Consider the following 69149-nt stretch of genomic DNA (forward strand, 5'->3'; position numbering starts at 1 on the left):
GTTTCGGAGTTTAAACTTCCACGAAAACTAAAATAATAAGATTTCCGAGCTATGCTACCAAGAAATCAATTTCCAAGAATATTTGGATTAGACCAAAACAATGATGTTTGCGGACGCTCTTAGTCCGAACATTATGAACACTCTTAGTTTATTGATTACGAACGCTCTTAGTTCGTTTAGCGTGAATCCCCACGATTCCGCTTTTAGTTCAAAAATCGATGCTTGCGGACGCTCTTAGTCCGAATATTATGAACACTCTTAGTTCATAGATTACGAACGCTCTTAGTTCGTTTAGCGTGAATTTCTATAATTCCGCTTTTTAATTACAAGTCCCTGAAAAGAAGAGAAAAGGAATACAAACTCAAAAACAGGAACTTTTAATAAGAAATACCTTGAAATAGTGTCGCCGGAAAATTTGTCCGGAAAATGTTGTCGGAGGTGACTTAAAAGTCGCTGGAAAAAGTCGAGAAAATTGTCCGAAAAGTCGCCGAAGAGTGCCCGAAAAATCCCCGGAAAAGTGTCCGGAAAGGCGCCCGAAAAGTGCCCGAAAAGTCGCCGGAAAAGTGTCCGGAAAGTCGCCGGAAAAGTGTCCCGAAAGTCGCCGGAAAGTTGTCAGAAAAGTGCCCGGAAAGTCGCCGGAAAAGTGTCCCGAAAGTCGCCGGAAAGTTGTCGGAAAAGTGCCCGACAGATCTGTCGACAGATGTGTCGACAGCTGCTCGGCAGCAGCTCGGCAGCTGCTGCGCAGCTGCTAGGCAGGGGCTCGGCAGGTCTTCGGCAGCAGCTCGGCAGGTCTCGGCAGCTCTCGGCAGCTCTCGGCAGGTGCTGTCGACAGCTTCTGCGCAGCTGCTCGGCAGGTCTCGGCAGATGCGCTCGGCAGCTTCTCGGCAGGTGCTGTCGACAGGTCTCGGCAGCACTCGGCAGATGCCTCTCGGCAGCTGCTGCGCAGGGCTTCGGCAGGTCTCGGCAGGCCTTCGGCAGAACTCGACAGCGGTCCGGCAGCGGTTCAAAAACTTCCGGCGGCCGGTTCAGGTTGTTTCCGGCCGGTTCCGGTGATTCTGAGGCCGGTTCTGAGCTTCTAGGATCAGGGGCTTTGATATGATCTAGGGTTTGGAGGTTTTTTGTAGGTTTGGAAAAATGACTTCGATTGATGATGAACTCTACTCTTGTCAATTTTCGATTCTAATTCTAGAGCAACTTCGTGCTGATAACGTGTTAAAGAACAATCGAAAACTAAACAGAGAGAAGGAGAGAGTGTAGATGGAGAGATTGAAGAGTGAATGAGTGAGTTTATTCTTCTCACATTGGAGGGTTTATATAGGGATAAAAAGCATAGAAAATACACTATTATATCCCCACATTCCATTACACTTATCTCTTTACTATTGTACCTAATACATGATATAGACATTAATAGTATAAAATCAATTACACTATAACAATTCCTTTCTTGTGGTCTAATAGCGCAAGTTATTAATTTTACCACTGCAGATTCTGGCTTTTGCTTCCTTTATGTTACATTCTTGTTTTTTTATGTGTACACACACAGTTTTATAGGAGAAACGATAGCTTAATTACATAATGTGGTAATATTATAAAGGAACTTGCCATGCCTGGCTCGACAAAAGTGAATTCCTCAAGACATAATAATACACTTGCATTGGGTGAAAAAATGGAATAGAGCAGCATAAGCTTGATAGAAATATGGAGTGGAACGAGCTTAAAGTCTAATATATTTGACTCGTAAAACTCTCTGACATTCCAGAAATGATGAAGATATTGTTTAGAACAATCCCGGATGATGTGCTCCTAGTTAAAATTGACAGTAAAGATTCATCGAGTTATTCTTAGTCTTTGAGTTGCTAGCTGGGACAATGTATATATTATGTTACATTTGAGCTACATTATCGATTACCTTTTTTTATATATGGCGGCATTTCTCGAAAAGAATACAGGCTTACAGATTATACTATTACAGGGACAATTTTGTTTCAAGTATACTCAGACTCTGCCTTTGGGTGGGGATGGAACCACAATTACCTTCATGGAATATGATCAAAGCAAAGAAAACTTTATTACTGCCACAACTATGAGTAGCAAAAAACAACTCAAAAATAAACAGCAGATATGCCTAGGTGCAACACAAAAGAAAGATCAAAACCTAAACTATGGGTGGAGATGGTAATCCATCATTCTTCAACAAATGAACCAATGAAGATGGAGGGCAGAAAACCCAATTACCAAGATCCATCCTCATTTTTGCTTGACCAGCAAGCCAATCAGCCGCGGAATTAGCTCCTCTCTTAACCAACTTCCAGCTGCATTTCTGAAAATGATTTTAAAGCCTTCTGATTTCCTTGAGCAGAGGGTAGTCCCAAGCACCATCACAATTCACTTTAATCATGCTAGGATTTGGTGCAGAACCATTAAAATTCCTTTTCCAAGAATCTAAATACCAAGCCAAGATCAGCAACATTAGGAAAGAGCATAACACCAAGGAATTCAGTCACTGCAGCCTCAATTCTAAGAACCACTCCGATAGGACTAGGATTTGCGTGTTCATATATGATCTCACATCTGGCTTTCCGAATTGTCCAGAATGTAAATGGAACCCAACCCCATACCTCCATCTTGGAAATAAAACCAGACATCAGGCTTTTGTTCACTGCCATCAACCAATCATCTAGACTAATAATCTCCTGCAAATACACTTTGTAACCCAAAGGAATCCCAAACCAAACACCCACCGCCCAAGGGAAAAGAAACAATAAATGCTCAACTGATTCGGGGAACTCTAGCATATTGGACATGGAGGAGGATTAACAACTTTCTTCAAAAATAGACCAGTCATAGTACGCATATTATTTAAACATGCTCTCCACATAAAATGCAATATTTTGGTAAAGACTAAATGTTCCATATCAATTTCCAAACTGCAGTCAATAGAATGAGAACAATGAGGGTTGGAGAGAAGGCATAGTGCTAACCTCATGCAGTTTATGGTAGCATGATCTCACAGTGAAATGATTTCTCATAAGGCCAGTCATCAGAAAAAGCTAAACAGAGTAACCAGCTATAGGTTTTCAATTCAAAAGAATTGGTGTCATTTTCTCACTTGTGGTGAGGGTTAATGCTCTTTGGTGCAACCTCAATCAGACATCAAGATGCTGAGAAACTCTATTTTTCTATTACAGATTCAGTAGAAGAATTCAAAATGATAGGAATATTAACAATTAATATTCAAAACCAATCACTTGATGACATGAAGGTAATATTGTAATACCAAAAGACAGGATATCACTTTAATTTTTGTAAACAAAGCTACAGTTCATGAATCATGATCATCGATCATTAACTAAGTATACATAAGGTTGTTGTTGTTTTTTTTTTTTTTTTGGTACAATGAATAGCCTAGAAAAGAAGCAAAACCAACAGCCTAGCAAAATTGGCTGAAACTAATAACTCATTCTGCATATATATACCTACTTCCCTTGCCAAACAATTTCATGAAACTGACTGTGCTTCTATCCTCATTTTCTCTGTTTGAACAAGAGTTTCTGAGCCTTGAGTGTGGTTCCTCTTTGGTTGAAGTTGGAGACTTTTCATGCTTATCTTACTTTTCGTGAATTTGCTATTGTTCCAGCTTGCAACAGTCCTGCTGATATCAATGCCGAGGAAAGTTTCAACACTTAAATATGCAAATGAGGCTTGCCAGGATAAACATTAGCATCTTCACATTAGATTTATAACACTGCTGAATCTGACTTCACTTCCATGTTTAAGAATATAGAGCTCACGGCAAGCTTCAAACCAGTAAATAATAATCCCCAAGCCCTTCAGCCAGCAGAACTTCTCCACTACCAATAGTGTACATGAAAGCATTGACCAAATCATTACTTACGACACCACAAGCCCCAATCATACCGTGCAACGTTCTAGAGCCATCCACATAGAGCTCAAATGATCGAGCATTAGGCTGTTGACCAGGCTAACAATTCGGTCCTGTGAGTCCATCCCTTTGAGATATACTAGTTGACTTCCAAGCACCATATATATTCAATGATAATCTCAGCAATATTGTAAGGAGTTTTGAAAGTGGAATAAAAAAAATCCCCTTATTCCTCCTCCACTTCCAGATAAACCAACAACAGAGAATAAGCATGGTATTATATTGAAGATCATGCATTGCATAAAAAGCAGACATACACTAGCAATAAGCCAGCCATTCCAATATAAATGAGAGGCAAAGTAGCTTGCATTACCCGATAGCTTTCGAAACCGGGTTGAGCATTGGCACGGTCACACAACAGATGACACTAGTTTCTGGAGTACCCTGCCAAAAAGAACAACTAAGCATACACAGTTAGCGCGCAGCTTACAACAAACAAGTATGCACAATTAGTTATACAGAGAAATGCACAACACATATAACAAATAAAGAATGAATTGAATGAATGAAAATCAGCAAAGAGATATGGTGGTTGGGCGGAGACAATCGAGTAGTTGACTGCGGCACAAGGGACATGTGTTCTTGTTCATAATCAACCACCGAACAACGCATGGTTTGTGAAAGGCATGAGAGCACGGGGTTCGAATGAGAGTACAAGTCCCATCAAAGTCCTCCATACAAATAGTGCACTTATCCGAATCCTTCTCGGCCACAAAGCCATTAGCCATGAATTTTTCCAGAACACTTGCACCTTCAGCAGTAGAAGCAATTCTCTCAAACAGACCATCCAAGTCAGTACTACTCGAATCAAGGTCACCGCTTTGACCAACATAATCAGTGAAGAAGATGTCGATTTCAGCACTGATGCAGAAGGGCATTGCCGAACGAGGAGGACGAGTCGCAAGAGCCGAAATCTGGGGGGCCAGATCCTCATACAGGCTCGGAATCTCGGGCTTGAGGGAAGACGAGAGAGTGCCTAGATGCGCACGAAGCTGAGGGAGATCAATGAATTGGTCCAGACTAGTGAAATTCAGGTGATCAAGGAGCCCAGGATTGTGTGAACCGATTTTGCGGTGTTGAAGAATAGCAGTAAGCCCCGGAATTTGGAGTCTTTTCTGGTGAAACTTCTTCTGGCAGACCATGAGTGTGCACAGAGCATCTGGGAATAGTGGGTTTTCTGGGATTCGATTTAACATGACTCTGACCACATGCTTTGAATCTGAAGGTACCAAAGAGAAAGAAGAACTCTCAAGCTTCGCCATTTGATCCTATTTTCCAATTTGATGGGCAAGAATTGAGCGCAGGGTTAGGGTTAGGGCAAGAAGTGAGAGCGAGAATGAAGAACAAGAGAGCAGACGAGATCGAATTAGGGTTTGTGGGTAGAAACCAGAGAGAGTTGAGAGAAAGAGAGAAATTGCGAGTCAGGAGGGTTTCACGCGCTTTTATAGACGGAGGAGATGTGACCGTTCCGCGTTACGGCGGTTATGGAAGCGCGTGCTGCCACGCGGTTTCGCAATACGTTACTTTTTTTTTTTTTTTTTTTAATTCGTTGTTAGACATATTAGAGCTACGGGTGCATTTTGAGACTAAAATTTGTATCAATACAATGATGAAAGGATAGGTAAATTACATTGCTCTATGCTACCATGTCAGGACAATTCAAGGCCATATATATCTAGACCCGTCATTGTGGAAAATAATGGTCCAGGGTCATCAGCTACATTTACTGACGAAGAACTCTACAATATCATCGACATGATGGAGAAATGAGTGGTTGTCAACTCAACAAGACGAATGACTTTACTTTAAAAAGTAAAGTTAATTTCTTTTCAAAAAGTAGATTCCTCATGTCTTTCACTTTCTTTTTCTTTTAGGATATTTTGAATTCTATTTTGAGGTCCGCTCCCTCTATATAAGGAGCTGTAACAGGTAATTTACAGCAATCGTGTTGTTAGGTGTTCCGGCTATTTTGGACTTATTGGTTTTAGGCGCTTCTTTGCCGGACCTCAACCAGGTAGTTAGTAGGGAGTGTGTATCAATTGTGAGGAGCAATGCTGTCGGTTATCACTACTCAACCAACATCTGCATGTTGGCAGAGTTGTGGCAGTTCATCAATTGAGGTTTATATGGTGATCTAAAGGTCTTCATAAACTGTGACTAATTTTTTATGAAGCACAAGTTCTAGTTATGTTCAACAATGGCTGTGGGGGCTTGGGAGATTGTATCATCTTATTTCAGTTTTGGGTTGGATGACCATAAGTTGCAGTTTATTTTAGGGAAAATTTCAGAAATAGTACCTGAAGTTTGGCCCACTATTAATTTTTATACATGAAGTTCTAAAATATAAACTTTGGTACATCAAATTGCAAACCCGACCCAGTATATGTACACGACGTCAATGACGTCGTTAGTTTGTGTGACACGTGTCATATTTTGAGGGGTAAAACGGTCTCTCTCTCTCTTCACTTTGTTGGTTTTGCGTCTTAAATCCCAAGCCCTTCTGTTCATAACCACCACCACTGCCGTCGACGCCTCCACCCCCAACCTCACCACCTGTCCCTACCACGCCTCCTCCTCAACACACCCCTATTTGGTCTCAAACTTTCCCCCAAAACCATCATCTCCAATCTTCTCCAATCCAAGTTAGGTATTGTTTCCCATCTGGGTTTTTCTCCCAAAACCAAGAAAAGTCTCCTTCTTGCTTCTGGGTCCTATACTCCAATCCCAAACAGATCTTACCACCCTCAACTTTTCAAAAAAAAAAAACCCATCTTTCTACTCCCCCAAAAGCTTCAATCCACCCTTCAAAATTGAATCTTGGCATCGAATTCCATCAGGGTTCTGTATATGGATCCTGGACCAACATCAAGATCGGTTCTTTTCGGATTTCTTCTACTTGTCTCTTTGATTCTACATGTTTCCAGCAACTTGGTCTTCCCGGTGAGTCACAAGTTCCAGGGCCGCCGCGGGCAGTGGTCACTTAGTGAGTTGAAAGCCCACGACGGTCACTTAGTGAGTTGAAAGCCCACGACGCTCGGCGCCACAGCCGGAACCTCCTCTCTGTTTCTTCATCAGCTGTGGATCTGGAGTTGGGCGGCAACGACCACCCTTCCGAGACCGGTCTCTACTTCGCCAAGCTCGGAATCGGATCCCCGTCGAAGGATTACTACGTGCAAGTCGACACTGGCAGCGACATTTTGTGGGTCAATTGCATTGAGTGCGCCAATTGCCCCAAGAAAATTAATAGTGGAAAATTCGATGTGGGCGATGGTGGGCAATTTCTACATCAAGAAATTGTTGTCAAGGATGAGATTTTGGGCGACAGAGGTGGGTTAGTTTGCGGTGGTGGTGTGGCGGAGAAATTGGGTTTGAAGAAGATGGGTGCGAGCTACGAGCTGTCTAGCTATGCCCTCTATTTTGCGAGAGAGAGAGAGAGAGATGGGTGCCCAGAATAAGAGAAGAGAGATAGCTGGGTGTTCAGAGTAAAAAAAGTGAAGAGACCGTTTTACCCCTTGAAATGTGACAGCTAGCACGAGATTAACGGCGTCATTGACGTCGTGTATGTATATTAGGTCGATTTTGAAACCTCATGTACCAAAGTTTATATTTTGAAACTTGATGTACTGAAATGCATAGTGGCCTTAAGTTGATGTACCCTTCTCAAAATTTTCCCTTTATTTTATTTTGTTTCCTTCAGACATTGGAATTGCCAGTCAGATTGATTATCAACAGGAATGGAAATACCATCTGAACATCCGCTTGGATAGGGTAATTTTTGACATTAAGCCACCCCATTGCTCACATATATGACTTATAATTAAGCTTCTACAGAAGGGTTTCTAAAAAGTAAAAACAAAACTGATAGAATACACTTTCAGTTACTTGCATCTATTTCTCACAACAAATGGTACAAACCTGCTATACAATTGAAATACTATATAACATTGTTCAAACACTGTACTATCAATCTTCTATGAAATATTCATTATATGACCTGTGTGGAATTTGAAAATGACACAACATGATTCTCTATAATTTGCATTAACCATGAGTATTATGCATTTTCAAGCCAACAGGAATATCTAATGATGCCGCTTACTAAGCTAAGCCACTACCAATCAAGGAACTATCATCTTCAACTATTAGGCCAACTGGGTTGGACTCGGCCCATACAGCAGCATCTTTATCCAAGCGAAAAAAAGCCGGTCAAGAGTATCATCTTCTGCTGGCTCAAGTGCCCAATTGAAAAGCTGGAAAGAGGAAAACAAATGGTTCATCATCATATCCTCAAAAAGGAATGTTGACCATACAAATGTAGAAATACAAATTTACATCTCGAGGGGTTGCCCTATCATCAGGATTACAGTCTGGACTGATCCCAATTCCTTGTAAACCCAATCGACTAGCTGGGAAAGCACAAATACTTCCGAACCCGCAAAACAGTACCATCAAGTAATGGTGTAAGGATTTATAAGTTTATAACACGAAATATTACCAAAATTAAAACAAAATAAAAGGGATGCACCAAACTCAATGAAATCCTGCAAAATTTGATGCTAGGCATCAACAACGTTTTGAAGTCTAACTGTGATTTTGGCATGCAAGCCAACTCGGCTTGATGCTACTTAGTTTAGGGTCTTAGACTCTCAGCTGTTTTGCTTGTGCACAACACAGAGAGCAAACAATTTATAACGCCTCGTGTTGCATCAAATTACATGTATAAAAAAATGTTATTACATGTTTCTTACCGTCTGCCGCAAATGTTGGTGGCATAAATAAAGTCAAAGGCGATTCCGGAACATTGTTGCTGGTCTTGGTGCAAGATATCTGGATTAATGCTGTTTACTATTAGTCCAACTTCATACATTCATCATTAATTAATACAGCAGCAAAATTACTGCAACTCTAAAATGATATATACAATAATCACCCTGGAATAAAGGAAGATGTGAAAACTGCATTAATGAGATCTTCCTTGGAGTCAAACTGATCCACCAATAAACCTCTTGGTCTCCATAAGATCGAGCTGTATGTGTCACAGCAACTGCAGCCAAAAAAAAAAAAAACAATAAAAATATTTTTAAAGAAAAAGTAAAAGATCGAGAAGCTGCACAGTGAAACCATTTGATCAAGATGCCGGGACATGGATCAAATTCCACTTTACAAGATGATAACGATTTCAGTAGCTAAAGTAACATAAATTCAATAACCTCTAGCTTTCCTTCCAGACATTTTACAAACTATCTTTCAAGAGAGACAACTAACAACCATGCAATTACTAAATAGCAAGAATTTTTTTTTTTTTTTTTTTTTTTAGATTTAAGGGGAAAAAAGCTCAGTCTCAAAAAGAAAAAACCTAGTTGTGAAATAGATCATCATTATATTGTAATAAAGAATGTCAAAGAAACGAGATTCAAAGACCATTAAACATCGATGTAAAAAGGAGAGCAGGATGGTGGGACCATATTATGCTCGGGACACCTAACTCAATTTCTTACAATCATTATCTCTCTTCTCTCTGGCAAGGTCTCTGGCCGACCCCGGCTAACTCCAGCGAGGTCTCTGGTGATCTCCGACGACCATAAAAGCTAATGTCACTAGCAACGAAAGCTACTCTGATGAAATTTCCGACAACCTCCAACGAGGTCACAAAAAGCTACTCTCACCAACAACAAAAGCAACACTCCTCAAAACCAAAAACTACTGTTACCAACACCAAAAGATGTAATGCTACTGTCATTTTTTAAATGGTCACCATTGATGTTTCTTGTTGTCAAGCTCTACCACACTACATTAACTACAAGCATTATTTTGCCACCTTCAACACCAAACTTCATTTTAACATTTCTTGGTTGACCAGATGATCTCTTGGTCAATGAAGGCTTCATTGTCCAAATTCACAAGATTCTTAGAATCTACTACTGCAAATGCAAAGGGGAAGAATTTTCTAAGAGCAAAGATATAACAAAGCATCAGAATTCAAAATGCAAACTAAAACAGCAGCATGTTGCTGCATCATAAGCTTGGCACTCTTTATCGACTACATAATGAAAAGAAAGTAATCTAAAAGCTACTGACATAAATATAGAAAGATAATTAACCCATAATAAAAAGCTAATGACATATATATTGATTGCAATAAAACCAGCTGATTGTTCATCTTAATAGTGTAACACAAATCTCAAACAACAAATACTATAGATATGAATTCACAACATAAAGAAAACTGAATTTCATATAGAATCTTGATTTTCCAATTTGATAAGCTGTTGACATAAGATGACTTGAAATCAATCAAAATGAAAATAGAAAAGCTACTGAAATCAACTTGAAAAGATACTAGCTTAGGCATAGAAAGCTACTATGACTGTGTTGAAAAACCAATATAATATTTATAGAGAGCTACTGACTTGAAATCAATCAAAATGAAAATAGAAAAGCTACTGACATCAGCTAAAAAAGATACTAATACAAGCATAGAAAGCTACTATCACTATGTTGAAAAACCGCTACAACAGTCATAGAGAGCTACTAACTACAGCAAAAAATGAAAATTTTTTCTGAAGAACAAAGACATGACAAAGATCAGTAGACAGGCGTGAATGAAAACACATGAAACTAAATCTCTATCAACTAGATTATTAGCTTCTAGTTTTGACATGAATGAAAACATACAGAGTAACTAACAAAAATGCACAGTAGGTTTGTTTGACAGTCATAGTAGTTTTTGAATATCTTATTCCCATTAATAGAGTAACACAAAAAAACTATTGGACCAGTAATAAAAGCTAGTGAATCAGTAATAAAATGCTACTGACATAGATATTGATTGCAACAAAACCAATAGATTATCCATATTGATACGGTAACACAGATCTCAAACAAGAAATAGTACTTAGATTTATGCAAGTTATAGCTTTGAGACATTGATGAAAGACAAAGAAAACAACCAAAATACACATCGGTCAACAAGCATAAAAGCTTCTTAGAATTGTTTTTCTCTACTTTTAAAGATTCATTCATATTTGACTAATATAAACTTAAAAGATACACAATGTCATATGTTTCTGTTGACTTCTCCGGGGTTGTCAGACAGAATGTATACCAACTTGCGGATACCAAGATAACTCCAAGACCTTGTCAAGGAGAACACACAACATCAGAGGCATAAATCGTCCCGGACGGTTTATGCCTCTCCGATGCTGAAGTCAGGTTCTATTGGTAATTTGACAGAGTAATAGTAATGAAGGAGAAGTTATTACCAATTGAAGGTGGTTGAGTCTGACTTATGTACTTCCTCATGGGAGAGTTGTTTCTCATTTCCTCGATGTGGGATGCAGTTCTTCCCTTTGCAGTTATAGCAGGCTTTGGTGCATGCCTTGGGAATCTCTACTGGGCAGGTTCGAGGCTTTTTTCCCCCGAGGTGTCGTCCCTTGTGAACACCAACATGGTGGGTGTTGGACTTGGTCCCAGATATGGTACTAGGGAGGTCTTGCGGGTTTTGGTGATAACACCAAGCCTTGTGACAGTCATGTGGTGGTATGTACAAGTCCCCGAGTTTAAGCGTACGAGACTAAACTTTAGCATCATAGTAGCGAGCTATTCTCCTCTTGTTTGCCAGGTTGCACATGTGTGCTACGTCCCGTCGCTCCTCTAGCAAGTTTGCGTCCAGCTGGAGGCCCTCAACGTTAGTACCCCCATCAAAGTACTCGATTCTTCCACTTTGTATCTTTGTCTCGATGAGGCCTTTGTCCCCCGAGGTGTCGTCCCTTGTGAACACCATCATGGTGGGTATTGGACTCGGTCCCAGATATGGTACTGGGGAGGTCTTGCAGGGTTTGGTGATAGCACCAAGCCTTGTGACAGTCATGTGGTGGTATGTACAATTCCCCCAATTTCCCGTCCAAGATATTCCTATTATCAATCCTAGAGTTTTGATCACATAGTCTCACTGCTTGTTTCAGACAAACCTTAGGCTCCAAAGAATCCCTATTATCAACCTATCACACGCAAAAACCAAGAATCAAAACCAAACTCATTAACATTAACCTCTCACTTGCTTATTCAATTTAAACGATTCCAATATTTTTTTAAAATCTGTAGAGAAATTAAATACTAGGATGAAATCCTTGCCGAGGCTGTGGTACTTGATGAAGTGAAGGTTTTCGGCCTCTCTTCGATTCCAAAAAAGAAGTCGGTGACCATGACGACTTTGTCGTGTAGATCGCACCATGCCTCTAGGTCGTCACCGGCGAGCTTGTGAGATCTGCAATGGCATCGTTTCGGTTTGTGACGGTTGCGCTCCCTCACAAACCAAATTGATGCCGTTGCAGACCTCACGAGCTTGCCGGTGACGAGCTAGAGGCATCGTTTCGGTTTGTGAAGGTCGCACATGCCTCTAGGTCGTCACCGACGAGCTCGTGAGGTCTGCAATGACATCGATTTGGTTTGTGAGGGAGCGCGACCGTCACAAACCGAAACGATGCCATTGCAGATCTCACCAGTTCGCTGGTGATTTTTCTTTTTTTAAACCAGAGAGATATTATAAATTGAGAGGTCAGAAATTGTTGAAGGGCACAATTATCATAAACGAAATAATTTGAAGATGGAAGTGGCCTTATGTGTACAAGAAAACTTAGGTGGCCTTATGGCTAATAAAAGTTTCAAAGTGACACTTATAAGTAATTTTCTAAAGGGTGAGGCTATTTCCACCCTACCAAATGCTTTGTTCACCCTACAATTAAACTTTTATTCTGAAACTTCCAATTTCACCCTCAAATTTTCTTTTCTAAATTAAAAAATGATATCATCAGCCATTGAAAATGTAAAATTGGAAAAGAAAAAAGAAAAAAATTTACACCATCGTGCTGCAACCCCATGCCTTCTAGTTTCTTTTTACTCTTTTGTTTTTTTTTCCTCTTCTCTATCTTCTCCCTTCATCAGCTACTGTGATGTAGAATCAAGCATGAGTAACATGAAGTAGAACAAAATAATACTAACCAACAATTCTTTTCCCTTGTTGCTATAGCTTGAAAATTTCGTCTAACTAATCGTTTGGTAGACTGGCGATGATAATTTTTTTTTGGTATAGAAAGTTGAGATGATAATTGCGATGTCTGTTGAGTAAAGTTTTATTTATCCTTAAAATTCCTTAACTAGAATTATTTTTTCTGTTAATAATTGTAGTTAAGGACAATTTTGGGATTTTAAAGAAAATTTTTGATTGTAGGGTGAACAAAGTATTTAGTAGAGTGGAAATAGTCGCACCCTTTTCTAAAATGTTTATGGATTCCATAGTCGATAGGGTGGTTCTAGTTGGACCTCCAAATTTGATATTTAAACCTCTAACTTTTTTTAATTAAAGCAAATTACCACTACTTACACTTTTAGCCCATAAATTACCATTAGCAGCCTGTTTTTTTGAATTCCCATGTGCTACTGTGCAAGGCCCATGCGCAAGGTATTATACCTTGCAGTCAGATTCCTTCTGTTTTTAAATTGTTTCTATTGACAAATAAATTACAAAACTGCCCTGTGGTTTGGATAATGTGGATTAACACTGTTGAATGTCAGTAGCATTATGAAGAAAGAATATTTCTACATTTCATCTTTGTTTTTCTTAGAAACAACTGATTTATTTAATAATCCCAAAAACTATTTATACATATTACAATATGAAACTTGAATTTATCTCTAGCTTTGCTGCTTTCACATATAAGTTGCTTTGAATTTCACCTCTTCTCTTAGGGAGAAGTTTCTCCAGCAGGATTTCTTGGAGTACTGACCTTCAGTAGTATACTGACCCCCAGTAGTATATTAGCCCCAATACTATACTAACCTTCAGTAGTGTACTGATCCCCAGTAGCATACTGACCCCAAGTAGTAGCATTGCTTTCATTAGCTCCATCCTGTAAGTCAATCGGCAACACAGAGCATAAGGGATGACAAAGTGTGCCCAAAAATGCTTTGGCGATTACAACTCTAATCCTTTCTCTTCAAAAATCATAGCATTCAAACACATAAGAACTATCACTAAACTTAGAGCCTAATCTCTATAGATTCTTCCATTTCTTTCTGAGATAAAAATTGGAAAAGAAAAAACAAAAGGAAGTAGATGATACAAGCAACAAATTTTGCAACTAATCCATGAACTTGCAAGAACACAGAACCAAAAAAAGCAACAAATTTTTGGTCAAACTAACATAAACACAAAACTAAAGCATTACACAACACCACCAATCCAATAAGAAAGTAACATAAACACAAAACAAAAGCTACTGACCCTCAATACAAAATCGATAATCAGACTATAGCTACTAACCTGCAAACGAAATGTTGCTGAGTCCTTCAGAAATAACAAACAAATTAAGATCAGTATAGCTCCACCAAATTGCAAAACAAATAAACAACACACAGTCCATTATAGCTTACCCAAAACCTGTGACAACACGAGGCTGAAGGTACTAATCCTCAGAATTTTTCTCAACCAAAATTTCTCAGCTAAAGCTACTAAGCATAATCAGATTTCGACAGTGTTGAATGCATAATCAGACTATAGCTACTGACCCTCAGCAACTACAAATTTCTCTACTAACCTTCAAGCCCTAGCTTCGCAGAAGCCTCACTACCGAGGTCGCCCCCTCCTTCGCCGAAGGCCTAGCTTCGCAGCCTCGCTTCGCCGCCTAGCTTCGCCGGATGCTTCGCCACCTAGCTTCGCCGCTCGCTTTGCCGAAGCCCTAGATCAATTTAGGGAGGATTTGGATTTTTGGGACGGTCAATTTTGGAACCGTTCTGATTTTGGGAGAAATGAGTTTTGTGAATCTCAATGGCATATTTCGTAATTTTCTTAATATTTGAGTTTTTTTTTCATTACGATGGTCTGCCGCACAGGATATTGATTTTGGAGTCTGCTATTGGTAAATAATAGGGTCTTTTTGTAGTTATTGGTAAAAAGCTCTTTTAACTATTAATAGACTTTACCAAGTCATATGAAAAGACAAATAAGAACAAAGAGATAAAAGTGAAAAAAGAAAAGAAAAAAAAACTCTTTTTACCTCCCAAAATATATGTTTTTTTTTTTCCCGGAATTTCCTTATATTGCCTATATAGTTTTATAATTTACCTAAAACAATTAAGTAAAAATAATAATTATCAATTAATACAAAATTAAATTCAAAACAATCTGATTTGGAATTTCATTAAACTAAATTAATTGCATATTATGATATAGTTATTACTCGATCTTCCAACCAAAAACCCTTGAAATCTTTCTTTTAGCAAATTCAAAGGGATTCCAGCAACATCAAAATTGAGAACCAACCCTCTGATTAATTTTAGTAGAGGAGAGACCTACTCATAAGAAAGCTTATATGATTTTGATTCATTTTTCTTTTCGTAGTTGAAGATACAGATAAAAAGTAAACTAATAGATTGTAGGGGTCTTGACCAAAAGAACCAAAATAAGCCAAAATTACCCCACTTACCCCAGCAACAAATTTTTGTTCCCAACTACACAATTTAACAGAAAATTACCCTCTTGCCCGTAACTTAATTAAGAAATTACAACATACCACTCTTTATCTCTCTCCTCCTTCCAGATCCGATCTCTCTCTCTCTCTCTCTATCTGATCTCCGATCTCCATATCCGGTGCAACGATGGCGACAACGCCTTCCGTCGACCTAGCCGCCTGCTTCTCTCCGGCCTGAAGACGACGACGACGCCCTCCGTCGACCTCGCCGCCCGTTTATCTACAGCCACCTTTAAAGTCATCAACGCTCAATTCTCTCCGGTCACCAGTTCGACTCGAGTTCGTTTCCAGTCCCTCATCTTCGACGCTGAGTTCGTTTCCAGTCCCTCTTTATCTCTCTCCTCCTTCCAGATCCGATTTCTCTATTCCTCTCTCTCTCTCCGGCGAGAATCTGAGGAGCATCCCCAACTGACTCAGCTTCAGCTCATCAACTGTCGTGCAACCAGTTTTCCGGTTAGGTTCCGGCGAGCTTCTGCGTTGGACCACAACCTCCGGCGAGCTTCTGCGTTGGACCACAACCTCTTGGAAGGAATGCTGCCGTCGGCGATAACCAATTTCTCAGTGCTAGTGCCCAAATTAGGACGTGGAGTGGAGGAGGAAGGCCTCCGGGATGCTGACCCGTCGTGGCAGAAGTTGCCGCACTGGAGGATTAGAGGTCTGAGACTGCAAATTAGTTTCTGGGTGCCCAAATCAGTTTCTGTTTTTTTTTTTTTGGTAAAATAGAAAGAAAGAAAAAAAAAGAAAAAGGTTTTATTAGGGGCTAATAGACGTCTATTGGGGGGCAATAGATGTTTTAAATTGATGTAATCTCTCGTTTTTTTTTCTTTAATCAAAGTTTTATTTGTGTAATTTTAAGAAGATTAGTTCCCATTTCGGTAATCGAAAAGTCTATTGGGGGGCAATAGACGTCTATTAGGGGGCAATAGATGTCTATTGGGGGCAAAAAAATCTTTCCAGTGAGATTTTCAGCAAATTCAGGTGGGCGGCGGCCGGTGACTGGAATCTCGCGAAAGTTGGCCGGATTCCGGAGACTGGACTTCGGCGAAGTCTCCTATGGTCTCTCTCTCTCTAAGTAACAAATGGGTGAGGGTAAAATGATATTAAAAAAAATTTAAAAAAAAAAAAAATCTTAATGGGGTATTTGAGGGAAGACCTCCTTTTAGAGTGTTAGCCTAAGAGGGAATTAAAAAAACTTAATGGGGTAAGTGGGAAAAAAATCTCTAAAAATGGGGTAAATGGACAAAAATCCTAGATTGTTTTATCTCATGTTCAACGGTGTTTTGGTAAAAATAAGGAGGTCTACTTAGTTTTTCAAGTATTCTGAAAGGTAAATTAGATAGATGTGAGGTCTAAATAGCAAATTTAAAGGGCTTTGTTTTCCAAATTTCCTCTAACAAAACTGCAGCCCTATTTTTTTGCTCCCTCTATCCCTCTGCAGCTCCAAGCTCCGCAGCGCCTGGAACCGGAACCTACCGCCGACAACTACGAGGTCGGTACTGGAACCTAACTACCGCCAAGACCGACGAGCTCTCCTCCTCCTTCTTCGTTCTGAGCCCGAGCAGTGAGACAGCAACACACCCAGACCCAGGTCTTCTTTCAGCTCTTGATTTTTGATTCTTTTCCTTTTCTGATTTTGGAGTTGTGAGTTGATTTTTGATTTTATTGTCAATTATTCAAGTTTGATTTCAACAACAATGTCGACCAGTATGAACTTTGGGTTATGGGGGTGATCACTTTACTTTACTTTGTGATTGGAGTAAAGTAATGTAATGTGACATTATACTTGTTTTCTGGTAATTGTTTGGTGCCTTGGTGGTCTTCTTCTTCTTCTTCAATTTGCAAGCTTTTCTTGTTTGATGCTACGATTTTTTACTTAATCTGCATACAAGTATCTTATTACCCTCCTACTCCACTCAAGTGTGATGCAAATTTTTGTGTTATTTATGGCAATGGTAGTTGTAGTTAAGTTTGATAATATACATGTGCACTCTGCATATATGGACTATTACAAAGCTAGTGCATGCATAAAGCTATGAACCATAGTAGTAAGTAATATCCATTAATTGTATTATGTGTCATTGTAACCAGTTCAGTAAATGCCGCCTTTTTCCTTTAGCAGCTGAGTTGTCATATGGTTACTTTTATAGGCATGCACTGCCTGGGATATATAGCACCAAGTACAGCAAATTTCAGCATCCTTATCTTTACGGACATGCATGTTCTATGATCAGAACTGGGCTATGGGCAGATATGGCCTGCCAAATACTCTTTCCTCTGTTTGATGACCAATTTGTTATCACTTTAAACATAATTAATAGAATAAAGAATGATTAAGAAATAGAGAATTGAATAGACCTAGGATTGAATAGAAGCACACGGACAGTAGCAAGTTAGAGATTTTAAAAAAGCCTAATGAAGAAAGTGAAAACAGCTCAAAATATGAAGAGTCAAAGCTAAGATCCTGAAGTTGAGGCCTCTTTAGAAGACTATGTTAGTTTGGTTTTGATTACTTTAAATTTTATGGCACAGTACTTGCCTTGAACCAGCTATTAGCCTATTATTCTCTCTCTCTCTCTTTTTTTTTTTTTTTTTAAATTTCAATTAAAGTAGTACATTCTCTTCTTCAGAGCAATGGAGATAAAGGAAAACAGAGAAGAAGAGCAGCAGATTGTGAATCCTTGGAAGGTGGAGGCCAAAGAAGGCGGCAAAATTGACTATGATAAGCTCATAGATCAGTTCGGTTGCCAGAGGATCGATCAGTCTCTTGTCGACCGTGTCCGCCGTCTCACCTCACGTACCCCGCACGTTTTCCTCCGTCGTGACGTCTTCTTCGCTCACCGGTCTAGCTCTCTGCCCTAGTTTCTTTCACTAAATTCACTTCAAATTTGATGTGTTTAGGGATTTGATAGTTGAATGTGTGTGATTGCAGGGACTTTAATGAGATTCTGGATGCTTATGAGAGAGGAGAGAAGTTCTATTTGTACACAGGAAGAGGGCCTTCTTCTGAGGCTTTGCATTTGGGGCATCTCATCCCCTTCATGTTCACCAAGTAAGGCTCTAGATAAATTTCTGTGTGCTTGGCTATTAGTTAGAATCACATTGTGCTTTGGAATGGTTTTAGAGGGTAGATCAAAACAAAATTCAACATCTTTTGAGGGGTTAAGTGGGAGCTTTGCTGGGAAGCTAAAACTATGTCGGCTGGCCATTAATAGAGCTCAACATTGCAACTAGAAAATACTAGTATGGAGCTGAGCTGATGATAAGTCCTTGTTATTGAACTGGAATCGTTGTCATTATAAGTCATGATAAGTCTTTTTTTTTTGATAATTTGATTGTCAATTTATGATCTAGGTGTTAAGTGATGGATGATAAGAGTAGTAGAGAAATCTTTCAATCTCTCTAGAGTGTTATGTTCCTTGGTGTCATTTGTTTTTGGATTTTCTATGGCCTGCATGCTGTGAAGTAAATTTATGGAGAGTTATCGCTGAAGTGATTCTAACCGCCTACGCTGTGTGATTCTGTTTGCAGATATTTGCAAGATGCCTTCAAGGTCCCTCTCGTTATACAACTTACCGACGACGAGAAATGTATTTGGAAAAATCTCACAGTTGAAGAAAGCCAGAGACTTGCAAGGGAAAATGCTAAAGACATCATTGCTTGTGGTTTTGACGTAACAAGAACCTTTATCTTCTCTGATTTTGATTATGTTGGTGGGTAAGTAACAAATCTTTAAGGCTTGACACCATAGTAAAAACAACAAATCCTAAAGCTGAGTTGAAAGCCTTGAAATGAATTTTGTATTTTTTTCATGTTAGATATTTTTGAGATTATTCTTTCAGAATTTTAGTAAACTGTGTTGTGCGAGCCTTTATTTACTTGGCTGCCCAAACTTGGAGGGTTTGAGATTCAGGATTTCTGTAAAAGCTTTTAGTTGTTGAATAGGACAATATTACTGTTGTGTGTATTAAGATCCTCAGTTCGTTAATAAGTTCAGTTGATAAGCTTCATGTCTGTAAAGTTAAACTTGGCCACTCTGCCAAGTACTTTATCAACAACCATTAAGATATTGCAATAATTTATTCACTGCACGGTTCTTGATAAGCTTCAATAATGACTAGGAAACCTTCTTTTTTCTTCCAAATCTGACAGGAGTTTCATTCACATGAATATTTTGATTATGTGTGTGTGCATGCGACACCACGTGCTCACTGGTTTTGTATCTAATTTCCTGTGCAGTGCCTTCTACAAGAACATGGTTAAGGTCGGAAAGTGTGTCACTTATAATAAGGTGATTACAATTTTAGACCCCTTGGAGAGTCATTTGTTTTTCTAACTTTTCTTCTACTAATAGGTATATTGTGTACCTCATTGATTGAGATTTAGTACTCATTTTGTGAGGTTGAAATCTAATGTACAGGTTGTTGGCATATTTGGTTTCACTGGTGAAGATCATATAGGAAAAGTTAGTTTTCCTCCTGTACAGGTAATTATCCTTGGCTACAAAATGAGTGAAGCCATTATCATGTGGTTTATGGAAACTTTTGGGAGTTGTTTCTGATTAGTTCCATGAAATAGTGAAGCTAAATTTGTCAATTTTTTTACTTAACTGAAACATCATCTCAGTTTTTATGCTTAATTTTTACTTCTTGACTTGCTGCTAGTTTATAATGCTTTCACTAGTAAACAACTTTTGTATTTAATAATAGAATAAAGAAAAAACACAATTATCTTAGTTCAAGTCGAAGCTCCAGGAAAATATTTCTCTGCAACCGCCTCTTTATTGTTCTATATTTATTATGTCACCGTGTAAGGTAACATGGATGTCAAAGTTTGTTGGCATAAAGAGATCCAATATTTTTTGCTATGTGCCAATGCAGGCGGCACCATCATTTCCAAGTTCATTTCCACATCTCTTCTCTGGCCAAGATAATCTTCGTTGTTTAATACCCTGTGCAATTGACCAGGTAAACATGTTAAGGATAATTCTCATAGCTTGAAATCAAAATTTATATTTGAATGTTATGATATGACCATGATAAAAGCGTATGGTAAATCCATGGTAGCTTTATGTTGCAGTTTCTTTTACTATTCAGAAACGAATTATGGGCTGGAAAGGTTCTTCCCGTTATATGGAAATGAGATCTCTGGGGGCTAGTGTTTCTTTTTCCGGCTAGATATGTAGGCAACCATCTAACTTAAATTGTGACACCTTTGGAGAAGATTAAACATAATGGCTAGGCTAGGAGTATCAGTTTAGATATTTTTCGGCTTCTGCATTTGAGTTAATTGAGTGAAAGTTCTTTTTATTTATTACTATTAACTTACCTCTTCTGTTTGTGTATCTGTCCAGGATCCTTATTTTAGAATGACCCGAGATGTTGCTCCACGCATTGGATATCACAAACCTGCTTTAATCGAGTCTCTATTCTTCCCTGCCCTACAGGTAATCTTGTGATTTTCAGAAAGTACTTTTTGTTTGAGTTGTTAGATTTATTTTGATGCAGAGTATGAGTAAGTGTGTATTTTACTTCTCTGCTTTTGGTTTTTTATTTGACAACGATTTTCCGCTGAAACTGCTTTTGTTCCAGATGTATCAACTGAATTTTGACCAGTTATTTTGGTGAGGGGAACTAAATTTTGATGCATGTAGATAGATTGAAATCCAAATGTGGATTGTGGAGACATACTGTGTACTGCACACACACACACCATGAACAAGAATATACCATTGTCGAATACAAAGTAAAAGGACCATTATTAATAAAGAAAAGTTTTCATTATCGTTACATGAAGTACTCTGATGTAGCATTTAAGTCGATGTGGCATGCACCTTGGTGATAAATTTTTGTAGTAATGTTATGGCAGTCAAAGATGAGTATACCAAATAGGATAGGATATTTGAGCTGTATAAATTAAAGGGGAAAGCCTTGGCTTCTAATGTACTGAGCTTACTCTTCTTATCTCCCTGTCTCTCCCTTGCCCCCCTCCCCTCTCCCCCTCTCCTCCTCCTCCTCCTCCTCCTCCACCGTTACCTTCTACAAAGCCCTGTATATTTAATTATTTATATTATCTACGTTTCTTTCCTGAATGTTTCACTGCAAAATGTTCTGCTGTGTATGATATCCTCTCTCAAAGTGTGCTTTGTTCTTTTACCTTATGTATGTTATTCTTTCCTGGATGTTATTAAGTTCATCCAAGTTCTGTTAATTCATATGGCATGTGGTTCACACCTAATGAAGTCATTGCTGCTTGGTACTAATGGAACGCGGATGCTTGCAGGGAGAAACAGGAAAAATGTCGGCTAGTGATCCCAATTCTGCCATCTATGTAACTGATTCTGCAAAGGATATTAAGAGCAAGGTTTGCATATGACGTTGACTTAGGTTTTTCTATACAACAATTTTGCTTACGATATTATGTGGATAAAAAATGCTGGACAACATGCCTCTACTCATTCTCTTTTCTGCAAATTGTTCAATATTCTTAGTTCGAGAAAGGTGTTCCCAAATTTTGTGTGTATTCACTGTTGCAAGACTCATGCTGATTGGGGCTGCAGGCTGCTTATATTGTTTTTGCAATCATTACCAATGCTCATATTTAGAGTAACAGTTATGTCCAAGATCAGACCAGAGCTGCAACTTAGTAAAACTACTGTATAGTATTATCATTGATATAAGTTTAATAAGTGGAATTTAGTATACTCAACATGGTTCTATTTCTCTGGATTTGTGTCCTCATTTTCCCAAACCAAAATCACCTTCTCTTTTCTTAGATTCCCATTGCCAAACCCTAGGCTCGTGTCTGGCGTACTTTTTCTTTGCTTCTGGATAAAAATAGAACATCGGAGTCGCTAAGTTTCATGGTGCCAAACATGAGATTACAATCCAAATGACCAAAAGCTCTTCAAGATTAGATATTTGATGTACATGCATGGATGCTTTGTATATACTTTTTCTCACATGATATATCTGCTAAGAAATTTGTGTGGATGTCTGCAGATAAGCAAGTTTGCATTTTCAGGGGGACAAGATACAATAGAGAAACACAGAGAGTTGGGAGCAAATCTCGAGGTATTTGGATTAGCTTGCATGTTAATAATAGAATTTGTCCTCCACAATTGCTTTGAGAATTGTTATTTGTTGCTTAATTACTTCGTATCATGAATTAATTGTTAATGCAGACTAATTGAGAAATGTTTTTGTTGTATGGACATTAATCAGGTAGACATTCCATATAAATATCTGAGATTTTTTCTGGATGATGACATCGAGCTTGCTTATATAGGAAAGGTGAGATAGCTGTCCCTTAGGAACTTAATTCATTTTCATCAATATTTTTGTTAGTGCAAGAATTTTGTATTTAACCTTAGCATTCTGCTTTTTTGTTTTAATAACATTTGCTTTTGCTTTCGGCACTATTAGGAGTATGGTGCAGGTCGAATGTTGACAGGGGAAGTGAAGCAGAGGCTCATTCAAGTGTTGACAGAAATTGTGGAGAGACATCGTAGGGCTAGAGCTGCTGTCACCGATGAGGTAATTAATTGTCTTCCTGTCAACAGTTTCCAGTGTGTGGATGAAACTTGAATAATATATCAATCCCCCAGTAATAATTGTGACTTGGGAATTGGGAAAAAGTAATTAACTAATTACTTATAAGCAGTTTTGTTCAAAGATAATTAATTTGAAGTTGTAGCTGTTTCATTCTCATTGTGTGACGTTTTATGCATTAGCGCCTACATCAAGTTTGTTATGAATTATAGCAAGTCTGATTTCCAACTCATTTGCTTCGTTTTGCTGTGCAAGCAATGGAGCATGTGGTCTCTATTGCCCTTTTTCTTCTGGCCTTGCTAAAATGGTTGTGAAATGTTGTTGTGTATAACGTCTTGAAGGATAATTGTTGCGTCATGTTTTCTTTTCTCAGATGGTGGACGCATTTATGGCAGTGAGGCCCCTCCCAAACATGTTCAACTAAAGCCGAGGACAATGTATTACTCACAATCCTTGGATGAAGTACTGGCTTTGTCTGGTGATACAATTACAATCTTTAGGTATAGATAAAGAAGTTTCATTTTTGATAATATTTTTGTTGACGACTGTATTCTTGTAACAGTAAATGTTAGCGAAACTGAATGCAAGTTGAACACCATAGTTTTAAGCTTGACTTTGTATGACAGATTCAGCAGTGAACTCCAGACGGGGAAAAAGCATTTTAACAAAGCTCATTCAGTTCATATTCACCAGAGTAGTTTCAAACATATTAAAAAAGATTGCATGGTTACATGTGATGATCTCCCCATCTGGAAAGATCAAATTGCACTTCCGGTTCCACAATCTCCTTGGCCATGTTTAACTTTAGGCAATCGCTTAGAGAATGAGGTTACTTCACCTTTTGTCAAATTCAACTTCGTGTCATTCATTAGTGAAATAACATTTGGATTCATTGTCATGCCAATAGAGATTGAGTAAACGAGGAGATAGAGTGCTTTTGTTGTTGTTCATGTGATTTCTGTCATTCTGGTTAAACATGCCTATCTATAAGACTATAAACACAATATATCAACGTACAACCAATGCCACAGTATTGAAGTGTGATATTGTTGCAGCCTTCTGATTTATATGGGACTTGTGGTGGATGATTAATCGTCCCTTGTAAGTTGTAACAGTGTAGACAACCTATAAGTCGAGCAGCAAAGAAGCTGTAATAGATTAAACGTCAGCAGGAAGAAGTGAAAAGAACAAAGTAATTTACAGCAATCCTGTTGTTAGGTGTTCCGGCTGCCTACCTGTTTTAGTTGCTCATCGTCACAACATTCCTGCTCCAGGGCAGTATCTAATCCAGAGCTTTTTTTTTTGGTTACAAGGAGGTCTTAAAAAGACCCGAGCACAGCAAGACAAAAAGGAAAGCTAAGTTACAGGTCTAACACAAGACCTGGATCTGGAGACTTCACAGAGATCATCAAGAAATGCAGCAGCAACATGGGGAGGAGGGGAGTCAAAAACGACAACACCATGGTCTTAATGATCAAGGCCCGATTTAGCAAGAGCATCCGCAGTGCCGTTGCATTCTCTGAAAATATGCATAAGGTTCACAGAATCAAATAGAGAAAGCATGTGTCTGCAGCTCTTAATGATAGCACCAAGCCACCAAGAGGGTGGGATTTAATATCCCCATGAAGAATTAAATTGACTAAGATTGCAGAGTCTGATTCAATCTCAAGTTTAGAGATGCTGCAATTAGATGCCATTTTGAGGCCAAGAACAAGACCCCAAGCCTCAGCATCTAACACTTGACCAATACCAAGGTTGGCCTGAAAACCGCAGATCCAATCCCCATTATAATCTCTTAAGACTCCACCAGCAGCAATGCGACCATTAGCACAACATCGAGCACCATCAACATTCAGCTTGCAGTTCCAGGGAGAGGCTTTTTCCAAGACAAGATGTTTAAATAATAATCACTAGTGACATTGGCAGTTCTCGTTGATTGATACCATTCCATAGCAGCATTGGAAGCGATTTGGCTTGTGATTGCAGGGTAATGAAAAGAATTCCTCCATTTCCAAATATCACACCATTTTAGACCATTAGGACCAGAATTTTTACAATGAAGGTTAGCAGCAAGCCATTGATGCCAAGTGAAATGGGAGAGGTGTCTTACAGAGTTAGGAGGGGAAATAGCAGTCCAAATAGGCATAGACTTAGCGCAATCCCTGAAGAGGTGTAACATAGTTTCTGTTTCAACTCTGCACACAGGGCAACAACTATCAGAGGTTAGATTTCTCCTGACACGCTGAGCATTAGTGAGGAGTTTTCCTTGAGTTAGAGTCCAAGTAAAAGTCTTAAGCTTAGGAGGCACATTAAGTTTCCAAGTAAAACACCATTGAGTCTGCAGAATATCATTGAAATCAAATAAAGAATTGAAGGCAGACTTCACACTAAAAACTCCATTAGAAGTTTTTCCCCAGATTTGAACATCCTCACCACATCCATCAAAACCAGGGGGAACAGATATAATCTTGTGAATGATGTCCAAAGGTAAGCAAGAAGATAAGAGATTTATGTTCCAACCATTATTGTCCCAAAAGTCACAAACTTTGGCATCAATGTTAATTTGACAATCAGGTAACCTATAAGATTGGAGGGAAGAATGAAGAAGCCAATAATCACTAGTCCAGAAGTTGATTGTTCTCCCATCGCCAACTCTCCAAATGAGGCCTTGCTTAAATAATTGGGCACCATGCGCAATACTTCTCCAGGTACTAGAACAATCAGTGGGAGGAGAGTAAGTATGTGAGAATAAAGAATCCTTGGTCAAGTACTTTCGCATAAACATAGAGTGCCAAAAACCTGCATCATTGTTAAAAATTCTCCAAGAAATTTTAGCCAGCATAGCTTGATTCATTTCAGCTGTTTTCTTTATACCTAACCCGCCACAAAAAATTTCTGCTAAGCTTATCAATGTCCTCACATAATCCAACAGGAAGTTTAGTGGTTTGCATAGCATAAATAGGAATCGATGAGAGCACAGATTGAATCAAAGTAAGACGACCAGCCATACTTAAGACATTAGATTTCGAGCTAGATAATCTATTTTGAACTTTGTCAAGAATATTAGCATAAGTATGCCTTAATCCAGAGCTTCTTTGCCGGACCTCAACCAGCCTGTATCACTTGTGCTTTCCAAGGCTGGTTTGGACACTGACATTGGAGTGCATTTCATGGAGCAACCTCCTCCACAAGTGATGCCTTCCTTGCTTGATGAGTTGTGTGAAAGTCCTAGATTTAGGAATGTAGTTTCTGATATGTAGTTTCTTCTTTGTTTCTGGGCTTTTTGGCCCCCAATTATCCCCAAAAAAAAAAAAAATATATGCCTGTTGGCAGTGTTATGGTAGTTCATCAATTGAGGTTTATATGGTGATCTAAAGTTCTTCATAAACTGTGATTAATTTTTGATGAAGCACCAGTGCTCGGCAACCCCAGTTCTAGTTATGATCAACAATGGCTGTGGGGGCATGGGAGATTGTATCTTCTTAATTCAGTTTTGGGTTGGATGACCAGTCATATTGATTATCAACAGGAATGGAAAGGGTAATTTTTGACATTGAGCCACCCCATTGCTCGCATATATGACTTATAATTAAGCTTCCTCAGAAGGGTTTCTAAAAACAAAACTGATAGAATACACTTTCAATTACTTGCATCTATTTCTCACAACAAATTGTACAAACCTGCTATACAATTGAAATACTATATAACATTGTTCAAACACTGTACTATCAATCTTCTATGAAATATTCAGTATATGACCTGTGTGGAATTTGAAAATGACACAACATGATTATCTATAGTTCGCATTAACCATGAGTATTATGCATTTCAAGCCAACAGGAATATCTAATGAAGCCGCTTACTAAGCTAAGCCACTACCGATCAAGGAACTATCATCTTCAACTATTTGGCCAACTGGGTTGGACTCGGCCCATACAGCTGCGTCTTTATATCCAAGCGCAAAAAGCCGGTCAAGAATATCATCTTCTGCTGGCTCAAGTGCCCAATTGAAAAGCTGGAAAGAGGAAAACAAATGGTTCATCATCAAATCCTCAAAAAGGAATGTTGACCATTCAAATGTAGAAGTACAAATTTACCTCTCGAGGGGTTGCCCTATCATCCGGATTACAGTCTGGACTGATCCCAATTCCTTGTAAACCCAGTCGACTAGCTGGGAAAGCACAAACACGAACCTGCAAAACAGGACCATCAAGTAATGGTTTAAAAATTTATAACATAAACTATTACCAAAATTAAAATAAAATAAAAACCAAACTCAATGGAATCCTGCAAAATTTGATGCTAGGCATCAACAACGTTTTGAAGTCTAACTGTGATTTTGGCATGCAAGCCAACTTGGCTTGATGCTATTTAGTTTAGGGTCTTAGCTGTTTTACTTGTGACAGTTTGTAGACTATAAATACTCCCTAGTCTTCTTGAATGGTAATGCGAGTCATTTGAATTTTCAATATTTTGGAGGGCTGGGATTTGTAAGCTGATTAAGTATTCTAGTTCTAGAAAATCGCGGCTGCTAAACTTAATATAAATAGCCTGTTAAAGTGGTCTATGAACACATCTTTTATCCTTATCATTCAAAAATTTCAGATTATAAAATCTATCTTGGGTCTCTTGCTTAATTATCTAAATTCTAGTTTAGTTTCCCTGTTTCTTTGTATGAGGTCTCACTCTTATATCAGCAAGACGGCAGCCCAAAACTTCTCTCCTGCATCAAAATTCTACTCCAAAAGAAGAGATAATTCTGATACATTCTTTACCTAATTTTGTCAATACTTGTTTTGCCCTTTGTTTTTATTCAGCACACATTCCTATGAAAAATACCAAGTCAACATGGATTTTAAATAACAATTTTCTGTCATCGAGCCATGAAGATGTAAAAGAACTATTTAGACACATTCCCCCTAGGACGGATGGCAGTTTCACTTGAAAAATCTGTTGTCTGAACAAGAACTCCTTAAAGCATGACATAATCAATCATGTCAATCCATGAATCGCAAGAATGAGCGTAAAATAATTTATAACACCTCGCATTACATCAAATTAGAAAAACATGTTATTACATGTTTCTTACCGTCTTTGCTGCAGATGTTGGTGGCATAAATAAAGTCAAGCCCCCATCAATACAAAGACGATTCCGGAACATTGTTGCTGGTCTTGGTGCAAGATACCTGTAATGCAGTTTACTATTAGTCCAACTTCATACATTCATCATCAATTAATACAGCAGCAAAATTACTGCAAGACAAATGATATACACAAAAATCACCCTGGAATAAAGGAAGAAGTGAAAACCGCATTAATGAGATCTTCCTTGGAGTCAAACTGATCCACCAATAAACCTCTTGGTCTCCATAGGAGCTGTGTTACAGCAACTGCAGCAAAAACAAAACAATAAATAGAGAAGCTGCACAGAGAAACCATTTGATCAAGATGGAGGGACATGCATCAAACTCTACTTTACAAGATGATATCGATTTCAGTAGCTAAAGTAACATATATTCAATAACCACCAGCTTTCGTTCCAGACATTTTTACAATCTATCTTTCAAAAGAGACAACTGACAACCATGTAACACTAAATAACAAGAGAACATTTTTTTTTCTCCAGAAAAGCTCAGCTTTTAAAATAAAAAACCTAGTTGTGATAAAGAATGTCAAAGAAATGAGATTCAAAGACCATTAAACATCAATGTAAAAATATTCTTTTTGTTTAGGGAGCAAGAATACCACTTACCTCTAACCCTCCCATTGGACCTAATATGAGAATCCTCAGGCAAAAACTTTTGGAGAACATCTCGAAGAACAGCCTGCACAGGTATAATTGCCCAATTTAAGTGATGCAGGACAGCAAAAATAAAGAACAAGAAAAGAAAGAGAAATAGAAGAAGAAAAAAAATGAGAGAGAGATGCAGAGAAAAAGAGAAGATAGTTTTAGGGAGAAAAAGAATAGCAAAGGATGGAAAGACAGAAGAATTAGGGATAACTAAATTGCATTTTGATCAATACGCCCGACAAGATCCAATGAAAAAGGGACCTATGTGTATCGGTATACAATTCACCATAATAAGGGAACAATATTATATATCTCCCTCCAACATATAAAAATAAACATGGATAAAAAAAAAATTTGATTCAAATTTTTCCTCTATGCAAAAATTTCCTTATTTTGTTCCCATTCATCAAGGCCAAGACTTGATGGGTAGAGAAAATATCTGCAAAACTCATTTTTCTCTTTCCTCAGACAAAGATTTTTGGCTCTGGCTCACAAGTTCAAATAACATTGCATAAATGCATATCATCAATCTAAAACTAACCACATCAACCAGTAGACACGTGATTACACAGCAAACCTAACTGGAATTGAAACCAGAACAGACCACTGATCTCAATTTTACAATTTTACAATCCGAACAAAACTTGAGTCAGTATTTTAAGTTGTGGAAATGAACAATGCATAAGGTTAAAAGCAGATTAAGGGATCAGATTTAGCGAACAGTCAAACACATAGTTGGCTACAAGTGGCATAACACTAGTTGAACTGTCTTGTTTGAATGAATATATGAACGCTCCCAGCATAATGGAGGACTAATCTGAAGTCATATATGTGTATATATCATGTGACAGTAGTGAGATATGGAATATGTGCAAGTGCCAGGGCCTTCAATTTTAATGGCTTTCTACATAAATTCAAGATCATAATGGCAAATGAAATTAAAAAATGCGTATTGAATTCCTAATCCGTATATGAATTCAAACAAATGAAAGCAATGAACCATCAAGATTATCAAAAAGAAATCTTGCCATATAGCCGAAATCATAATTAGCTGTATCTTAAGTACAAAATTAGCTGATTCCTTACATGAAATCTTGGCATGTGTGTGTGTATTTTTAAAATGCTTCACATGTATTTTAAATCACTCAAAAGTTAAAAAGTACTTGATTAAGAATATCATGCCTGAAGCAAATACACTATTATTCACTTTAGCTACAGAGTAGGGAACTACCCCAAGTCGAAAAGCTGTCCCTCTGTTCCGGCAATCTTCAGCCAGAATTTTAGTAGCTTGTAAGGCCTCTGCCATACTTGCTCCAGAGGCAATCACAGCACAGACAATGGCACCTGCAGAGGAACCAGCTAATGGAGTGGTTTCCTGCACAAGGACAAACATTAGTGAGTTTTCATCTGCAACTAAGCAATCACTCTAAACACCCAAGAACATCACTGAATAATCTGGAACATCTTGAATTTAGCAAGCACAAGAAGCAAGACAAACACTTTTCCAATTTAGAACCAATAAAGATAGAAGAATTACATTTTAAATTTTTTTTTTTTTTTTTAAAGTTCATTTACTTCATTCTCTTTTCTCATTTAGTACACAGAAGAGTGGACTATTGTCAATCAAGAGTTCAAAAGAAGTACAGAATGAAAAACAGAAGCTCTTTGGAAAGGTAACTTTTTTATGTTCTAAACTTCAAAGCCACTTCTTGGTCCCCTTATTGAAGGAAAGTTAGGAACAAGTACCAAATCTATCCTTCTAGGCCAAATCCACCGCACATTTAATATCTTCTTTGATAAATTCAAGAAACACATGCAACAGTATTTCCCAGGTGAATTCAATCCTAGAGCAACATGAGAATCTAAGAACTAACACACTTGTCCAACTAGCAAGCAAATCAAGCTCAAAAAAAAAAAAAAAATCAAAGAACTCAAAAGAAATACCGAATCAAGATGTAGAAACATAAATTGATATACAAAAAAATGGGGAAAATGAAGAACCTTGATATAGCCATTCTCAATCAAGAACTGAGCAGCACCTAGATGATAAGGGAAAAGAAGTCCCGCAGCGGAGAAACTAAAGCCGGGACTTGTAATCACGCGCCTCTCTTTCTCAGCCTCCACATCCTTCACGCGCTGCTCCCAAACGACCTCCGGCTGAAGCTCATCCTCAATCACCTTCCCAATTCTCTCATCGGAGAACTTGCCGGAGCTCTCAAACATGGCGACGGAGGCCGCCGCCGCCTCACGGTCTGGGCCTCCATTGCGCCGCTTGATGATCCTAGACGCCAGGCCCAAGAACAACTCCCCCGTCGCAACAGCAAACGACTTCTTCGTCGTCGGAAGCGGTGGAGGTGGAGCCGACGACGCCGCCGTTCGATTGGTGTCGGGGTCAGATGAAGAGCGCGGGAGAGAGGACTTGAGGTTTACGGTGCGGAGAGGGAGTAAGGTGTAGCGGTTGATGAGATTAGGGTTAGGGTTAGGGTTAGGGTTAGGGTTGATGGTGGAGAGAGAGAAGGGGTGAGGTTGAGGACGGAGGAGGAGAGAGGAGTAAGGAGCCATGAGTGGTGAGGAGGACGAAGAAGTGGCTCCAGTTAGTTTCCTCCGAATCATGGTTTTTACGTGCCCTTTGGTTTTGGTTTTGGTTTTGTTTGGTAAACAATTTTAATTTATTTTAACCATCGTGTTCCCTTCTTTTTTTTATTTGGATTTTTGTCTCTTTCTTTTTTTGTTGGAATGCTAGTAGGAGACATCTTCTTTTTAACTTATGTGGCCTTTGCCGCCAAGGAAAGCAACTTCAAACGGCAGAGATATGGTGGCTGTGTTTCCCGGGATCGATGCTCGCTTTAGAGCAAGTGCACCAGTAGTTAAGAAAAGGCAAAGTCGAGAAGTCAAGAATTCGACCAGTCAAGATACTATTCACTGCCACTGGACATGGGTTTGCACCCGTTGTTTTTCTTGCCCGGTCAACACTGTTCACTCTTTTCACTGTTCACAGTACTGTTTACATAATTTACTGTTCATCCGGGGTTTCACTATTAAAATTCACTGTTCATAGAGTTCTTAAAATTTTTTTAATAAAAATAAAATATATTTAATGATAATAATGAATATTTATGGATAATTAATGTCATAATTATGCAATTTACTTTTTTTCAAAAATATTTTTCTGTGGACAAATTATGAGCCACCGACACTGACAATTTATCTTGAAATAAGTGAAAGCACAACGGATAAATTATGAGCCACCGACAATTTATCTTGAAATAAGTGAAAGCACAACGGACAAATTATGAGCCACCGACAATTTATCTTGAAATGAGTGAAGGCAACGGACAAATTTCCTTGAAATGAGTGACCTTACAACCGACAATTTTTGAACGGACCAGATCATTTGCATACTATTCAATCTAACGGTTATTGTTGATGTAATCTTATCTAAAATTTCGGATCAGATTACGTCGAACCAGGAGTGGACACGTGTCCTCGAAGTATGATCACCTTTTATGTGAAAATTGTCAATAAATTGAGCAACATGCAGCACACCATTCCTCACAAGCTGATATTCACAAATCTCATTCGTTTTCATATTCTCCAGATCCAACACATTTCCTCTCTTTCCCTCATTTCAATGAAGAGATTGTTTGCTAAGTTTCGAAAATCTCGAGATGAAGATCTTGAAGAGCTATGTACGACTAATGCTCTTGTGGTAGCAGCAGTCGCTGAAGCTGAAGCTTCCTCCGGATCACGACGACGGGGTTCTCAACCGGGGCGTGCACCGAATGAGGAGCGATTTAGGGAATCAAGAGGGAAAAACATGATGGAAGATTACTTTGTGGAGCGTCCAGTTTTCAGTGAAGAGGTATTCCGGACAAGGTACAGGATGAGTCACAATGTGTTCAACCGCATCTCCAGTGACCTTTGTCGCTGTGACCCGTACTTTGTCCAGAAATCAGATGCTGCAGGCAAAGTCGGACTACTTCCCCAGCAGAAGCTGACATGTTGCTTAAGAATGCTTGCTTATGGTGCCGGGGCAGATCAATGTGCTGAGTATTGTCGGATGGCGAAAACTACCTCAATTGCGGCTCTGAAACGATTTACAAGAGGAATCGTTTTTCTGTACTCGGCAGAATACCTCCGAGCTCCTAATCCGGCCGACCTCAGAAGACTTCTCGCCAAAGCTGAGAGAAGAGGCTTTCCTGGGATGATTGGAAGCATCGACTGCATGCACTGGCAATGGAAGAATTGTCCAACAGGTTGGGCTGGAGAATACAGTGGTCGAAAACGTGTGCCCACTATCATCCTTGAAGCAGTCGCTTCTTATGACACATGGATATGGCATGCCTTCTTTGGAATGCCTGGATCATGCAACGACCTCAACGTGCTTGCTAAGTCCCCGTTGTTTGACGAGCTGACTGCTGGTCGAGCCCCTCAAATCCAATTTCAGGTGAATAACAGGATTCACAATTTAGGCTACTATCTCGCTGATGGTATCTATCCGCAATGGGAAACTTTTGTGAAATCAATTCCAAGGCCTACACGGCCTAAGGATCTGAAGTTTTCCCAGGCTCAAGAGGGGTACAGGAAGGATGTGGAGAGATGTTTCGGCATTTTACAGACCCGCTTTAGTATTGTTAGAGGAGCGGCTCGTGGCTGGGACAGAGAAGACCTTCAATACATCATGCTGACTTGTATCATATTACACAACATGATAATAGAGGATGAAAGACCAGATGACAGCAATGAGGATTTGGAGTCCGATGAAGAAGAGGATAACAATATGAGGCCCAGGTTGGCCCAGGTTTGGGAAGGACCGACAGGTGATGACTTCGATCCTGTTGGTACAGATGGTCATTACTTCAACGGATTCATGGATCGATACGATGCCATTAGAAGTGCAAACAGTCACTCAAACCTTCAAGAAGATCTGATAAAGCATTTCTGGAACGTTCAAGGCAACATGGAGATCTAGATCATAAATGAATTTTTTTTGGAATAATTGGCTAATATCTATGTTTTGTTATGTTTGTGTGCTTTGAATTTGGCTTGTATTATGTTTTGGAAAGTTGGTGTCATTTTAGTTTGGCCAATGTCTATGTTTTTTATGTCAATGTGATATGAATTCGTCATCGTATTATGTTTATTATGTGTTATTTATTTGAATATAAGGTGTGTGCTTTAATACATGGAATTTCCAAATACAACTTTTATTTCATTAAATTGTCGCTTACATAAATGAAAAACTAGGAAAAAGTACAATACAATAAGAAACATGCATAATAACCTAATTATTCAAATCATAATCCTCATCCTTTCTAGAAAGGTAATTTGTGTTTGAAGGCTCATCATTAGGGTTAGGGTACGGGTTGGTGGACTCACCCGTAGAGAAATGTGAAAATTGTGGTTGTGTAGGATATCCCCCGGGGTAAGGTGGTTGCGGATAGTATCCACCGGGGTAAGGAGGTTGTGGGAATCCACCGGTGAAGGGAGGTGGTGGGAATCCACCGGTTAAGGGAGGTTGTGGGAATGCATCGGGGTAAGGTGGTTGTGGGTATGCACCGGAGTAAGGAGGTTGTGGGTATGCACCACCAAAATTTGGTTGTGGGAATGCACCACCAAAATTGGGTTGCGGATAGTATCCACCCATAGAAGGTGGCGGCTGCTCGTCAAGATCTTCTTTCTCCGCTATCTTCTTTTGTTTTCTTGACCAATAACGCTTTTTATTTGGCGTCATTTTACTTGTATCAATCTCCATAATACGCTCTTCCCTCTCTTTAATACGCTCTTCCATCTCTTTAATTCGATCTTGCCTTTCTTGAAATAGGAGTTGCTCTTTTCGCATTTCGATTTGCAAGAGGATACATGCTCTTTTTTCTTCCTCTTGGAGACTTCGAGCGAATTCGTCGTCGAGTTTTTTCTTGCCCTCGGTTGCCTCTATTTGGTTGTTCGCTATACTCTCGAGACTGCTTGAGTAAGGACTTTGGTTGTTCGCTGCCTTCTTGGCTTTCCGAATTGCTTCTTTCGCAGCCTTCATTCCTTGAGGCCTCACATTAGGATCTGCAGTTTCACCTGCAATTACCTCATCTACATCCATGTCCAAGTTGATGGGAGAATTTCCAGGAATTGGTTGTGTAGGCGTATGTTGATTTCCTTCATTTGATGTTCCTCCAGATGTGTGACTAGGAATGTCTTTAAATTGTACAAAGCCCTCCACAACAACGTAACTAGCAAAACTCTGAAAATTGTGTTTTTTTGGCTTCTTTTTTCTCTTCATCCCGGCATGCCACAATTTATGTGCTTCATCTCGCTACGAAATAAATAAAAAAACAATAAAAAAAAAGGTGGCGGAAAATTACAATTACTACAAATATAAACCCTATTATGAATGGTCATCTATTATAAAAGTCATTATAAATATACAAAAGTAAAATGGGATTGTCACTGTTCAATGAACAGTGATGAACAGTGATACAGCTCTCTTTTTTCTTTCCGGATTTGCCCTCAAAACAGATAAACATACTGTTGTGCCGTGGCGCTTTTGTCTCTTCTGCCGCTTCGATCTTTTTTCTTTAATCCGTTTTGGGTCTTGGTCGGTTTCGTCAGAGAAGGTCGGTGAGAAAAAGAGACAGAAGGGCTGAACCTGCCGGGTGGATAGTAAGGTAATTGATTTTGGCCGTTGGTTTGAAATCAATCAATTTCCCATGTTTTTGATGATGGGTTTTGTTGTCACCCCGACAGAGAGAAGGCAAGAGTAAAAAAGAAAGAGTGAGAAGAAAACAGGGAGAGAAGAGAAAGAAGAAGGAGGATGAGACGGGAAGCTCTCTGGGTTTTCTTTGATCGGTTGGTATTTGTGGGAATCTGATGTCTGAATTTTTCTGATTGAAATTCTTTCCGGGATTTCTTATGTGTAGTTAATTCAGGCTCCCGTATTTGTCTTCAGCTGACCAAGCCTGTTACTTAGCCCCCATTGGTATGGAGACTGGGCAGTTTGCGGAGCTGCTGCCTGTGGTATGCTCTTTGCTTCTTCTTGATGGCCCCGTATTTGCATGTTTACAATTATGTTGTAGTTTAGTTTGACATTGCAAACAAATGAAGCAATTGCTTGATAACTGGACGATAAGTGAATCTGAAATTATAAAATGCAAGCGCATACCCAAATTGGGTGCTGATATGGGCCATAGAAACTAAACTCAACTCAGGAAACTGAGAGAATGGACCTTTTTGAGGTTTCTGTTTGATTATCCATAAGAGAGAGAGCTATAGGAAGAGTAGTGCAAATTGGGTTTTAAAGCGTGTAGATTTGGATTTTTGAAGACTGGAAAGAGATATTTTGTTTGATATACGGTTTGTGTCCCTGATAATTGATTGTGATCATGGGTCAATATGATTCGAATTTGTAGCCTTGGCATTTCTTAAGACTAGCTCGAAAGTTGGTTATTGAAGTTTGATTGTGATGCGTGGATTTGCATTATGCTAGAGTTGTTCTTGAACTTCTGTCATCAACTTCTGTTAAGCCATCACTAGTACATCACTGGGTTACATTCAACCTGGATTGAGCGATGTTGTGATTTGGTATTGATAAAATCAGTGGAAGGCTTTGACATCAATGAAAGAAAGGTAATAGGAAGGGTTCATGTATAGTACAAATTTAATACTTTAAGCTCTAAATACACACGCTTGGTCCCAAATTTATTTCCCCTGATCTGCTAATCTATGGAGTGTGAATAAAACAGTGAACTTCAATCTCTAAAATAGAACTGCACACTTATAGTTTAATCTATGACTTTGTGTAGATTTTCCATTTACCCTGGCTCACACTTGAGTTCACTATTTCCTTTCATTTTTGTTTGCAGGTCATGGTGTGACAGAGTAAAATCCTGATCCTTCAATGTATCTGACAGTTGTTAAGGTAATTGATCTACAGCCTTATTTCCTCCATATGTATATATATCTCAATTATCTTGCTCAATTACATTGTATTGTCTCTCTCTGTATAAAGTGTTACTGATCAAATTTCCAAAAAAAGAGAGATCGCTAAGCTCTATCTATATCCAGCAATCACATAGAAATTGAAGATGGTAAAACTTTCCTGACCTTATTGCCTATCCGTGGAGAATTGGGTGAATGCCATGTCTCAGCCAATGTCTGGCAATGAATAAAGCAAGAATTTATAAACATTCCCCTGTTTAATTAAATACATATATCCATAAGATTTTTGGATACTCATCCTCTGATTGAATGACAAAATCTGTCATAGCATTCAATTCTACACAGGTTAGGATTTAAATGTGTCTATATAATTTCAATGTATAAATTTAAAAACCAAATTAAGGACCTTAATTTTCTGATGACCTTGCCATCTCGAGGATGGTCGATCAGTCGTATGACAATGATTATATCACAGTCATTCCCATCTGAATCCCAGCATAGCTGTAGCATGAAAATTCCTGTCAAAGGAGAATGTATATGACCACTATTCCACCGAAAGTAAAACCAAGCTAAAGCTATTGTTCTTTATTCTTACATGATCAAAATCCAATTCTCTTTCCTATATTCTCTTTTGCTGCCACATTCTAAGATTTTCATTTGATATATAACATAGGCCAATGTATTTCTTGAAAATCCTTATGCTTCTCAACCTCTGAAGACATCACCTTAATCTCATCGATTCACCTGATTTTCTATCCTGGTATTACAAATTTTCCTTTGACAATATGTAATGGTTTTGTGTACATATTTTTCTGGTCTGTCATATTGTTCTATTGTCTATGGTTGAAGCAGTTGAAAAAATGGGTGTGGCAATATCTAGGATGGTGAAGATGCTGTTTGCAAGGAAAGAAAAATATAATATCAACGTGTTTGTTTGCAGGTCCATGAAAGTTTTGGCGAAAATTGAGATCTTCGAAGCCATTCAGAAGCAGCAAGAAATCGTTGAAGCTTCCTATGGAGCCATGATTGCTCGGGTTGATCTTGGAGTTGAAATCCCACTCGAACATGTTCCAATTGTCCAAGAGGAAATAAGTCGAGTGTGTGGGTAGCTAAACAATGTTTGTAGCTTCTCAACTACCTGAATCAATGATTGAATACCCAACCCCAACACACATTGAGGTACCACTCTTAATTGTACTAATGATACTGATAACAGTGGAAGATCAAGAAAATATATTTTCTCTATAATGACTTCAAACGCAATGCCATGATGAATATCTCCTCTGCCTTCACTGATCAGAAAAGAAGATTTTTTTTCCTCACCTTGGTGTTGGATTGGACAATCAGTGTGATGAACCAGTTTCAAAGAAACCGTGTGCTTCCCCATCATGGACTGTACACAATTAAGAAGAGCTACTAGATTGCAAAACACTATCAGAGGTTTTAAAGAGCTTAGAAAAGATGGTGCCTACTTGAAAATTTTCACCTATGAACGATTGGATCAGTTAAAAAGAACTGCCATCTTCACTGAATGTGAAGTGGGAATGTGATAGAGTCAGTAATCTAGAAGTGAAGGAAAATATTGAACATGTTGTTCCTTTCTGATTTTGGTTGGGTTTCTTTTCTAATTTGTTTTGAATTGGTTTGCCTACTTGAATTCTTTTCGTTTGATTTTGTTAGTTGTTAGTTTAGTTAGAAAGGAAAAAAAAAGGCAATTTACAATTGTTATACGATTTGAATGCATTTATGGTATAAGTTTATACTACCCGCAGCAAAGCGCGGGATCTTTAACTAGTAATTTTTAATGAAGACATATTTTAATTATAACGAAAAACAATTACTACAATTAAAACGATATTATAATTACTACATTATTTATCAAGACATATTTTACTATAATGTATCAATAAGATTTATCAACAAATATAAAGGTCATAATTTTAATAAAAAAGTATCTATCCCGTTTTACAATAAAAAATCAATTACTACAAATATAAACATCGTTGTAATTACATCATTATTTATCAACTACATTATTTATCATGTAATATTTTAATTTAATGTATCAACAAATTAAATGATTTATCAAAAAATACATACCTCATCAACCGCATTCGAACCGCTCTTGTACCAATTTTTCGCTTGCCTTAATGCACAATGCCACTCATAGAGTTCAACCTTCAAAATTTTCCACCTTCCTTGCAAAGAGGAAGCTGATCGGCTCTGGGGCCAATTTGCGACAAAGTGTCGCCTCACACGCATCCATAAGTCGTTGTTTTTCTGATTTGTGCCCACAGCCGGATCTTGCCCAACAATTTTCCAAGACTTGCACAATTGAACATCTTCCTCATCCGTCCATCTCCTTTTGTCTTGGATACTATCATCTTCATTTTGATCTCCCTCTTGTCCGGCCACTGGACCTGTGTTTCTCCTTTCTTCAGCCATATTGGATATAAATAAATTTGGAAGATGAGAGCTATATGAAGAGGAGGAAGCACAAAATTGGGTTACTATGTATCAATAATTTTTTGGGTGTGAGATGTAAAATAAATGGTAGGTATTTATAGAGAAATGTTTAGAATTTTTTAAAATTTACTTTGTTACCGTTTTATTACCGTTCATAACGTTACAAATAAATATATATACATGTTAATTTGGTTGCCGTAGGATTGCAAATTTGATTGAAATGAAGGGCTGGGATTGCTTGACCGTTAGGCCCAGAATTCAAAACCCACCAACGGGAGGAATCCACGTGGCAGGCCGGCCCCATCTCTGGCGCGCTCCACTTTCTCTCAGTTGCTGCGCCACGCGTCGCTGCCGTATGCTCCACTCCTGAAATGAAGGCGCGTCGACCACCCATGACTGCATGCAGGACGTCAGCCACGATCAGGCCTTGCACAAGTGGCATCTGGGCTTGGCTGGTCAGGAAAATAGTCATGGAATTGACTATTTCTTTGGCTGTAGTCATGAAAGGCAAAACCTTGCCCAGTCAAAAAAACTCCGGTGGAAGATGCAAAATCCATCTCAAGGTCATGTAGTCAGGTTTTTCTTGACTATGACTATGACTATGACCTCCGGTGGACTTGCTCTTAGGGGTCTGCAGCTACTTCTTTTATTTTTGGTCATTTGGTTTTTGGCACATCCTTCTTGTCATAGGAGACTACTTGACATGGCAATAGGGGATCAAATCTTTTGTGGCTATTCATAGCTTTGGCCTGGCCCATTCATAACAGGTTTGGATCGGGCTAGACTGAGACTTACAATATTTAAAGTAAGTGGGTTAAGTGGTTAAGTGACTTACAATATATATATGCCTATTGTTTTGTCCTTGATTGGTTGGATGATTGGGTTAAGTGGGTTTTCATTGTCGCCATATATCTATTTCGGTAGTTTCTCTCATTCTTTTGTATATTTATAATTTGATATCTTCACACTGCATTATCTTTGTTTGGTTGTGGATGCGAGGTGCAGTCCCACTTTGGGCTATCATGATGATTTCACAGAGCAGAAGCGAATTGGTATACAAGCTAATGCATCAATATCACTTGGTATGTGTGCTTGTTACAAATTTGCGATGTTTGCTAAACTATTCACAGTTAGTGACTTTCGAAGGAAGGATTTCATGTCCCACATGATTCATCTTAGGAGATTTGCAACTGGAGTGGAGGTCAAACAGTTGGAGGATAATCTTTTCCTATTTCGTTTTGCTCTTGAAAGTCATTTACATCGTGTTCTTATGATGGAACCCTGGACTTTTGAGAAAATATTGGTTATGTTAACATAAGTGGATGGCTCTTCCCTCAGGCGTTCATTCCGGCACGTCAAATATGTGGGTTCATGTTAATAATCTACCACGACTTCGAATGACCATTGAGACGGTAAAGTTAATAGGGGATTTCTTGGGACAATATTTGGACCCGAATGGAGAATATGTATTTGATTATAATGGCTGTACGCGGATGCGGGTCAAGTTTAATGCTACTCTATGTTAGAAAAAGTAATGGAATGGAAGTAACAACTCCAACCACAAAAGGATAAATATGCAAAGAAATAAAAGAGTAAAGGAAAGGGAACACCGGATATAACGTAGTTCTACGTCCATGGGGCAGCGACAACAAGAGCTTCCACTATAAAATAATGAGTGAGTACAAGAGATACACAACTTCAAGAACACTACTTGAAGGAAACTCTCACACACTTGTTTTGCTACCTAACAACTACTACACTCTCAACTTGGATGAAATTAGATGACTATAATGAGCAAATGACCTCTCTTTATATTGGCCAAAGAGGAAACCTCTAGATGGCTTCATTAATGCTTCATTCAACCACTTCAATATATAAATGCTCCTTCATGAATCTTCCACATTCATCTTGGTCCATCCACTTCAATATTATTCAAAACTCATGTATTCCAACATTATTCTAGAACCCTGAGATGTTCCCTCATAAATTCCTTGTGGAAAACCAAAACATCATTCATGAATATACTTTGCGTGCAGAGCACGAGCAGATTACGAGAAAGTAGGTGTAACTGGCGCCAAGGCAAGGCCTTTGCGTTACGACCTATGACTATAAGTGTACCGTTTCTTTCTCATTCTCCTTTCTCCTACTCAAAACCCTCTCTCCCTGCTTCAACAGCCTAAGACTCCGAGCAAAACCCTAGACTCCGATTAGGTATGGTCTCTCTCTCTCTCTCTCTCTCATTTCTCCATTATAACTTTAGCAAATTAAAAAAAAAAAAAATCCATCATATATGAACCTTGAATCTCTATCTCTAAATTAGTAGATTCTAGATTTATGTGTTAATTAATTTATGGGCTAAATACAAATTACTACCCTGTGGTTTAGGTCCAAAATCAATTCAGTCCCTGAACTTCTAATTTCATCAAAAACACCCCTGCACTTTCAATTTTGATCTAATAGGTCCAATTTGTTAGTTTTCCGACAATTGAGTTATTTAATTTGTTAATGTGGATCATATATGGCCTATGTTTTATGATGTGGCGTCAAGGTGGTCTGCATTGTCAATTTAGGAGTGAGTCTTACTATTAAAAATAAATAGTTTTTCAACAAATAATCCAACTATTTGAAATAATATTAACGAATTGGACCTATTAGATCAAAATTGAAAGTGCAGGGGTGTTTTTGATGAAATTAGAAGTCCAGGGACTGAATTGATTTTGGACCTAAACCACAGGGTACTAACTAGTATTTAGCCCTTAATTTATAGATGAAGTTTGAAAGGGTCAACAACAAAAACAATTAGAATCATGAATTTTGAAAGCTATATATCTCTACTGGAAGTTCATCCCAGCGGACTTGTTGTAATACACCAACGTCTGATGTGGAACAACTTTAGTCAACATATTTAAAGTGTTTTTGTTGGTGTGAATGTTTTTCAACTGGAAAGACATAGCATCTCTGATCCAATGATAATGGATATCAATGTGCTTATTGCGAGGGTGATGCACTGAATTTTTGCTTAAGTGAATAGCAATTTGACTATCACAATGCACCACATAACTTTCTTGCTTGACACCCAATTCTTGAACAAACCTTTGCAACCTTATCATTTTCTTGCCAGCTTCGTTTGTTACTACGTACTCAGATTCTATGGTGGATAAGGCAACACACTTTTGTAACTTGGTTAACATGATGTTAAGGGTAAAGTTTAAAGCCCGTTTATATGTTTGATAATAAAGTACGTTTCCTATATCTTGATTTCTATGTTGCTTATGTGAGATTGCTTGATTGATTTTGGATTATAGAAAACTTTTATATGTATGCGTTCTTTGAGTGCACGCATAGGATATATGCATGTAATTGAAGCTAGATTTAGGTAAACAATTCACCTAATAGTTTTGTGGACCTATTGCAAAAGTAGTAAAGGCTTTGGACACCCTTTACTACTTTTGTGGACCTAGCTTTCTTATACTAGGTTGTGCACTTTGGTTGACATCATTTGTGTGTTTTTCATGCGTTGGATGTGTTCTTGATTAGCTAGCTTTCTAGACTATGATTGTATGTTCAATAGGTTTAATTTAGGTGCTTTCACTTAGTTTAAATATCCAAGGAAGTATTCAGACAATTTGATCACTTTGTTTCAATTTGAGTTTATGAACAGTGATTTTCCAAACTTTTTACTTATAGGGTTTAGGATTTGCTTTGGCTTTTAGTGAAATGGCTTCTAAATCTTTAAATGCGTTGTTCTAGTGAGATTCAAAGTGACCAAAATTTAAAAAAACTATATTAATATTGAATGATTAATCGTATTATTAAGTAATTAATTAATTAATCTAATTATAAGTTTAACATTATTTTGAAATTTATGAATGATTTGGGTAAGATGGGCTAAGAGTTTTTTTTTTTTAATAAAATTTTTTTTATGAATTATTCAAAATTTGAAGTGTGAATAGTGGATTGACAGACAAATTGCCTTTTATTAGTACATTGTGAAAACTGGAGGTAATTGCCAATTTTTGATGAAAAGTGGATTGGCAATACAAATTTGGTTGGCAAATCAGCAATTGCCCTTGGTTCATGGTTGCATTACTTTAACAACGATTGAAGCAATTAACATGGTTTTAACACTGCTGGCGGATAAACATATAAGCTAACTTAAGGATGACTGGTTATGCTGGAAAGTAGATGCATAAACTGATGGTTGAGACGTTTGTATAGAATTAGTAGCAACACTTTGTGAAAGTATTATTTTTAATCTAGATGGTTTACCAACCATGCTTACATTTCTCATGACTTGTATTCACAAATCATTTCAATGACAAAGCAACAAAAAAGACCATATAAGTGACACAATTCGACCAAACAAAGCATATCACTGACATTGATACTAGTACATGTTTTTTTGCAGCAACGTTCAACTTGCTTAGATTTGACATTAATAGTTATATCATTACTCCCTTCATTTTGACCCCCCACATTGACTTTGTTATTTCCTTAATTTCTCATATTTATATTGACACTTCCTTACGTTGCATAGGTCTTCTACATAAGGTCATAGAAGTTAGAGATATGTTAAACGAAGTTTTAATATTGTTATATGCCAACTTTATTAGATGATTATACCTTTTGTTTGCTGCAAGTTCTTTTTTCATGCATTGGACTCCCACAACCAGTGCATTTCCCACAAGCATATTCACTTATGGGTAGTTTATTTGAAGTTGAAAATGTTCGGGTTTTGGTTGTGGTAGTGCTTGTGCCTTCGCTATCTGGTATGGCCTCCACTTTTTCCTTTATTCTAGCATTCCTTGGCTCCCTAACATTTTTTAAAAGGAGGAGGTTCAATAGGATGATGTACCATTTTCCACAAGTCTATTTCAAGAATTTAATTGATAGGATATTTGACACAAGAACACAAGAAAAAGGATTTTCCACAACCTTTTCTATGCTTGCAAAGAAAATTGCTTGTTGTAGAAAGGATGACATACAAAGTTGTTTCATGCCCTTTCACAAAAATACAAGCTATTTCATGAGGACATGAGATACCAAATAGAGCCCATCTCGTACAAGTGCAAGTCATCATAATTAGGTCAATTTTGTGTTGTAAGTATAACTTTTAAGTGCATTCTTCTTCAAAATTTTCTGAATCTTTAGTACAACTTATCCTTCCACATAAGACCACCACATCTTTTGTTGGCCAACCTTTTCATCATAGTAACCCTAATCTTCTCCATCACACTTAGAATCAGCTGATCTCTTGCTTCAATAATACTAGCATTGTAGGACTGACATAAATTATCCAGTAATAAATCACATTTTGTTTTTGTCCTAAGTGTTGATCTTGTCCAGTGACATGACTTTTTATATTTCTCAAATCACTTCCATGCATTAAGTGACTAAGCTTTTATCTTATTATAATGCTTAGTGAAGTAAGTTTCAGTTGTATCCATTACAACAGTCTACACCAAGTTTTTCAAAGTAGGATCAAGGTTCTTATATTTAAAATTATTGTACATATGTCTAACACAATGTATGTGTTCAACTTCAGGAAGCAAGTCTTTAATTGCATCTAGTAAATCTTTTTGCTTGTTAGGCATAATCGCATAAGCAGGCCAACAGTTCATATTCAAATCAACCATCAAATGCTCATTGAACCAGGTCAACTATTATAACCAAAATTCCCCAAAAAGCATATCTGAGAGAGGGGATGGAGAATCTAAAACACACCTTGAACAACCTTTCTCTTATTCACCAAAGATGCACCATCTGTGAATGAGCCAAGACAACTGAAGAAGGAAGCAAAGAACTATTATAATGGAGAATGGTGGTTGTGAAACCCATAATGTGTGAGCACCCATACTTGCCTAGGTAAGTGGTTTTCACTTTTGAAAGGCAGTTATGAGAACTTTCATGGAAGTAATCTAAGGTAAATAATGGAGAGATGACATGAGGTGTTAAGTGGAAGAGATTATGGACGATTAAGTCAGATCTGAAAATTTTTGGGATAGATTGATAAAGAAAAATAAGAAATCAAGCAAGGATAAATTAGATTATCTAAATCTGAACATAGTCAGTATAAAACACCACAGAGGGTGTATAATCACCACAGAGAGTGTATAAGGGGCTAATATATAGGGCGGATTGGAAAGGAAGGAAGAAAATGAAGGTGGTTGGTGAGAGTTGAGCAGACGGTGGACTCTCAATGTGAAAGTAAGTGTTGAAAACTCTAGAAAGAAGAGAGAGCTTCTCTCTCAAGTGTCTTAAAAGTTCTTCATTGACATATTAAGGTCCGTCTTCCACCTTTTTTAATATAAATTTATGAGATATTGTAGTGCACATATTCACCATAGACAACATAATACATCTATTGTGTATCAAGTCGCACATCTTTACTATAAAAAAAAAAAAAAAAGGCGAGTGATCACTTATTACACTTGCATACAACTAAAACAGGCATTTTCTCACTCATCTTACTATCTTGCTTATTTTCACATACCCTAACGACTTGGTTCTTGTTATTTGTTTGAAACTGTGAATTTTCCACGTTAAGTACTGCATAGTGCCTCACTACATCTTTGAATTGAAACCTATTATCAAAATGTTAATCTAATTTAAAGTGAGGATATTTCATATTTTTTTCAGGAACCCATATTTGTTTCCCTTTAATCTTCATTGAACCATCACTAACTTCATTTTCAGATTCCTCATTCGCACTCAGCAACTTAGCAATTTCTTCACTATTTTTTGATATCTCACCTGCAAAACCCATATCGGTTCATTCCTTAAACTCATTACATATCAACATTTGCACTGAACTCAACATCATTTGCTTCACCATCATCCTCAGGGTTTAATTCATAATCACTATCAATAAACTTATCAGCAACCTCTTCTTCAACTGTTTCTTCAACATCATCAACATGTTCAGTTCTTACTTCCTCATCATTGTTTTCATTATCCAACTCTTTCCTCTTCCCTTTACCATTTCCCATATCAACTGCTTTGAATGGTATCATAACAATATCAGACATAAATTTACATGTGGAACCACTTAAGAAAATTATTTCAGTTGATCATTCTTCTCACAAACTTCAACATCTTTATCACCTCAAACATAATATACTTCAACATTCCTATACTTTCAAATGCATCCAAGCAATTGGTATGGTATCCAATTGATAGAATCATAGTAAAAGAAAATAAAGATTCATAGTAAATATTGTAAAGATTCATTTAAAATTTGCTGTTGGTGATTCATACATGTTCAGTTCTATGGAAGACTTGTGAGGTTTGGGATGTGAGAAATGTTGTTGTACCATTCCTTTCCCACGCCTTTTTCGTGTTCTTCTTCCAGAATTGGACATTCTCCCTCCCTACACTTGGTCGTCAAAGTACGCAGTGCTGTTATCTTGTAGAGGAAGTCTGGCAATGCTTTTAGCTTTGGGCACCAAACAATTAGCAACTCAGAAATATGTGGCTTTATTGTGATTTCATAAACAAAGGCCCACTCTTCCCAGTTCTCCATCGATGTAAAAGAGAGTTGTTTCAATTTGGGGAATAGAATTCCCGAGACTTCTTATTCTATTCTCACAAATTCAACCCCCACCTTTTTCACATTCTCCATGCAGTCAAATTCCAGAATTTCAAGCGATGACAATTTCCTAAGAGGAGGCCAAACTTCACAAAATTGCGAATAAGAGATATCAAGTTTTCTCAAATTGCATAAAGACTTGATCCAATAGAGAGACTCAGTTCTAATTAGTAAGTATATTGGTTTTACATGATTTTTGAACAAGTAATGAACATGAGATCACATGTCCCAAAATATATGTGCCAATTTTGTCACATGACTGATAATCTGACACTTGTCCACTAACTTAACTTCCCACTAACTTCGTTAACTCTTATTGAAAAAACTAAATAAAAATAAAACATTAACTTAGTCGTCTTATTTGACCTTAGAAAAAACCCTCAATCGTCTTTTAGCAGTTTGTGACCTCATCTAAAATGTTTTCCCATTCATATATACTTCAATTTCATGGGTGATTGGCCAAAACAAATCTTCTCTCTCCATGAACCGTTTCACTTATATTCATCTAAAAGCAGCAATCTTTTCTTTCTTCAAGAATGAAACTGGGGCATCATGCATGTATTTATATTAATTAATTCACTAAAAAATTATTTTTAATTGAAAGCCTTGGCCAAAAACAATTGTTTTTTTCTTCTGATTGACATTTGGGTCTAAAAATTGGACCTTTATTCTTCAGTTCAAAGGAGGTATGGTGGTGTGATCGTGACCGTCATTTGATGTCGGGATCAGATTATTCATCGTCGGAGCTCACAAGTCATTGGCCAATGTGGATCCATAATAAGAACGGGTCAAGGCTCACAAAGAGTGTCAAAAATTGCCTGAGAAAGCTTCTGTATGATGACTGAGACACTTGTCTCTTGTAATTTTGGCATTTGTAGCTCCGAAGCCGAGTGATTAAAAGACCATTTTTTTTTTTTGGTATACTTTTGAAAATTTGTGGGATTAATATGAATGATGAGTTAAATTTAGCTTAAGTACTTTTGCTATTCTGTAAAACCCTTATCCTCATGACTGACTTGATGCATAAACTCTCGCAACCGTATGAATCATGTCAAGTAAAGGAAGTATACGAACCTTAGTTTATCGTACCTCAAGGATTAGATATTGGACCTAACCGAGATAATTAGCTCTATGACAACTTGAGTGCATACAATAAAAATATAAAATTAAATAAGAACTATTAACAATCAAGGCACCAAGCCTTGGCAATGCTCGGCTTAGTTCACACCAAGCCTATTCAAAGCCACTTTTGTAGCCTCAAGATGGATATACACAAATGAGTCGAAAAATTCAATAGTTGAGAGTTGATTTGAACTTAACAAAAAGTAATAAAATGTAAAGCGATTACTAAAATGCAAAGAAATTAATCTAGAAAAGTGTAAACAATATAATGAGAATGTCGGGTGCTAGGGAGGTTCATTCGCCCAAATCTCATGTGTCGGAAACTAATCTAATGTAGATGCAAATTTCCTAATGAGGCGGTAGTTGTATCCAAGGTGGTTCAAGGCTCAAGATCCGAAATTCCCTTTCATAATATTCCTACACCGGTTCAAGGGTCGTAGGAACTCACTTGACATGAATTAGAGCCGGTTCAAAGTCACTAAGTCACATAAAGAGGCCCAGAGATCAAGAAATTAGACTAAAAGCGACCCGCCCGCTCAGTCATGCAACGGGTGTAAATCATCATGCTTATAACCCTTTGAATATGAAATTGAAGGTTTCTAGCTTAGGAATTAGAGGGAGTCAAGCCTCTAACTCCATCATAGACATGTTCAAAATACATACCCTAGAGTTGACTAGGCTCTTAGACATGCATTTTAACCCAACAAAAATTGATATAAGCATATCTACCATATGAAAATTGCATCATTATATTAAAATAAGCATCTTTTACACAAGATTTGGACTAGGGCACACAACCCTAGCCCCCAACAACAAAACTACTCACTACCCATCATTAAACTAACAACAATATACATAATTTAAAGAGGAAAAAATTGAAGAGAAATAGGGAATAACAAGAACAAACCACAAATTGTTATAGAGCAATTATGGCTAACCTTGATTTATGGCTCCCCACTTTGACCCAAATTTGATAGTTAAAGTTCTTGATGCTTGGGCTTCCACTTTGAATCTTGTGAAATTGATGATAATTAATGGTGGAGAAGTGAGGAAAATAAGAAAAGGAAAAATAATGAAATGGTGGTGGTGTGTTTCAGCGTAAGAGGAAGGGTAAATGGGATAGGTGTGTGGCGCTGTCGGTTGAGGTTAGAGAGGAGAATAGGTCATGGTCTATATATATGGAAGAGAGAGGAGAGAATGGTTCATATAAATGTAGGGGCTGGTCTGTGTGTGAGAGGAAAGAATGGATAGGGCCACGTGTCAGCATTAATGTGGTAAGTAACCAAACAAGAAGAAACAAGTTGCACGTGCTTGCCTTAATGTTTAATTAAGGATTAAATTTTGTTTAGTCCCTGTACTATGCCTCCAAAATCGTTTTAGTCCCTCACATTTCAATTTAATCCGTAAAGTCTCTGGCCTCTTAATTTCACTCCAATAGGTCTGCTCCATCCAATGGCTCCGTTAACTTGCTGACGTGGCACAAATTTAGATGCCAACTCAGCGCCATGTAAGCACAGTGAATGGTAAAATGTCAAGAATAGCCCTGACTTTCTCCTTTAATTTTTTAATTTTTTATTCTTCTCCATTCTCTTCTTGCAGCAACCTCTTCTCCCTCACGAGTTCTCTCTGTTCAGACTGAAAGAACAAAACCTCTTCTTCCTCACACCGAATCTCCCAAAACCCAAATCCTGGTCGTCCTTCGCCTCCACCATCGCCACCTGATCGCTCTCTTTTCCCTCCCAAATCGACGACCATCACTTGCATGTCCTTCGGCACGCCGACATCAGCCACATATTGGTTAATCTCAGCCGTAGGGTTGAGTGAGAGGTTGACCAGAACGGTGAAGTGGTTTAATGACCAGAAGGGGTTCAGCTTCATCACCTCAAAGAACGGTTGCGAGGATCTTTGCATCCACCTGTCCTCAATCTGAACAGAAGGATTCCAGACTGTCTGTGATGGCATCTGACGGTGGCGGGCTCGCTCTTTTCTGGGAACTAAGTCCAGCTGTCGAGGGACCTCCAGAATGACAACGTATTGTCGTGAGAGGAGGAGTTAGCGGAGGAGCCGGGTCGCTGCTGAAGATGAGATCCTCAAAACCGACAACGACGAACACGAGATCCTAGCCCCAGCTCCTCATCCTCAACCCAATCTCAATTTCCAAACCCTAGCTCTTTATTCGACTAGAGACGTCGATTTGTAACTAGGGTTGGGTCTGTCCAGGAAGCTCTCAAAACTCCCCAGCTCGTCCAGCCATACTTTCTGCTCCGGCCAGGAAGATGGTGATGCTTATAATTATTAGCTTTGTTTTATCTTAATTGTAAGAGCTAGCTAGTTAAAGATTTTAGTTTTCGAATCAATTTTACATTAGGAGGTCAATTTCTCGATCAATTTTACATTTGGTTCAGCTTTAGAGTTTTCTTTTGGTGTTCCAGCGAGATGAGGGTTTGGTTTGGTGCATTTGCGATTTGTGGTTGAAAAGGTGGGGTCTTTTGATTTTGTATTGATGGAGAAGCAATTCGTACTAAGAGTTCCACATTCTGTTGCAGAGTTTGGATTGTGGGTTTGGTGGTGGTGGTGGAGAGTTTTAGAATTTTTTTAGTCGGAATGGAATTTTGGAGCTGATTGATGGTGAGCAGAGGAGGAAAGGAGTAAAGAATTAAGGTTCATGGTGGTGGTTGGGCTCAGAGAGAGAGCTCGGTGGTGGTTATGGTGGTAGTGGTGGTGATTTTCTTATGCTTAATTTGGATTTTGGATGTGAAGAAGAAGAAGAAGAATGGGGAGAAATGTAAGAGGGTAAATTGGACAATTTTCCAATGACGTGGCATGCAAATTGCTGAGGTGGAGTGGAATTGATGGGCTCGTCAGCATCTTAACTGCAGATTTGGATGGAACCCTAACGACGCGGACCTATTAGAGTGAAATTAAGAGGCCAGGGAGTTTACGGATTAAATTGAAATATCAGGGACTGAAACGATTTTGAAGGCATAGTACATGGATTAAACAAAATTTAATCCTTTAATTAAACATGATTAATGTTTAATTAAGGGTTTTTGTCTATTTAGCCGATTTTTAGGAATTTTTTTCCCACTTACCTCATTAAGTTTTTTTAATTCCTCTTTATCCAAAACACTCTAAGGAAGTCTTCCCTAATACCCCATTAAGGTTTTTTTTTTTTTTTTTTGAGACCATTTTACCCTCACCCCTTTGTTACTTAGAGAGAGAGAGAGAATGGAAGGGAGAGAAACCATAGGAGACTTCGCTGGAGCCCCGTCACCAGTCGGCAGATTCCGGCCAACTCTCGCCAGAATCCGATAATCGGTCGCCGGATTCAGGTCACCTGCCGCCTCGCACCGGACTTTTATGAAAATATTGCCTGAGGTCTCCAAAGAGGTTGTCGGAGATCTCATAGGTCGCCGGAAATGTTTATTATCCCCAATAGACATCTATTTCCCCCCAATAGAGGGGTAATAGAGGTCTATTGACCCTCAATAGACGTTTCAATCACCGAAATTGGAACTAATCTTCCTAAAATTAGACAAATAAAACTTTGATTAAAGAAAAAGAAGAAGAAGATTACATCAATTCAAAACATTTGTTGCCCCCCAATAGATGTTTATTTGGGGGGGGGGGGGGGGGGGCAATAAACGTTTTGGGCCTTCTGCCCCATTTTACCTTTAAAAATGGGCAATAGATGTTTATTGCCCCCCCCCCCCCCCCCCAAATAAACATCTATTACTCCCCAATAAATTTTTCTTTCTTTTTGGGCCTTCTGCCCCATTTTACCTTTAAAAAAAAAAAAAAAAATCTGCACTCATCGTTTTACCAAAATAAATAAAAAACTGATTTGGGCACCCACGTCAGGAGCTGGACCAAATCACTGGGTTCGCGTCTGGGTCCAGGTCCGGCAGATAGGTGGAAGCTGAGCAGCCTCTGCCTCTGCTCCGCTCTCATACGACGACGATTCTGACGCCGCCCAGTCTTGTACGTCCGACCACGAACACCTTCTCCTGGTCATCGGCGACGACTCGGTAGCCACGGAAGGCAAGTGTATCTCGACGGGTCAGTGTCGCCGTAGCCTCAGAGGTCCAGTGCGATGGCTCGGTAGCCGAGCAAGGCCATGAGTATCAGATCTCCGGGAAGCTGTGGAGGAATATGACCGCCAGTGAGAACTTCGTCGACAAAGAGTGGAGCGACGGGGAGAGAAAGAAAGTCGGCGTTTGGAGGGGAGAGAGAGAGAGAGAGAGAGAGAGAGGCATGGCAGTGGCTGTAATTTATTAATTAGGCTGAGGGCGAATTTGACGTTTCTCCTTAAATTGGGTTAGTGGGATTAAAAATCTGTTACTGGGGTAACTTTTGCTCATTTTGGTGTTTTGGGTCAAGAACCCTTCAATTAAGATATGCCTTACTTGATTAATTAAGTAATTAATCATTGATTAATTATCTTAATTAATTAAGCTCTTTTTTTTTTTTCTAACTTCAACTTTTATAATTCTACTACACCACCGTGTGCAATTTTATGGTTGCGAATTTCGCTCCTGCACGATTTTAGTTAACTGGCATCGTCTATTTCATTCTTTTATTCCATTTTTCTCCAATTTCGCACCATTTGATCTCAATTTCCGCAACTTCACTTATTTCTTACAAATAAATAAAAGTGGATTAATTACAATTAGTTTGGAAATTAGCATATTTCTAGTGTTTAAGATGCAATTACGCGCATAGAAATACGTGTGATCAAGACCCTCAATTCATTTTGGGAATCAGCTAATACTTACGCTACAAAAATAGAAGGGCTAAATACTAGTTAGTACCCTGTGGTTTAGGTCCAAAATCAATTCAGTCCCTGGACTTCTAATTTCATCAAAAACACCCCTGCACTTTCAATTTTGATCTAATAGGTCCAATTCGTTAATATTTTGTTATGGGTTCAAGTTATAGTTGGATTATTTGTTGAAAAACTATTTATTTTTAATAGTAGGACTCACTCCTAAATTGACTATGCAGACCACCTCGACACCACATCATAAAACATAGGCCATATATGAGCCACATTAACAAGTTAAATGACTCAATTGTCGGAAAACTAACAAATTGGACCTATTAGATCAAAATTGAAAGTGCAGGGGTGTTTTTGATGAAATTAGAAGTTCAAGGACTGAATTGATTTTGGACCTAAATCACAGGGTAGTAATTTGTATTTAGCCCAAAATAGAACTATTTTTGGTTCTTATGATGAATGCATATCCCTTTTTGAAAAGATCTTTAAAAGACATCGAAATGGAGGTTGATGCTTGTATATTGTAGAAAAATAGAGATATAAGATCCAGTTCGAGCAAAAGTACCTAAGTCTTTGGAATTGATCTGAATCAATTGTGACGCTTGCTTTGAACTTTGAAGGAGTGAGGGGGAAATGTATTAGACAATTGAGAAGGCAACCTTTTTTAATTTTTTCTTTTCTTTTCAAGTTAGTGGGAAGTCAAGTTACTGGACATGTGTCAGATTATCAGTCATGTGATAGAATTGATACATGTATTTTAGAGACAAGTTATCTCGTCCTCTTAGCTGAAATTCTTCATTTTGGAACGAAAGGATGTTGTTAATACTTTTTTCACCTTTCTCAACTACAAATCCTAAATCAATTTGCTTGGGGATTCTTTCTTATAGCGAAGAGAGAGACAAAAAAAAAAGGGTTTGTGTGTTTTGTCGAATAGAGGGTGGGAATGAGGAAATATGAAACATATTGAGTCTGCTTTTGAAGGCTTGGGATTGAAGTGACAAAAACAACCCTAAAAGTAGTGTCACATGGCCAAATTTAATGATAAAAATGATATAAGTACTAAAAGGTCAAACGGAGTAGTACATGAGGTACCAAATGATTATCGTTTATAGACCAAGTATCAAATTATCCAATTAGCCATATCTTAGGTACCGTTGAAGGAATTTACCCAAAATAAAAGAGATGAAAATCTATTAATCCTCTAATAGATAATAAGTTCTCAGTGCATATAATCTCGTCTTGCCTAGTCATATATTCAAATGAACAATGAAGTTAAACAATGATAGGTGTCTCTCATAATAATATATGTATGTATGTATGATTGAACATTGAAGTGAATATATCACTTTTATATGTTTATGCAGTAACTATATTAGGGGTGGCTGAAAATGCCGGACCTGCCGAAACCAGCCGGAAACCGGCCGAACCGCCTCCATCAGCGTCGAAGGAAGTGGTAGCCGGAGGTGCGGTACGGTACTACCGTACCGGAGCAACGTTTTCGGCTCGGTAGTGGTACAGCCAATTGCATAGGTTCGGTGATAGATATTTCTGGGTTTAATTCCAAAAAACACTACCCTCTTACGCCTGCCAAGGATCGAACCTTTGCCACTCTTGCTACAAACTCGAGCCACTTACCACTAGACCACCAGCTTGCATGTTAATGGTTGCGCATAAATAAACAAATATACTTGAATCAGAAAACAGAAAATTAAAAACTCTTTCTTGTCTTCTACTTCGAGACAAGTATGATTGAATATATGATTCTCTCTCTTCTTCATTCTTTCTCAGTCTCTTCCTCCTCTGTTTTTTCTCTTTCTGCACTCTCTCTCTCTCTCTCTCTCATTTCTGACTTTTGTTCTTCTCATATTCTTGTTCTTCTTCCTCCATTTTCTCATCATTTTTCTTCTTTTCTCTATTCTTCCACCTCTGTACTCTTCCTTCTTTCTGTTTCTTCTTCCTCCTCATACTGCAATCCTCATCTCCTTCGCCGGATTTTATCTCAGCAGTTCTCCAAATTCCGACGATCAGAATTTTCAAATACCGGCCAAAACCAACCGTTGAAAGCGGTAACCGAAAGCTCCGGTAACCGAAAGCTCCGGCACGGCTACGGCAACACATTTGGCGAAACCGAAGAGTTTCGGTCGGTATTCGGCTGACGTCAAAAACGCTGGCAACCGTACCACGGCCAGCCCTAAACTATATTCAAGTGAAAAAATCTTCAATGATGATCCCTACAAAAAGTGAATAGCTCAACTAGAGTGAAACTTCATGGTAGCAAAACAAAGGGCAAAGCAGCAAAAGATACTACATGTATGTAATTTATCTCCATGAAGATAAATAGACAAACAATTAATATTCGTTATCATTAAATACACAGACTATAGTCTATAGGTAAGAGATAAATAGAATACAGTTTTTTATACAAATTTTTGCTACCAATAAGGTTAAACGAAGTTGTGTTAGCTCAGTGGTTAGAGCACCCACTACCTAATGACGAAGTCATGGGTTCGAGTCACCATGGGGGTAGGAGTGAAATCTTTTGATCCTCTTTGTAAAAAAAAAAAAAAAAAAAAAGGTTAAACCCTACTTTTGTGCCACTAGCAGAATGCACGCAGCATTTCTACAATAAATGATGCACCAAAAAATACACCCACATACTACATCACCTCAATGAACTTGAGATAGCAGTGCATATATACAAGAAGCCTCATTACTTTATTAGGTCAGAAGAACCTAATGTAGATGGCAAGAAGAATACTGAATTAGGATATCCAATTTTTTAAAACTCATTATGGTTGCAAAATCTCTCCTACATGGTATTAAAATTTGTGGCTCTTTGCCCATATGCACTACTAGAATCAAATTAACTAGAGAAACCTTCTATACTTACCTTGCGAAGTAGAACAACTAGAATCATTATCCAAGATGAAGATTGCTTTAAAGCCCATGACATGCAACACCTCTTCATAATTGCACATTCAAATAATAAAGAATAATGAGTATATTCTTGTAACTTGCATTTATATTCAATCCCACATTTTCTAATTAGTGCTTTTGGTCATGATTTTTTTTATTGCTAATGTACTTAAATGGTTTTGGTCATCGTTTGTTGTTTTCATGTTCAAGCTAGCTAGTCCACTAGAACGCTACCTTATCATATGCATTTTTTCATTTTAGAGGTGGTTTTGGTCTAGCCCCCCACCTCTTGCTATTGTAGTTTGGCAATTTCGCCACTTATTAATAAAATTTCTAGTGAGGGACAAGCGGTGAGCCTTTGGTTGTAGTGGTTCCCTTTGGAGTTGTGTAGGTGTCTAGACACCTCTCTTAAACCATTGCAGAGGGGTAATATCGCCTAATTCTTCAGCACACATGATTTAATGGATTTATTCCTCTTCATGTGTCTTAGTTTCACTCCCTGAATATTTTTAGCATCATCTTCACTATTCTCTATCCAATTTGGTCTTGCAACTCTTATGTTCATCAGTTCTTCACTTGCTCTTTTTCTCGCATAAACTCTTGCATCCATGATTTTGATGAACTCCAACTTTTCAAGCAAATCGATGCTATTATTGTATTTTGGACTCAATTGGCCTTTTTCTCGTATACAACTCTACCTCATGCACTAAAAATGATTCTCATATTATAGTAGAAGCTGGAATAGTCAGCAAGTCATGAGCCATGAGAGGAAGTTTAGGATATAATGGTTCACTGGCTTTCCACCATGCCAAGACACTAACGTAATTATTATCATCAACCTCTATTGTTGGTAAATCAAAGTACATTTGTAAATCAGAAGAGGTCGCAGAGGAATTATACGAAAATGATATCGTAGCCCTTTTTAAGCTTGCATTTAAAAATGAAACACTTATCATTTTGGTCACCCAACTATGACTCAGTCGACACTTTGGTCATTATACTTTTAAAAAGTTCACTTTAGTCATTCAACTTAAACACTGTCTATCACTTTGGTCACTATCGTCAACTTCAATGTTAACTTCTTGTAACTAACTTATATTTTCAGGGCATTTTAGTTAAATTGAGTATCAGATTTCTCTTTTTTTCCTTTTTATTTTCAAGATATTTTGGCCAAAAAAAAGTTTTAAACTTTTCTCAGAGATTATTTTACTCTTCTCAAAGAGACACTAATGGTGTATTTTATAAATGTATTTTAAATAGGAAATTTATGTATGTTATAAACATCGAGGAATATAGCCAAATTTAACGGTGTATTTTTTCTATCTAAAATTATTCCCAATTTTAATATTTTTTAGTAATTGGACCAAAATGTTCTTAGTTTTATTGGTGTGTAATGGAGTATTTAACGACATTTACTAAAGTGAAAAATAAATCCAAACTTAAGTGGCTAACGTGATATTTATAAAAATAGAGTGACCAAAGAGTTATAGTTGAATAACCAAAATGATAATTTTTCCTTGAAAAATGACCAACAATAGGAACTGCTATAGAACTATTAGCTAAACTCAAGGTTGTAGAAGTTAAATTTGCAGCTTGCCTATTTGGTGCTACATCATACCCAACATTCCTCTTGTAGGATTTATAAAGTTGATGCAATTCAGTCTTCGAAGACAACAATTTTGCATCAATCTCAAGCTGATCAATTGTTCTGTGATAGGAGCATTTTAATGTGGTATTTTAATAGTTAATTCCTCACATTTTGCTTAGTTAATTCCTTAACGAATCGATTTTTAATTCAATTTTTATTTTTAGGTACATTGGAGTAGATGATGATGAAATAAGTGTTAGGTCCATAAAATGATGGAGAAAAATGGAAATGCACTAAAAAGGTCAACTTTACACATTTTCCTACTCCGGCTAGGAGAAACCAAGCCAAGCAAGGAAGAAGGAGCGACCACCTGACCAAATGAACTTCAAATGAGCTGAAACCTTCCAGATCCATTCTAGACATCCTAAGAAACATTTCTTATGAAGAGTGCAAGAGCCAAAAAGAAGTGGAAGGCCTTCAAACAGTCAGCCCAATTTTCTGCAGAAGCAAAACTGGAAAACTGGACCTGTAAGGAGTCCAGCAGAAATTCCGGCCCAAACACATGGAGATAAATTCTGAAAATTTTACAGAATGATCTACACTCATGATGGATCATTTCATATGAAGAAGTCACGGGCAAAATCTGAAGTCTTGGTGGAGAATTAATTGAAAGAAAAATGAGTAGAAAGTGACTCAAACCTAACAAATTCCATTAGTGTTTAAATATTCAAACCTAACAAATTCCATTAGTGTTTAAATATTCAAACCTAATAAATTCCATTAATGTTTAAATGCTCAAACCTAACATATCATCATTTGTTTAAATCCAAATAGTTTTGCTTGGTAGCCTATAAATAGAGGCTACAACAAAGAAGAAAGGACATTCCTTCATCCATTCCATCTTCTTTGTCTCTCCATTTCCTTTCCATTTTCCTTTCCATCCTCTAGTTTCAAGTTTAGTCATCTCCACGAGTTCAAGCAAGGCCAAAGAAGAAGAAGAGAAGCCGTGAGCACTTTCATCCATAGCCATCCTTGAAGCTTGCTTTCGAGTTTCAAGAATCCACAACGTGAATCATCCATCTCATCTTCATCCACGGTGTAATCCTATTCTCCTTTGTAACCTTTGCTTTGAATTTCGTTGGTTATGAACTAGTTGACATATATGTTTGAACAAAGTATTATTTCTGGAATTTTTATGATTAATTGAGAATTTTCAGATTCATATATTGTGATTCGAGAGTTGCTTATGTGGGTGTGTTTAATTAAATTTGCGTTATAGATAACTTTTGTATTTTAATCTTATGTGGTTGCAAACACTTAGGGTTTCGATATGAATGGTGCTAGGTTTAAGAACATGAAATCGACTTTTCGTTTTGTGTAAACTTGAATCAAAGTAGTAAAGGTTTTGTACAAAGATCGAATTTAATTAAAGAGAATTGCAATTAGGTGGACTTTTCCATACTAAGTTGTACACTTGAGTTGATAGCCTTTCTCTATGTGTAATGCGTTAAACATGACATGATTGACTAGCTTTCTAGGGTTTGATTGCATGTTTGATAGGATTAATCTAGGTGCTTTCGCTTAGGTTAATTAGCATTGAAAAGTAAAAAATGGGAATTCATTTGCTTTCGAATGTTTCACATGATCAACTCCTTTCTCATGACTTAGATGAACAATATTAGGGTTTGAATCAATTTTAATCATAAGTTTCGGTTTTGATCTTTGTTCCTTCATTCCATTCGTATTTTTATGTTTTTGCATTTTAATTGTTTTTGTTAACTTAGTTTCATTTTCGAAAAAACCAAAAACAAAATCCCCCCTTTTCGTGTAAAATGTTTATATTTTGTGAATACATTTGTGAATATTATACTTTGTTTTAATTTTAATTGTTTAATTGTTTGACAATGACAGGTGTACCCTCAATCCCCGGAATAGAACGATCCCTATTTGCTTATACTACTAACGATCTTTTCAGGGTTAAATTATGCGCTTGCTTTGAGCGTATCAATTTTTGGCGCCGTTGCCGGGGAATTGAAAAATCACTTGTTTTTGTTTATAATTGTTGTATATAAACTGTTTGATACTTAGTTTAAATTAACTAGGTTGTTTTTTTTTATTGTTGAATACGAGTTTAATTGTGAGTTGTAAATTAAAGAAGGAATAGGTGAAGTCGTGTTTATTAATATTGGCCTAAACCCCTTATTGGTACCTAGTTCAGGTCCCTTATGGTTGAGGGCGGCCTTTATTAACATTCATTGAACTGTCTAACACACTTAGGACCTTTTACATCCTAGTAAGAATATCCTATGTGAGATGGTGTCTAGGAAGGGGACAACGTTCATGACGGGTTTTTGAATCCAGAAGTGCTTATAAATGGGCTTAGCTCATGCCAAAATGGATTTTTCCTCTCGTGTTCACCCTCCCCTACCTGGCCATTTCAGTAAGGTTGCCCAACGGATGTAGGAGGGACTTTGTGTCTAGACGACTATACTTGGGCCGCACGTCCACTTGATTTACCGCTTGGAATTAGATTTGATATCAATAATGTTTATAACAAAAGAAATACTTGTGCATACTCTTTACGTGTAAATTATTTTGTTGTTTCACACTTTATACTTGTAAAAATACTTTTTACGTTTTATACTCACTTGTGTACTTAACTTGTGTCTTATGTACAAAATACTTGTTAATTATACTTGTAGTTTGTAATTCATAGTTACTTGTTTATTATTTTATTTTTTTTTTTGTATTTCTTTGTTAATATTAAGTTACTAACTTTATTTAATGTAGGTACCGTCTGGCTGCAAGACGTAAAATACAAGCGCTGCTTGGGAGGCAACCCAATTCAGAATATAATCAGATTTGCTTTCTCTTCCCCTTTTACTCCTCCATTTTCTTTTTGTTTTAGTAGTTATTTTCGTAAATTCCATCCCTATATGCTTACTTATTTCATTGCATGCTTTTAATTGATTACATTGAGGATAATGCAATATTTAAGTGTGGGGGAAGGGATTTATATTTTTGTCTTTCATTTTGAATCCTATAAATATTTTTGTCTTTCATTTTGAGTCCTATATTTTAAAAAAAAAAAATAATAATAATAAAAAATAAAAAATAAAAAAAATAAAAAATAAAAAATAAAAAAATAATAAAATAAAATGCATTCATTCAGTCTTATTAAATTCAGCTTTTTACAAAAAAAAAAAAAACAAAAATAAATAAATAAAAAAATAATAATAAAAAAAAATAAAAAAAAAAATATCTCCCAAATTGTATATTTTGTATTTCTTAGTTAATTATAGTTACTAACTTTCTAATTTCTATTCTGTCTGGCTGAAAGACGTTAAACTCAAGCGCTGCTTGGGAGGCAACCCAATTCAGAAGTAGCTGTGAAGGAGTCTACCTACACAGATTTGCTTTCTCTTTCCCTATCTCTTTTTATTTTTTATTTTTTTCTCTTTTGTTTTTATTTTAGGATTTATTTTCATAAATGTCTTCTATCTATGCTTATTTGTTTCATTGCATGCTTATGATTAATTACATTGAGGACAATGCAATATTTAAGTGTGGGGGAAGGGATTTATATTTGAGTCTTTTATTTTGAGTCAGATATATTGGAAAATACAAAAAAATCGAAAAATGTCAAAAAATTAAAAAAATTTCGTTGATTTTATTTATTGAGTCTTAGTCATTTGTTTTTATTTTTGAGTCATAGGATGCCCTTTTAACTGTCTAGGATGAGCTTATATCTCTGAAATTAAGGCTAAAAGAGGATCACAAGATTGGGATAATATTTGATGATATTCTTTGGTTAATTATGATTTATGAAAAGCATATGAATGTGTAGTAGATATGGTGCATGCGTAACTTTGGTACAGAATATGAACATGTGGATGATAAGTTATGATTCATAATAACCCTTGTGAGAATTTGAGCCATGTGCCCTTTCTTTGTTGAGTGATTAATGGAAAAAAAAATGAATTATACTCTTATTTTCTTGGCGATGATTCTGTTGATCTCATTATTCTTTCATCTTGATTGATTACATGCCATAGATTAAGTTTAATGGACTAGAGAATGCTAGAATTCGCTCTTGTGCTTGTTAAGACGTTTTGTCAATACATGGCCCTGATTCTGGAAAGGATAGAGGCACCTAGGAACTACCACCATTGCCAAATAAGCCTGTGTCCCTATTTGTGCCCGTCGTGGGACCCCCTTAGATAAACCCCTTTGAGCCTACATTAAGCCTTTTCTTTCATCACCCTAAAAATCCTTAACCCCTGAACCTTAGTATAGTTATAATCCTACCCTTTGTTCTAAAAACTTAGTGGAGCTATCTTTTGAGACTTACTACATGATGGTGACAAGGATTAAGAAGAGGTGAAAATTCAAGTGTGGGGGTAGACTTGTCCATAAAAAAATTAAAAAAAATAAAAATAAAAAAATATAAAAAAAAAAGAATGTTTATGGATTTTAGTCCCCCATACTTGGTGAGTTTGGAGATTGTTTTGAATTGAAGGCCCACTATCGAAAAATTTGGTCTTTGTCCAATTCACTAGAATCAAAGGGAGTTTAGAATGAAGATGAAGACATTAAGCCCTTTTATAAAGCCTCATGAGTATGACGTTATGCCTTGGTGGATTTCTAGAAGTCTCTCTACATCAACATGAGCTCTGCTAGGTTTTTAGGATACTTTGTTAAAATTCCTTACCCTTTCATTTCTTAAAACCTTGAGCCTTAGCCCCATTACAACCTTTGAGAAGACCTTCTTGATCCTTAAGATGGGACAGCCTTTGATGTGGAGATGAGTTACAAGAGTTGAACATATGGCTTGGGTCCATTCGTGCAAGTAGTTGATATCTTTCATGAGATCTTTTAAAAAAAAAAAAAAAAAATTATATTCACAAAGTGCTTTTTGTTTCTTATATATGTGAGCTATTTGATTGCCTCAAAATATTTTCTCTCACATATAATTGAGTGATTATAAGCTTTTAAGCATGAGCCTTGAATCTTAGAGAAGAAAGAGTGATATATCCATGTGAGGTTTGAATCATGACTTGTTTGAAATATGTTGAGCTCCACTCACCACCATTGTTTACTCCCAAGTCTTACATGCTTATATGTGGATTATATTTTGTAATTACCTCTTGAATATCTTGATGATGTGATTCTTGGTTAAGTGCTAATCTTGGTGTCTTGAAAGTATGAGATTTCTGAGACAATATGTTAAAGGGCAATAGAGGTCTTTGTGATGTCAACATCATGGTCTTTGTCTTTGAATTTACTCTTTTATGTGTGACGTTTTTTTTTTTTTTTTTTTCTTTGTGTTTTGCTTTGTGTTTTACGTTTTTGGTTTCTTTGAGTCTTTGTGTTTTTGTTTCCATACTTAGTCAATTTTTTCGTTGGTTTCTTTGTTTTGTGTCATAGTCTTTTTGGTTTGTTAGTTTTTGATTTTGCTAAGGGACTAGCAAAAGCTAAGTGTGGGGGAATTTGATAGGAGCATTTTAATGTGGTATTTTAATAGTTAATTCCTCACATTTTGCTTAGTTAATTCCTTAACGAATCGATTTTTAATTCAATTTTTATTTTTAGGTACATTGGAGTAGATGATGATGAAATAAGTGTTAGGTCCATAAAATGATGGAGAAAAATGGAAATGCACTAAAAAGGTCAACTTTACACATTTTCCTACTCCGGCTAGGAGAAACCAAGCCAAGCAAGGAAGAAGGAGCGACCACCTGACCAAATGAACTTCAAATGAGCTGAAACCTTCCAGATCCATTCTAGACATCCTAAGAAACATTTCTTATGAAGAGTGCAAGAGCCAAAAAGAAGTGGAAGGCCTTCAAACAGTCAGCCCAATTTTCTGCAGAAGCAAAACTGGAAAACTGGACCTGTAAGGAGTCCAGCAGAAATTCCGGCCCAAACACATGGAGATAAATTCTGAAAATTTTACAGAATGATCTACACTCATGATGGATCATTTCATATGAAGAAGTCACGGGCAAAATCTGAAGTCTTGGTGGAGAATTAATTGAAAGAAAAATGAGTAGAAAGTGACTCAAACCTAACAAATTCCATTAGTGTTTAAATATTCAAACCTAACAAATTCCATTAGTGTTTAAATATTCAAACCTAATAAATTCCATTAATGTTTAAATGCTCAAACCTAACATATCATCATTTGTTTAAATCCAAATAGTTTTGCTTGGTAGCCTATAAATAGAGGCTACAACAAAGAAGAAAGGACATTCCTTCATCCATTCCATCTTCTTTGTCTCTCCATTTCCTTTCCATTTTCCTTTCCATCCTCTAGTTTCAAGTTTAGTCATCTCCACGAGTTCAAGCAAGGCCAAAGAAGAAGAAGAGAAGCCGTGAGCACTTTCATCCATAGCCATCCTTGAAGCTTGCTTTCGAGTTTCAAGAATCCACAACGTGAATCATCCATCTCATCTTCATCCACGGTGTAATCCTATTCTCCTTTGTAACCTTTGCTTTGAATTTCGTTGGTTATGAACTAGTTGACATATATGTTTGAACAAAGTATTATTTCTGGAATTTTTATGATTAATTGAGAATTTTCAGATTCATATATTGTGATTCGAGAGTTGCTTATGTGGGTGTGTTTAATTAAATTTGCGTTATAGATAACTTTTGTATTTTAATCTTATGTGGTTGCAAACACTTAGGGTTTCGATATGAATGGTGCTAGGTTTAAGAACATGAAATCGACTTTTCGTTTTGTGTAAACTTGAATCAAAGTAGTAAAGGTTTTGTACAAAGATCGAATTTAATTAAAGAGAATTGCAATTAGGTGGACTTTTCCATACTAAGTTGTACACTTGAGTTGATAGCCTTTCTCTATGTGTAATGCGTTAAACATGACATGATTGACTAGCTTTCTAGGGTTTGATTGCATGTTTGATAGGATTAATCTAGGTGCTTTCGCTTAGGTTAATTAGCATTGAAAAGTAAAAAATGGGAATTCATTTGCTTTCGAATGTTTCACATGATCAACTCCTTTCTCATGACTTAGATGAACAATATTAGGGTTTGAATCAATTTTAATCATAAGTTTCGGTTTTGATCTTTGTTCCTTCATTCCATTCGTATTTTTATGTTTTTGCATTTTAATTGTTTTTGTTAACTTAGTTTCATTTTCGAAAAAACCAAAAACAAAATCCCCCCTTTTCGTGTAAAATGTTTATATTTTGTGAATACATTTGTGAATATTATACTTTGTTTTAATTTTAATTGTTTAATTGTTTGACAATGACAGGTGTACCCTCAATCCCCGGAATAGAACGATCCCTATTTGCTTATACTACTAACGATCTTTTCAGGGTTAAATTATGCGCTTGCTTTGAGCGTATCATTCTGAAATTTTAAATAAACTTTGTAAGTACCCTAATCGATTATAGACTTATAGTATAGTTTGTGCAAGATGAGGTCATTCCAACTGACCAAATTATACTAGCAATTAACAAGGAAAAACAAGCAAATATCTTTGTGATTTTGTGGGCAATCAAAAAGAGATAAAACAAGTTACTAAAGACCAATCAAGAATATTAAGCAAGGCAAATGAAACAATATTTTACAGAGTTTTAAAAGGATTAAATTCAGTTTAGTCCCTCAAACTTTAGGCCAAACATCAGTTTGGTCCCTCATCTTTTTTTTTAATCAAACTCATCCTTGATCTCTCAAATTGCATCAATCTCGTCCAAAATTTGAATTTGGCTCGAAAGATGACGTCATGTGCTGAGTTGGAACCGACACAGGGACCCACTTTTCAGATTTTAGAAGGGCAAAATGGACATTTCCAAATTAATCTAATTTCTACTTTTTTTTTTCTCTAATTTTCTTTATTTTCTTCTCTCTCTCTCTTCTTCCTCTCTAGATCGACGACCACGAAACCTTGGAAACCCTAAGAGCCTTCTTCAGCTCCCTCACTTGCTCAGCCGCAAATCTCAGCCGCCTCTCTAGCAGCCTTTAATTTTTCGCTCATTTCCAGAATTGCCCTCACCAGCTCCAACAGCTCCCGCTTCTCCCTCGCCTCCTTCGTGGCGGCGCTCATCTGCTTCGTAATCTGGTCGATCACCAGGCGGTCGGAGAGTGAGGAGGCGAGAAGCTGAACGACGTCGTCGGAGATTTTACGGGAGTGGGAAACGGCGTCGTTGCAGAGGGAGAAGAGGTCGGCGAAGTCGTGGCGGTGAGAGAGGAGGTAGGATTGGATTTTGAACATGATTTTGAGGGAGTGGGCGTCGAGGCGTTGGATGAGGAGGCGGAGATCCAGTGTGGTGGGGTCGCTGAGGTCCTGGGCCCCCGAGAGGAGGACGGCCGGGAATGGCATGTCGGAGAGTCTCGGAGGAGCGGTTCTAAAACTCCGCCGCGAGTAATGGCAAAATTTCACCGAAGAGAGAGGGTTTGGGGTGTGATGGAGGTGGTGGTATTCTGTGGGCGAGGACCGAATCGGAGCTGGAGGCCGACGGGCCAGCGAGCCCTAGCAGCAGCGGTTATGCCTGCAGGTGGGGTACCCCTGACCTCCGATCGCTTCCCTTCCGATCGCCGCTGCAGATCTCTGGTCCATCCTCAGGTAAACAATCACAGATACGTGCTGTGTTGGTTTTGTTATCTGTTGGGAACTCTATTGTTTTGGGAGGCCTGTGATTTGGATGTGCCCAGAAAGAAGAGGTTTTGGGTGTAGAGAGAAGATTTGGGGGTCGGCCATTTCGGTTTGGGAGTGCTGCTGGTGAAGCTCCAGTCGAGATGTTCGACGATAGAGGATGTAGCGAACGAAATCGTTGCAGGCGGTGCGATTCCAGCTTTGGTGAAACATCTGCAAGCGCCGCCGTCGACCGGAGTTTGATGGAGAATTTCAGTGGATAGTGGGAGCGTGTGAGGTGTGAACCCGAGAGAGAGAGAGAGAGAGAGAGAGAGAGAGAGAGAGAGAGAGAGAGAGAGAGAGAGAGAGAGAGAGAGAGAGAAAGAGAAAGAGAAGAAAATAGAGAAAATTAGAGAAAAAAATTAGAAATTAGATTAATTTGGAAATGTCCATTTTGCCCTTCTAAAATCTGAAAAGTGGGTCCCTGTGTCGGCTCCAACTCAGCACATGACGTCATCTTTCGATTCAAATTCAAATTTTGGACGAGATTGATGCAATTTGAGAGATCAGGGATGAGTTTGATTAAAAAAAAAGATGAGGGACCAAACTGATGTTTAGCCTAAAGTTTGAGGGACTAAACTGAATTTAATCCGTTTTAAAACAACAATGGACAAACATAGGGCTTCCAACTTCACCGTCACAATTCTATTCGAGTTTTTAGTCTTCCAATTACTAACTATTAAACCGCCGTTGAAGATTCCATCATAGAAGCCTTATGGCAAATTACTTATATGCATAAGTCCTCTATAGTATGAATACCACCTTATGGCAGAGTATAGTATTCAAATTATCCTTAAAGTATAAAAGGGTACCAAAAATACATTTTTTTAATAGTTCAGGCAGCATTAGGAGTTTTTACCCAAAATTTAAATACGTGCACGTAGGCTATTTAATGGGAAAGTTTACGGAAGTACTATTTTTGGTAACGATGTAATACTTGAGGTACCATTTGAGATAAAAACAATTTGAAGGTATCAAAAAATAGGGAGCCATTCTAATGAAAACCACTAAATAAGGACTAGTTGATGACTTTTATATTAGACTCACTTTTTAATCACATTTCGGCAAATCAATTGTTAGATGTTTAGATATTTATGTGTAGATCATTTATGTAATTTTTTAACCAAATTGAAAATCGTTAAGACATTCATGATCGTGATTTATCAGTTATGAACATGAATGGTTTATGTTTGACAGATTTGGTTCGTCCATTGATTTGATCTAGTTCGGTACCTTAACGATTAGCAATTTGGAAGAAAATTTTCAGAAGTGATCTACTCATGCATACATAAACATTTAACGGCTGATTTGCCGTAATGTAATTGAAGTGAGTCTCCCAAACCATTGATTAGAAAGTCCTCAACTAGTCCTCATTTTAGTGGTCCTTATAATTAGAAGAGCTCCCTAAAAGAATATCTTTCGTAATACTTCATGTACCATTTTAGGTAAAAGTTTGTACAACTTATCTTTCTTTCTTGGGTGGTTCTAGTTGGACCTCCAAATTTGATATTTGGACCTCCTTCTTTTTTCAATTATCAATAGACTTTGTCAACTCATATAAAAAGACAAATAAGGACAAAGAGAGAAAAAAAAAAAAACAAATGCTCTTCTTACCTCCCTCATTAATATAACATTCAATTTCTTTTGGACAATCGCATTAATATAACATTCAACTTTCATAGAGGTGATATGGGGGTGGTAGTCCGTGATGTTGATGGCCGGATTGTTGCTGGGGCTTGGCAAGGGTAAGTGTAGCTCTTTCCCCTACTTTGGTCGAAGCTTTTGTTGGGCGTCTTGCCTGTCGATTGGTGGAGCAGTTTAGTTTGGCTCCGGTTGTGTTTGAAACTGACTGCCTTCAGTAGTTAATGCCATTCAAACTGATGGGGAAGACACTTTGGAGTTTGGTAGGTTGGTAGATGACATTCTCTCATGCTCTCTCTCTATCTTCCAGAATTGCCAATTCACTCATGTAGTTAGGGAAGCTAATGTTGTAGCTCACAAGTTGGCCAAGTGTGCTACTCTCATGGTGTGGATCTGTTCCCACAATACTAGAGGAACTCCTCTGTACCTAATGTAATTCTCTTGCTTACATTAATATAGTCGGTCGTCTTGCGCTCAAAAAAAGCATTCAAACTTTTTTTGGAATTTCCTTATATAACTTCATAATTTATCTAAATAATTAAATAAAAATAACTAATTTCTAGATATGGCCTTATCATAAAAGTAAATCAAAACAATTTGATTTGATTTTCCTTTAACAAATATTTTGGTGTAGCTATTACTAAATATTGAGAACCAAAAGTCTTTTTTACAATCATCCATATTGCAAAAAAAAAAAAAAAAAGCCTATGATACGGATTAAAAGAAAAATCTTTATAATTGTCTAGTTATTCGGCCTCTCCAAGAATCATTTTTTGGTTCCGTAACTGAAAGTACAATAAAAAATGTAAGCAGCTCCCCTCACAAACTTTTTCTTGGTTGAATTGATAAGAGATTAAAAAAAACAACAAATTGTTGAAAATATAGATTTAATTGTTCAAGGGTGTTTTGGTAAAATTAAGGAGGTGTACTTAGTTTTTTTTTTTTATCAGAAGGTGTACTAGCTTTTTAAGTATTCAAAAAAGTGAATTAAATGTTTAATAAGTATGAGAGGTCCAAATATCAATTTGGAGGTCCATCTAGAACCACCCCTTCTTCTTTCCTCTACCCCATTATTACAAAAAAATAAAAAATTACTATTATTGTTTAGGTAATCTAACTCCGTGTTTAGGACAGAGAAAACCGGCATACCGAAACCTAGGGTTTCGTGCAGCAGTGCGGCGGTGTCGGTTTCGTTCATTGCCTGCTAGAGGACGTCTTCCGGCGTCGATCTCGTCTGGTGTGCGTCGCGTGTGTGCAGCGGCAAGGGTTCTTCCGGTGTCAGGTTTGAAGGCAAGGCGAGTCGGGTCTGGATCTGCGGCGCTGGTTGTGGATTTGGGCTTTGAGTTGCAGGGCAGCGGAGGTCTCCAATTCTCTGCTAATTGAGCAGTGAGGCTTGACGCTGGTTGATTGGATAACCGAAGGAGACGATTGGATAGTGAGTGGAGCAGGCGGTTGTAGCGTCGACAGAGGCAAGCTTTGGGCAGACGGGATGGCTGCCGTGGGTCCGTATTTGGGGAGGCCGCCGGACTGAACCAGGGGCGGCAATAGCTCTAGCGGTCTTGCTAGGGTTTCAGCGCGAACTGGTCTGGGTGTAGGGATGAGGGCAGTGGGGAGTAGGTTGGACTTGTTGGGTCAAGCCCACTTTCCC

General features: G+C 37.7%; 5 protein-coding genes, 1 long non-coding RNA gene and 1 pseudogene across 9 annotated transcripts; 3 read left to right on the forward strand and 4 right to left on the reverse strand.

The window, feature by feature from the left end:
• Window positions 1-3271: 3271 nt before the first annotated feature.
• LOC133744035 (uncharacterized) lies at window positions 3272-5367 on the reverse strand. The gene has a single exon (XM_062172161.1). The coding sequence runs from the start codon at window positions 5206-5208 to the stop codon at window positions 4459-4461; it is 750 nt and encodes a 249-aa protein (XP_062028145.1). The 5' UTR covers window positions 5209-5367; the 3' UTR covers window positions 3272-4458.
• A 2452-nt stretch (window positions 5368-7819) lies between these two features.
• Window positions 7820-12314, reverse strand: LOC133744492 (uncharacterized; annotated as a pseudogene).
• A 4558-nt stretch (window positions 12315-16872) lies between these two features.
• Window positions 16873-23704, forward strand: LOC133746277 (tryptophan--tRNA ligase, cytoplasmic). Of its 2 annotated transcripts, XM_062174450.1 has the most exons (13): window positions 16873-17062; window positions 18102-18314; window positions 18404-18523; window positions 19003-19188; window positions 19711-19762; window positions 19892-19957; window positions 20352-20438; window positions 20825-20917; window positions 21754-21834; window positions 22473-22544; window positions 22695-22763; window positions 22896-23006; window positions 23395-23704. In XM_062174450.1, the coding sequence occupies exons 2-13, from the start codon at window positions 18106-18108 to the stop codon at window positions 23443-23445; spliced, it is 1197 nt and encodes a 398-aa protein (XP_062030434.1). In that variant the 5' UTR covers window positions 16873-17062; window positions 18102-18105; the 3' UTR covers window positions 23446-23704. The 2 variants fall into 2 exon arrangements, with proteins under 2 accessions (XP_062030434.1, XP_062030435.1); XM_062174451.1 differs by lacking the exon at window positions 16873-17062 and having other exon boundaries at window positions 18082-18314.
• A 2941-nt stretch (window positions 23705-26645) lies between these two features.
• On the reverse strand, window positions 26646-31465 carry LOC133745944 (uncharacterized). Its single transcript, XM_062174102.1, has 7 exons — window positions 30814-31465; window positions 30044-30187; window positions 28774-28846; window positions 28306-28411; window positions 28111-28207; window positions 27119-27214; window positions 26646-27036 (listed from the first exon to the last, which is right to left on the reverse strand). Exons 1-7 carry the CDS (start codon window positions 31423-31425, stop codon window positions 26884-26886), a joined length of 1281 nt encoding a protein of 426 aa, XP_062030086.1. The 5' UTR covers window positions 31426-31465; the 3' UTR covers window positions 26646-26883.
• A 978-nt stretch (window positions 31466-32443) lies between these two features.
• LOC133744493 (uncharacterized) lies at window positions 32444-33784 on the forward strand. Its single transcript, XM_062172593.1, has one exon. It carries the CDS (start codon window positions 32444-32446, stop codon window positions 33782-33784), a length of 1341 nt encoding a protein of 446 aa, XP_062028577.1.
• A 255-nt stretch (window positions 33785-34039) lies between these two features.
• LOC133744494 (uncharacterized) lies at window positions 34040-39331 on the reverse strand. The gene is made up of 4 exons (XM_062172594.1): window positions 38842-39331; window positions 34993-35119; window positions 34521-34869; window positions 34040-34055 (listed from the first exon to the last, which is right to left on the reverse strand). The coding sequence occupies exons 1-4, from the start codon at window positions 39184-39186 to the stop codon at window positions 34040-34042; spliced, it is 837 nt and encodes a 278-aa protein (XP_062028578.1). The 5' UTR covers window positions 39187-39331.
• LOC133706565 (uncharacterized) lies at window positions 35427-38490 on the forward strand. Of its 3 annotated transcripts, XR_009844605.1 has the most exons (4): window positions 35597-35652; window positions 35724-35820; window positions 36666-37501; window positions 37594-38490. It is a non-coding gene; the product is annotated as an uncharacterized LOC133706565 (long non-coding RNA). The 3 variants fall into 3 exon arrangements; XR_009844603.1 differs by having other exon boundaries at window positions 35427-35652; window positions 35753-35820; window positions 36666-38489; XR_009844604.1 differs by having other exon boundaries at window positions 36666-38489.
• Window positions 39332-69149: the final 29818 nt, after the last annotated feature.

This window comes from Rosa rugosa, chromosome 4, assembly GCF_958449725.1.
Source record: "Rosa rugosa chromosome 4, drRosRugo1.1, whole genome shotgun sequence".
Classification (NCBI taxonomy): domain Eukaryota; kingdom Viridiplantae; phylum Streptophyta; class Magnoliopsida; order Rosales; family Rosaceae; genus Rosa; species Rosa rugosa.

Bases quoted from the DNA above. Each gene is read 5' to 3' on its own strand.
- LOC133745944 (XM_062174102.1), bottom strand. From the start codon at position 31,425: ATGATTCGGAGGAAACTAACTGGAGCCACTTCTTCGTCCTCCTCACCA. The intron at 28,847-30,043 runs GTAGTTCCCTAC...ATACCTGTGCAG, and splicing joins GGACAGCTTTTCGACTTGGG to GCTGTTCTTCGAGATGTTCT. The intron at 28,208-28,305 runs GTGATTTTTGTG...ACTGCATTACAG, and splicing joins ACTTCTTCCTTTATTCCAGG to GTATCTTGCACCAAGACCAG.
- LOC133744494 (XM_062172594.1), bottom strand. From the start codon at position 39,186: ATGGCTGAAGAAAGGAGAAACACAGGTCCAGTGGCCGGACAAGAGGGA. The intron at 35,120-38,841 runs GTATGTATTTTT...TTTATTTCGTAG, and splicing joins GTTCGAATGCGGTTGATGAG to CGAGATGAAGCACATAAATT. The intron at 34,870-34,992 runs GTCACACATCTG...GTGAAACTGCAG, and splicing joins ACAATTTAAAGACATTCCTA to ATCCTAATGTGAGGCCTCAA.
- LOC133744035 (XM_062172161.1), bottom strand. From the start codon at position 5,208: ATGGCGAAGCTTGAGAGTTCTTCTTTCTCTTTGGTACCTTCAGATTCA.
- LOC133744493 (XM_062172593.1), top strand. From the start codon at position 32,444: ATGAAGAGATTGTTTGCTAAGTTTCGAAAATCTCGAGATGAAGATCTT.
- LOC133746277 (XM_062174450.1), top strand. From the start codon at position 18,106: ATGGAGATAAAGGAAAACAGAGAAGAAGAGCAGCAGATTGTGAATCCT. The intron at 19,763-19,891 runs GTGATTACAATT...TCTAATGTACAG, and splicing joins AGTGTGTCACTTATAATAAG to GTTGTTGGCATATTTGGTTT. The intron at 22,545-22,694 runs GTATTTGGATTA...GACATTAATCAG, and splicing joins AGTTGGGAGCAAATCTCGAG to GTAGACATTCCATATAAATA.